Genomic DNA, 69,950 nt, shown 5'->3' on the forward strand with positions numbered 1-69,950 from the left:
AAAACTTACTTCGGGCACCTTTTCAACCCCTAAAATGACGATCCGAACGTCTACGTATCCTTGATGTATTGAGCCTACATTATTGTACGCAAAAAATAAATAAATCAGGTTCTATGTAAAATATTGTCGTTTCGGAGTCTTCACACACAACTAATCATTGGTCAGAGTATGAAAAAACACACTAAGTGTTGCAAAAAAAAAAAGTTTACCAAATTTTTTTTTTAGTGCTCGCTATAGCGCAGTATTTTATTGCGCTATGCAAAAAAATAATAATCTTTAGCGCAGTAAAATACTGCGCTAAAGCAGTTAACGGCTCAGTCTCCGCGAACTGCTTTAGCGCAGTATTTTACTGCGCTAAGGATATTTTTGTAACATTTTTTTTGTTAGGGTATTTTGGTTCAAAATGATTTTTTTTTGGGCATTTTGATTCCGGACTCGTGGATTCGTTTCTAGTCCCCTTCTGTATTGGGTTAAGTTATATCAACTTTTATTAGAAAGATTTCAAAACAGTATTAAATAGAAATTTGTGACAATAGGTCAGTAACGAATTTTAGCATGTTATTAATTATTATATTGATATAGAATTTATAATTTAAAACAAATTACATTGTCAGTGTATGCGATTAAAGTCTTCTATTCTTATTAAAGAAAGGTTCCTTCTGTAAGGAGAACTTGTGCCAGTTCAACTGGTTCTTTTTCTATTTCGTTTTTTTTTTTTTTTTTTTTTTTTTTTTTTTTTTTTTTAAAGAAACTATAAATTTTGAGCTTGTATAAATTAAATAAGGCATCAATTTTATCCTCCGTTATATTTTTCATACAAAAACATCCTTGCTATTACTCAAATGACTCAAATATAATCCTCTATGGAGGTTGTCCGAGGTGGACACTGGACATCCAATCTCTTCCCAAGGTGGTTGGGCCGGTGAGATGGCATGTCATGTGATGGTCATCTCATTACAATGTCAATGACGTGTTGGTTTGCGCCCTGGACTGCCCTAATGAGGAAGGGGTATATTCAAGTCAATTGAGTAGTGGTAAAGATATTTTTCTACGAAAAGTATAATGGAGAATAAAATTGATTCTTTTCGCCAAGTAGAAGGTGAAATTTAACCTTTTTCCATTAGTGAATGATTAATACAAAGAAGTGCAATTTTTACACTATTAGTGTAAAAAGAAAATACTTGCGCATATGTAACATAAAAATAAAAAGGGAAAAGGGTAAAAAATGCCCCTCTACTTTGGGAAAAAGGCTAAAAATATCCCCATTACAAATTTGGGTAAAAAATACTCCTTCCATCATTAAAGTTTTCAAATATACCCCTGTCTTAACGGAAATCCCCAACATAATCCGATTTTATTTTTAAATCTACTCCATATAAACCTGATGCAACTAAAAAAAAACGCATATGGGTTACCCGCTCCTATGCCTAATGACTCTAGATGTAGGATTCGGGAACAAGTTGGTCGCATATAGGTTTTTTATGCAGTTGGGTCGGGTTTAAAAATGAAATCGGGTTATTTTGGAGAATTTCCGTTAAGATAAGGGTATATCTAAAAACTTTCATAACGGGGGATATTTTTTGCCCAAATTTGTAACGGAGGATATTTTAGTCCTTTTCCCAAAGTAGAGGGACATTTTTTATCCTTTCCTCAAATAAAAATCGTATACAGATATGCACGCAAATATACATACACGTAATTTATGTACCAACTACATATAATTTATTTAACAGAAAAGGGTCAAATATACTCCTGTACTATTGGAAAAGGGCCAAATACCCCTCGTTATATCTTGAGTCCAAATATATCTCTGTCATTATACTATTAAGTTCAAATATACCCGTCTTCCATTAAAGTTGTCCAAGATGGACATTCAATCCTATGTAGCATTGAGATTTGATGACGTGGCATGCCACCTCAGCACCCCTAACCTATTTTATCCCTCCCCTTATTTATTCTTCCACCATTAAAATTTCATTCTCCTCCACCACCATTACCACCGTTACCGCTGTATACGGTGAAAACCGGATGAGGGCCAATCCGGGGTAACCGTGGCTCGGAGGAGGAAAAGGAGGGAAAGTTCGTGTATAAGCATCGGGTTTCCGGATAAGCATTCGGATCAAAGCCGAGCGGAAGCATCATCGGTCCCGGTTTTTAAGCCACCGAAGGTTCGGATCTCTTTCCGGGGGGTTACCGCCGGTGGTCCGGTACCCGTGAGTCCGTTGGTCCGTTATGACCGCTACTGGGGTGCAGCAGTGGTGTCACATCATGGCCGGCTACCAACTATGCGTCTGTCAGACGGCGCCGTCAGTCAGATCCCATCACATCCATACAGGGGCTGTCCTTTTATTATTATTTTATTAATTCATATTGAGGAAGGCCCACGGGTTCATCACTATAAATAGGGCATTCCCTCATCCCTTTGGGGGTTGGTGGATCTTTTATTCAAAAGAACACTTGTAACACAATACATATATATATACAGTTCTTGCAATCTCAATATTGATATTTTCCATTGTAAGTTTGTCATCTATATCATATTTCTTCAATCAAATTGGCCATACGCGGAGTCATCTGTCACTTGCGCTCCTTGCACGCTTATCAATAAGCATTCTCATCCACGGTTTGTAATAAACATTGGGGCTCAAGCACATATCCTATACTCACACACAAATTCAATTGATTACCGAATTCGGGGTAAACAATTTGGCGCCCACCGTGGGGCAAGGATAATAGTTCTTGGTCCTGATTCTTGTCGTTCTCACCTCCAAACCGTAACACTTCCGCCCCGTTTGTCTCGACAAAAACTGACTCATGGCTGATGTTGAGCAGTCCGGCCATGTCAATAATACCGAGATTGTGGCAGAAAACGAGGAAAGCGAATTACGGGGACTACCGAACCCCGCTGACCCGAACCGCGTCGACTCGAGGGAGGGCCTCAACCGACAAAACACGGTGGATCAAATTAACGCCGCCCTACCGGCAACTGATCCCCTAAGAACTCGCAACTCCGTCACATTGTCTCGGACCCAAAGCCAGAAGGAGCCGGAGGCACCAAATGACGGCATTAATTTGCGTTTGATTTTCGAGATGTTGCAGGAACAAAGAGCGACAATCGCCGAGCAAGGGATGGCGATTGCCCGGTTACAGAGCGGGCAGGGGGAGCCTGGGCCGGAAAAGGCCAAGGGAACAGCGGAAATCGAGAGAAGCAGGCCGCGGACAGTCGAGAGCAATGATTCCGGAGCCGGTTCTTCCACCGAGGTACTAAAGATGCTTGAAACCTTGGCGAAACGAGTGGACTCTACCGAAAAAAGGGTAGAGACTTACAATTCTCGGGTAGATCAGATACCGGGTGCTCCCCCTTTGCTGAAGGGGGCTAACTCGAAAAAATATATTCAAAGGCCTTTTCCCCCGAGTGCAGCGCCCAAGTTGATCCCGAAGAGATTCAAGTTGCCGGACATTCAGAAATACGACGGCACCACGGACCCGCATGAGCACGTGACCTCGTACACCTGTGCTATCAAGGGTAATGATATGGAAGAAGATGAGATAGAGTCAGTACTATTGAAAAAATTCGGGGAGACTCTGTCAAAGGGGGCGTTGACGTGGTACGACCATCTGCCCGAGCATTCGATCACTTCTTTTGAGATGCTCGCCGATGCCTTTGTGAAAGCCCACGCCGGTGCAATAAAGGTGCAGGCCCGTAAGGCTGACATTTTCCGGATAACCCAAAGGGACGGCGAGTTATTGCGGGAATTCGTCACCCGGTTCCAGAGGGAACGAATGGAGCTACCCCCGGTGCCGGAAGAGTGGGCCGCACAGGCCTTCACAAAGGGCCTCAACATGCTAAGTTCGGTGGCCTCGGCAAAATTGAAAGAGAGCTTGCTGGAATACGAGGCCGTAACATGGGCCGACGTCCACAATCGGTATGAGTCAAAGATTCGGGTGGAGGATGATTAATTCGAGTTCTCTCCGGTAAGGACCAAAATAAGTAGAGGTTTCGAGCCGCCAAGGAAGGGATACGAGGCCATGTCTGAATCATCGAAAGGAAGGTTTCGGCCATATCCCTATCCGGATAAGCAAAGTTTCAGGTCGGAAAAGGCAATAGAGAGCCCGAGCCATTTCTCAGGACGGGGCAGCAAACGAGTGGAGCGGCCATCGAACAGTCGGGGACTCTCGTTTAGGAGCGATGCCAGAAGTTCCGCCGGCAATAAAGTTCCTCCAAAAATTTCAGAATACAACTTCAACGTTAGTACTTCAGGACTTGTCTCGGCTATTGGACGTGTCCCCGATGTAAGGTGGCCTAAACCATTGAGGTCGGATCCGGGTCAGCGAGATCCGGGTGTAGTGTGCGAGTATCACGGGACCAACGGGCATCGAACCGAAGATTGCCGTCAATTGAGAGACGAGGTAGCCCGGTTATTGAAAAATGGTCACCTCCGAGATCTGCTGAGCGACCGGGCCAAAAATCACTATAAGGAAAGGGAATCTTTACAAAGGTCCGAGCCTGTCGAACCCCAGCATACGATCAACATGATAGTAGGCGGGACAGACGCCCCTCGAGGGCCGGTAATGAAACGGATGAAGATCTCTATTGTTCGTGAAAAGCGCACCCGAGGCCATTCGGCCGAGGGATCCATCTTCTTTAATGACGAACACGCAGAGGACATCGTTCAACCCCACAATGACGCATTGGTAATCTCTATACTAGTCTTTAAAACTAAGGTTAAACGTATTCTGATTGACCCAGGTAGCTCGGCCAACATCATCCGATGGAGGGTGGTTGAACAGCTAGGACTGCTCGGCCAGATCGCACCAGTGGCCCGGGTGCTAAGCGGGTTCAATATGGCGAGCAAAACCACAAAGGGGGAAATCTCATTGCCTGTAAATGTGGGTGGCACCATTCAGCAAACGATGTTCTATGTGATCGAGGGGGACATGAAATATAATGCATTATTGGGCAGACCTTGGATACATAGCATGAGGGCGGTGCCCTCAACACTACATCAGCTATTGAAATTCCCCACGCCGGAAGGAGTGAAAACCGTCCGGGGCGAGCAGCCCGCTGCAAGGGAAATGTTTGCAGTAGAAGAAGCGGCACCTCGGCCCGAGGGGCCGGGATGGAAAAGTGCAACCGGAGGAGAGATTCCCAAATAGCAATCAAAGTGCGCCGGGTTGAACCCGGTACATAAGGAGGAAGATTACGAGGTACCCAGATCGTTCGTCATGCCAGATGACTCGGATGCAACTCAGTCAACTGTGGAGGAATTGGAGCAGATCATCCTGTTCGAATATCTCCCGGACAGAAAGGTATACCTGGGCACGGGGCTCACCCCGGAGCTCAGGCGTCGATTAATTGAATTTCTTCGTGCTAACGCCGATTGCTTTGCATGGTCGCATATAGATATGACAGGTATATCACCAGAAATAGCAACTCACAAGCGCAGCCTGGATGGGAAGTTTACTCCGGTGAAACAGAAAAGGAGACCCATGGCGGAGGCTAAACACACATTTGTGAAGGACGAGGTAACAAAACTTTTGAAGATAGGATCCATCCGAGAGGTAAAGTACCCGGACTGGCTGGCCAACGTTGTGGTAGTACCCAAAAAAGGTAACAAACTTCGAATGTGTGTCGACTTCAAAGATTTAAACAAGGCATGCCCGAAGGACTCGTTTCCGTTGCCTCATATCGACAGAATGATCGATGCGACGGCCGGGCATGAGATGTTGAGTTTTCTCGACGCTTACTCCGGGTATAACCAGATCCGGATGTACCCGGGGGATCAAGAGAAAACATCCTTCATCACCCGGTACGGGACCTACTGTTACAACGTCATGCCTTTCGGACTAAAAAATGCCGGTGCAACTTACCAACGCCTAGTTAATGAAATGTTCGAAGAACAGATAGGGAAAACAATGGAGGTTTACGTTGACGATATGGTTGTTAAGTCCCTGGAAACAGAGGACCATTTAAAGCACTTGCAGGAAATCTTCAATGTGCTTCGCAAATACAACATGAAGCTTAACCCGGAGAAGTGTGCATTCGGTGTGAGATCTGGCAGATTCCTAGGTTTCATGGTGTCAAACCGAGGGATCGAAATCAACCAGGACAAGATCAAAGCCATCGAAGATATCGAGGTAGTAAACAGCATAAAGGGGGTTCAGAAACTCACCGGGAGAATCGCAGCGCTAAGTCGCTTCATATCGAGATCCTCGGACAGGAGTCACCGGTTCTTCTCCTTGCTCAGAAAGAAGAATGATTTTATCTGGACACCGGAGTGCCAAGAAGCTCTGCAGGATCTGAAGAAGTACTTGTCTAACCCCCCTCTACTGCACACGCCGAAGGCAGGTGAGACACTATTTCTGTACCTAGCGGTCTCCAAAGTTGCGGTAAGCGGCGTTTTGGTCCGAGAAGAATCAGGTACGCAATTCCCTATCTATTACGTGAGTAGAACATTGGGGGATGCGGAGACCCGTTACCCCCATCTGGAAAAGTTGGCGTTGGCACTAGTAAGCGCCTCCAGAAAGCTTAAGCCTTACTTTCAAAGCCATCACATATGTGTAGTAACTACTTATCCTTTGAAAAACATCATGCATAAACCCGAGTTGTCGGGTAGGCTAACGAAGTGGGATGTAGAGGTCAGCGGCTACGACCTCGAATACAGACCCCGAACGGCCATCAAATCCCAAATCTTAGCCGATTTCATAGCGGACTTCGCCCCAGCCATGGTCCCCGAGGTCGAAAAAGAGTTCCTGCTGACCTCGGGAAAGGCCACGGGCATTTGGTCTCTGTATACGGACGGGGCTTCGAACCTTAGAGGTTCCGGGCTTGGTATTGTCCTTAGGGCCCCGGCCGGTGATGCCATTCAACATTCCATCAAAACTATCAAGCTAACTAACAATGAAGCCGAGTATGAGGCTATGATTGCAGGATTAGAATTGGCCCGGAGTATGGGGGCAAAAACTATCGAGGCAAAGTGCGACTCGCTTTTGGTCGCAAACCAGGTGAATGGCACGTTTGAAGTCAAGGATGAACGGATGCAGAGGTATCTCGAGAAAACCAGAGTGATACTTCACCGATTTAAAAAATGGACCCTGCAGCATATACCGAGAGAACAGAACTGTGAGGCCGATGCATTGGCAAATTTGGGATCTGCGGTCGAAGGGGTCGAAATCAACTCCGGAGAAACGGTGCTACTGACAAGAACGGCCATAGAAAGCGGACACGCTGAAATATACTCGACATGTCTGACTTGGGATTGGCGCAACAAATACATTGACTACTTGCGTGATGATAAGCTTCCAAGCGACCCGAAGGAGTCGCGTTCGTTACGAACGAAGGCAGCCCGATTTTGCTTAGTGGACGGCCAATTATACCGACGCTCTTTCCACGGACCCTTGGCTAAATGTTTGGGCCCCGGGGAAACGGAGTATGTGATGAGGGAAGTACATGAAGGGACCTGTGGCAATCACTCTGGTGCGGAAGCTCTGGTCCGGAAGCTGATCAGGGCCGGGTATTACTGGAATCAGATGGATGAAGACACGAGAAACTTCGTCCGAAAATGTGACGGGTGTCAGAGGCATGCCCCGATGGTTCACCGGCCCGGGGAGTCGTTGCATTCAGTGGTCTCACCATGGCCGTTCATGAAATGGGGAATGGACATCGTGGGTCCGTTACCCCGGGCACCAGGTAAGGCACGCTTTATTTTATTTATGACTGACTACTTTTCTAAATGGGTCGAAGCGCAGGCCTTTGAAAAAATCAGAGAAAAGGAGGTTATCGACTTCGTTTTGGACCACATCGTCTGCCGTTTCGGCATTCCAGCCGAAATAACTTGTGATAACGGTCCTCAGTTCATGGGTAGTAAGGTCAACAGTTTCCTCGAGGGGTTGAAGATCAAGAAGATTGTGTCAACCCCATATCACCCGTGTGCAAACGGACAGGCGGAATCCACTAACAAGACAATAATCCAAAGTCTAAGGAAGCGGCTGGAAGCATCGAAGCACCGTTGGAGAGAAGTGTTGCCCGAGGTACTATGGTCTTACCGAACCACGGCCAAGTCCAGCACGGGCGAGACCCCTTTCTCGTTGGTATACGGGACTGAAGCCCTTATCCCCGTCGAGGTTGGCGAGCCGACTCTCCGTTTCAGGTATGCAACCGAGGAGTTAAACGGGGAGGCCATGGTCGTAAGGCTCGACCTGGCAGATGAGATGCGCGAAAGAACATTGGTCCGAATTGCGGCTCAAAAGCAGAGGATGGAAAGGTACTACAATCGGAGAGCCAACTTTCGGCATTTCCGGGTTGGGGACTTGGTACTTCGAAAAGTCACTTTGCATACAAAAAACCCAAACAAGGGAAAGCTAGGACCAAACTGGGAAGGGCCGTACAAGGTGACCGGTGTAACAGGCAAATGATCGTACCAGCTGGAGTCCATGGATGGACAATGCCTACGCAACAACTGGAACATAGCCCATCTGAAAAGATATTACTGCTAAGGTATGATCCTCTCATATACCTTCTGTTAACCGTATTGTCTTTTTGCAGGAAATCGAACACGACACAAAAATAGAAACTTAGGACTGAAAGCACGTGTTGCACTCTTTTCCTTAAGCGCGGTTTTGTCCCAAAATGGGTTTTCCGCCGAGGTTTTTAATGAGGCAACGAGTACAACGTGCTACGCAATAAAGGCCAAGGGCCAGAACTCGGACACCCGAGGTTGCATCTTCCGAGTGAGGGCTTGGTAACACTCACCCGACCTCGAAGCTCGGATCAGTGTTAAGGGGCCACAGTACCCACATCGAGGCATGGCACGATAAAGAGAAACAAGGGAAGAAATTCAGCATTTGCCACGGCAAAAGCATAGGCCGGCCACCGGCCTCCGACTTCGATGTAAGGACCAAACGATCATAATGAATCGTGTCCCATTCAACATTTGCCACGGCAAAAGCATAGGCCGGCCACCGGCCTCCGACTTCGATGTAAGGACCAAACGATCATAATGAATCGTGTCCCATTCAACATTTGCCACGGCAAAAGCATAGGCCGGCCACCGGCCACCGGCCTCCGACTTCGATGTAAGGTCCAAACGATCATAATGAATCGTGTCCCATTCAACATTTGCCACGGCAAAAGCATAGGCCGGCCTCCGACTTCGATGTAAGGACCAAACGATCATAATGAATCGTGTCCCATTTAGTGTTTGCTATGGCAAAGGTACAAGGAATGAAAATTCTCCTATATGTACGAACACTTGTAATACAAAAGTCATTACAATAACCAATATTTTGGCAGTGCTCAAGTTGTACGCCCAAAAAACTGGGCGAAGTGAGGTCATCTCAAATCGGCCTTAAAGATAAGTCCCATGGGCAGAATTAATCAACGACCACGAATCATCTTGTCCGAAATTTGGACCAATAGTTCAAGGCAGAATAAAAACAAGCAATCAAACGAAGACACAAGAGAAGTGTAACTTTCGTATACGCAAAGGATACTTTTATAAAGAGTACATTTACATCAAAAATAAAAAAGATCCTATGCTACTCAGCACGGCTAGAGTCAGAATAATCGGACTCGGTTCGTTCGGAGTCATCCGAGTCGGACCCAAGGGCACGGTTGGCCTCCTCCTCCATCTCCTTGGCCTGGGTAATCAAGGCCGGAAGATCGGATAATCCGCGATCGGCCTCTTCAAGGGTGAGCCGCCAAGACTTCCACTTCTCATACTCGGCAACAATGGCAGTATGGGCCTCGGCCGTCTCCACGCCTTTCCAGGCTTCTTCCAAGTCGGCCTCAACCTTAGCCAACTTAGCCTCTAGCTCAGCTCGGCCTGCCACAGCGATAGTCCTCATGTGGACAGCAGCTTCTAACTCGGCCTTAAGAACGTCGTTGGCACTCACCGCCTCCTCCAGCTCGGCTTTTAAGCCCTCACTCATCCGAGACCGCTCCTCGGCCTTCTCTTCGAAAACTTTCATGTGTTTTTCGTACAGGGCGGTATCAGATTCCAGTTGCCGATTCCTCTCGGCCAAGATAGTCGCATCGGCTTTCACCAAGTCAAGTTCCCCTTGGAGTTGAGAGACAGTGGTCTCCAACTCGTCCAGCCTTGACGAAAACTGAGCTTTGTCTCGACTGAGGAAAATCTTATCAGCCTCGAGGCTTCGGTTGTAATCAGTCATGGCGACCAACTCATTTTTTAAACGACAACTTTCGTCCTTAGCCGCATCGAGTTCGGGACGAAGGTTGGCGAGAACGGTGGCCTGGCTCAACTCTTCCTCTTTCTCTCGGAGGAGGTGCTTGTATTTCTGCGTTTCTCGGCCCTGGGCGTCTAGTTGGCCTCGGAGATCATCCATCTCGTGTTGGGCACGGATGAAGGCTTCGTTCACCAGTACTACACTCTGCAAGGAAAGCAAACATAAGGAATCAAAACCAAAATGAGCGCAAAATCTGATTGATATGCAAAGATGGTTGTAAGTTCTACCCGGTTGCCCGCGTGCATGCCTTCGTTCATGAGGCATTGCCAAGTGACCCCGGTCATTTTGCGCTTATCCGAGTCGGAAACAAGAGGACGCAAATAACTTGCCACTCCTACCGGACGTGATAGAAAGCCACAATCCTCGGGGACGGTGACTACGGCCGATCTGGTCCTTCTCGGCTCAACGCTCGGGGCTGGGAAGATGGTCACCAGGTTATCCCTAGAGCCAGATTCTGACTGTCGGTTGGCCGACCTCGTGACCCGAGGAATTGGAAGATGACCAAAACCCGCAGCTTCACCGGTAGCCGGAGGAGTGGCTGAAAACATATCGTCGAAGTCTGCAACCCTCGGGGCAGGGGTAGACGAACTCGGTATAGACTCAATATTCCTGGCGAGGGCCGGGGGCTCGGAAGTAGAAACCGGTTCGTGGCCGGGCGATGGACGAGCCTGAGTGGGGGCTTCGGTCTCCGGAACTGGAACGGTCCCTTGATCGGTTGCAGCAACAGCCGTTTCCCCGGCTCCTTTTCTCCTTTGCAGGGGAGTATCTTCCGAAGAAGTTTCACCTGAAATGTCGACGAAGTCAACCGACCGAAGAGGGGCCGGGGAAAGGATTTCTTCCGCGCTTGAAAGAAGAGCGGGAATTAAGATATCTTCATTCATAGAAGGCAAGGGCGGTTCGGAGGCAGTCTCCTCGGGTACTGGGGCCGCTAACGGTGTCGGGTCTACCCTCCGAACAATGATGTCGGACTCCACCTCCTCCCTCGGTGGCCGGGCAACACTCCTTGCTTTCTTTCGTTTGGACGGTTGGCCCTTTTCGGGGGGTCGTTTCCTTCTGGCGGCTTCGGCGAGAACGCGAGCGGAACCCGCCATGTCGAACGCGGACGCCGGCGCAGGGGAAGCAGCCCCCGACTCCGATCTAGATGCCACCGAACCCTTCGGCAAGCCTGAATGACAAAAGCATAGGCAGGTTAAGGAAATTGACGGCCTCGAATGGCTAAAGAGGCAACGAGATCAAAGGGAAGCCAAATATTACCATGATTTTGAGCGATCCATCGACCGCGTGATAAATGGGCCCAAGTCCGGTCCTCATAGGGAAGCTGGTTGAGGAGCGCCGTGACCCACTCGGTCAGATCTCGAATAACCGGGGGAACAAATCCATTTGCTGTAAAGTAGCGAAAGGGTGGTGAGAAAACAATACCGTAAGCAACTAAACATATGATGACGATTACTCAAAGGATCGAACTTACGTTTGTCGTTCCATTTCTCCGGAAAAGGTTGATGGGAGGCCGGGATTATGTCCTCGGATTTTACCCGGACGTAGCGTTCCAACCACCCCCTGTCCCGGTCTTCGTCCATCTTCGAGAAGAGCGGGTTCCGGCTGCGCTTGGTTAATCTTATGACACCACCCCGGAATATCCTCGGGGAATACAAACGTATTAGATGGCCCAATGAGAATTCCTTCTCAGCCCTGATGGCCAGCAACCGGAGGCAGGCAACGACCCTCCAAACAGTTGGGCCGATCTGAGCCAAAGTTACGCCATAAGTCCGACACGTATCCAGTATGACCGGATCAACCGGGGGGTCGAGCTTAAGGGTGAAGGGGTAAGTGTACACGTACAAAAACCCCTCCCGGTGGTCGGTTATGGATTCATCTGGCCCGGGTGCGAAAACCCTTACCGGGCGTGTGTCCCACCCGCAGTCTGTCCGGACTGTGTCGAGCCTGTCCTCGGTTATAGAGGAAGGATATCGCCTCACGTCGTATCCCCGGTCTGAAACGACGGAGGGTTTTTCTACCTCCAGGTCTTTGTTGAAGTTAAATTTTGCCGGTATAATATCTGAGGCCGCAGTTTCGGGGTTACCCTTTTGTTTGACCGGGGATACGGCCTCGGCCCTCGGGGACGAGATTGAAGGAACGTCTGTAGAAGTGGTTTCAGACATGATTGAAAGAAAAGGAGAAAAGTAGGGAATGGCGTAAAGGAAACGAAGGAAGTGACGATTTGAAGAAGCAAAGAAGCAATTGACGAGAGTAGTGACAAAGTTAATTCCCTTTCCTTTCTTTTTTTTTGTATTGGTAAGAGAAGGTTTGGCAACGAATTTGTGAACGGAAAGGATGGTTGTTGACGCACAGAAGGAAGAAGAAAAGGGACAGCAAACCAGAAAAGTGGAAAATGAGGAAATGAGGGGCTTTATATAGGCGTAAGGGAGGAACGGTTATCGAGGGCGGCCAATCGAGGATAGCCACGTGTTGCGACATTAATGCGAAACGACGTGTAAAAGGCGGTTGACAGGAACGAACAAACCAGAATTGGACACGTGGGCGACAAAAAAGAAGACGAAACGCAGCCGTTCCCGCCAAAATAAAGTGATAAGAATTGGCCGACCGGGTGGCCGGATGTACGATTCATTCACTTCCCATCACTCCGATAGATCGTTGGTCCGGGAAGCGTGGGGCTATCTGTATATGGTGAAAACCGGATGAGGGCCAATCCGGGGTAACCGTGGCTCGGAGGAGGAAAAGGAGGGAAAGTTCGTGTATAAGCATCGGGTTTCCGGATAAGCATTCGGATCAAAGCCGAGCGGAAGCATCATCGGTCCCGGTTTTTAAGCCACCGAAGGTTCGGATCTCTTTCCGGGGGGTTACCGCCGGTGGTCCGGTACCCGTGAGTCCGTTGGTCCGTTATGACCGTTACTGGGGCGCAGCAGTGGTGTCACATCATGGCCGGCTACCAACTATGCGTGTGTCAGACGGCGCCGTCAGTCAGATCCCATCACATCCATACAGGGGATGTCCTTTTATTATTATTTTATTAATTCATATTGAGGAAGGCCCATGGGTTCATCACTATAAATAGGGCATTCCCTCCTCCCTTTGGGGGTTGGTGGATCTTTTATTCAAAAGAACACTTGTAACACAATACATATATATATACAGTTCTTGCAATCTCAATATTGATATTTTCCATTGTAAGTTTGTCATCTATATCATATTTCTTCAATCAAATTGGCCATACGCGGAGTCATCTGTCACTTGCGCTCCTTGCACGCTTATCAATAAGCATTCTCATCCACGGTTTGTAATAAACATTGGGGCTCAAACACATATCCTATACTCACACACAAATTCAATTGATTACCGAATCCGGGGTAAACAACCGCCCTTAAGATATCTCTTTGGAGATAATTTCTTCTTAACTTAATTGTTTTTACCCTTTTAACAATAATTTTGGTGGTGGGTTTGAGTGTATAATTCAGGTTAACTTGAATTTTGCAGATGCTTACGGAAGAAAAGTATTCTTTAACTATGCAAAGCGTTTTGGGATGCGAAATCCTCTTGAAAAAAGTACTAATTTTATCTAAGTCAAGATAAAAAATTTATGCTTTCATTTAGTTTGTTTGTAATTTTCCATAAGTAGTTCTATAACTATTAATTGATTACTAGACTAAAAAAAAAAAAATATGGTTTCGCTGACTAGTATGTGGATGACTAAATCTGGTGCTTCTTGTAATCAAAATGAAGGAAAGCTGTACTGAATCGAATCTTTACAATGTGATGTAGCCTTTGCTTGTTGGAAGGGGAAGGAAACTTTAGGGGCGATAATGGCTGTGGAGAAGAAGGAAGAATAAATAGAGAGGGGTAAAATAGGTTAAGGGTGCGGAGGTGGCCTGTGACGTGACATTCACCTCATCAAATATTAGCGTCACGTAGGATTGGATGTCCAGTTTGGACAACTTTAATGAAAGAAAGACATATTTAAGCCAATAGTATAATGATATGGATATATTTGAAACTAAAGTATAACTAGAGATATATTTAGTTCTTTTCCTGTAGTACAACGATATATTTGACCCTTTTCCGTTTATTTAATACGAATAAGTAATTGACGGTTTTGTATTTCATGATATTATAACGTCCTTTCTTTTCTCTCTTTTACTTTATGGTAATAACACCACTCTCTCTCTCTTAATTTTTTATACTACTATTGAGCATTGTGTTTTACCAAATCGTGTCGGAAAGAATACCAGAAAAACGCAGCCACACATTAACAGTGTTTCACTGACACTCCAATAGTGCAGAATTCTTTATATCACTGCGTTTAATTTCTACAAAATAAAAAACTTAGTTGATCTTTTTGTCTAATTCTTGAAAAGAAAAGAAATCCTGACCATAGATTCCCAATCCTGTTCTTTTCTACTCTCTTCTTCATATCTCTATAAGTAGTAATATCTCATCCAATTTCTATCCCTTTTCGCTCACTTTTTTAGCCAAGAAGACCAAAGAAAAAAGAAAAAAGAAAAAAGAAAAAAGTGGGTTTTGTGAGATTTATGTCGGCAAGGTCTTGTTTGGCTGTGATCAAATTTGGGGCTTCACTGAAACTCTTGTTTTCACTCTTCTTTGCTCTCTGCTTGCAACTTTCCTCAATTTTTTCGATGGGTTTGAGGCCCAAAAGGTACAAATTTTTTACCCACCTCGAACTCTTTGTAGTCTTTAATTTGTTTCTTTTTAATGTTCTGTTGTGGGGTTTTCTGGTGATTTTTAGCCTACCTTAAACCCTTGTAGTTGTTGAAGAATGAGAAGAGTACCACATCGGTGATTAATGAGATGGGTGGTGTCCTTATATGGGCTTACATTAGCTTTAGCTCTGGTTCATTTGTAGTGTTAAACCTTTGTAGTTTTTGCTATTGTTCATTTATATGTGTTCCAATTGTTGTGTTTTTTTCCTTTTTAATGTTCTGTTGTGGGTTTTTGGTGATTTTGGAAGCTGATCTATTATGTTTTTTTTTTTTTTTTTTGGTTTACAGGAATTGTTCTGGAGCAGTATTTTTCGAGGGATTTCACATAAATCAGCAATTTTTACATCTTATTTTGCTTTTGAGACCGCCACTACTTACCTGATACAAAGAGTAATCTTTAAACATTTACTTCTAATTTTGTGCATTACAATCTTTTTCCTTCTAATTTCCTTTTTAAAAAACAATTTTTTTTTGCATATATTGAGGTGTTTTGAGGTGAGATAAGTCGGGATGAATAAGCCTGTGAGGCAAACATCATTAAAACTTGAAAATTTAGGCAAAAACATGGAGAAAAAAGCTGATTTAGACATACCAGTCAGGAAAATTAGGATTGTTTGTTATGATCCTGATGCTACTGATACCTCGGACGATGAGGGGATCGATGATCCTAAGTCCAAGCGTTTCGTTCGAGAGATTAAGTTGCAAATTGGCAACTCTTTTAGTCCTCGTAAAATGGCTCAAACTGAATGCTCCTTTCAAGATAGCAACAACAATGCAGCGAAAAAACCAAAGAAAGAGGTTAAGTTTTTAGCTAAACCCTTGATTCGATCAAGGCCACGAGGTTTATCGAAATACAAAGATGTTCGTCAACGAAAATGGGGAAGATGGGCTGCTGAAATTCGTGATCCTTTTAAAGGGAGTCGGGTCTGGCTGGGTACTTATAATACTGCTGCGGAGGCTTCTGGAGCTTACGAATTGAAACGCCTTGAATTCGATACTATGGCGAAGAATAATAGCACAAATGTGTCTGAGGAGGAGAGTTCTGATGATGGAAGTAGTAATAATATCAACCATTCTGGTTCAATTGTCTCTGATCACCAAAATCAAAGCCAAAATGTTGCTGGTGTTTCAGAGGACTATGCACAAAGCTCGGCGTCTTCAATTCTTAATGGGCAAAAAGATAATGAAAAGGCGAGTGATGTTACTTTGGAGGCTAATGTTGAAGTGCCTGAGTTGGCATTAACGGAGGAAACACTATCTTTGGATCAAATTGGTGAAAGTATGGATATGGATCTTGATTTGGAGCTTGGGTCATTCCTCAATATTGGTGCTGATGATTTCAATCAGCATGTGGATGACTTTGTTGTCAACGATTTTGAGGACCCTCCGTTTTGTTTGATCGAGGGTGATGAGGAGCAGTTGCCTAATGGTTTGCCTGATTTTGACGTCTTCGATTTCGATGGCTATAATGAATCCTTTGCTTGGATGGATGATGCTCCGGGTATGAATGGAACAACAGCCCTCAATATAGCATGCCCATAATTTTGCAGGTAGATGATGAGTTATGTTTTGATAGTATTAGTATTACATATATTGACACATATATTAAGTGTCAATAGAGTTGTCTGTCTCAAGAATCAGCTAACGAGATGCTTGAGACCGTGATTTTCTTTGAGGAGTTCTATTTATTTGTTTGTTTAAGAGAAGTTTTTGAGTCCGGGGATGGTTGTCCTCAAAGAAATTTTGGTCCCCTTTGGGTTTTCCCGTGTTTTTTGAGCTGTCCAAAGGGCTTCAATCTCAATGTGCTTAGTCTTGGAGAGTTTGTTGCCGAAGAAAGCGATTGAAAACTAGCGTGATTTTAGTATTTTATTCGCTATTACCCATCGTTTTTCGAACTATGGTATCAATGGAGTATGTTACGTATGAAATCTCTCGAAGAGCTTCTTAAGGGAACTTCGTTGGTTTTGAGATTCTTCTCCTACTGATGATTGTCAGTGTATATTATCTGTTGGATGCTTTCTTGGCTGAGTATGTTGTGTAATCGTTGATATTGAAAGTTACACATGTTGGGATTAAAATAACGAGGGGCCATTCGAGAGCTGACAAAGCAAATATTGAACCATGATAAATTAGAAAAGGTCAATTGAGAAAGCTAATATGTATAAAGAAAGTATCGAACTATGAACTGAGCTTCCGGAAACTAGTGAAGTGTGCCAAAATTTCGAATAACATTATCATTGCCTTAACTTCAAAAAAATGGAGCTTTCGTTGGTGTGAAAATCCAAGGTCCAAATCCTTTTGTTTTTGACAGTTTGTTGAGTCAGATCTTGAATGTTGATATGTGTTACAATGGGACAATATTTTCTGGATAGGAAGGAAATACACTTTTTGGGTTGCTTGGCCAATAGCCAATCAAAGGCTATCAAGGACCACAGGTGGTTGTAAGATGTCATTCCCTAATTCTTTAGATACAATGTAGTTTGACTCGGCTTGTAAGTTTAAGAAAATTAAAATGGAAGATACTGAAGCCTATGGCTGTAAGTATGCTGCAATATTTGTTTGGCTTTAAGATATTTTAAAGGGTAACTTGCATAAATAATTACCTTTTAATGTTTGCTTTCAATTCGTAGCTACCTTTTTGCTATTTCCAATTTGTAGCTACATTTAAGCATTTTCGCCGGATTTGATGTATTTCAGTGTATTTGAATACACTGTTCAGTTGTATTCAACTTTATCTGATGTCACATGTATTTGACTGTATTTGAATACAGGTAACCTTAATTTTTCTGAATACATGTGTATTCACAATGGTGTATTTAAGTGCATTTAAATACACGCCGAGGTTGTGTATTTTAGTGTGTTTATATATTGATGTATCCTTTTGTTTTGGGTGTAGTTGTATGTATTCGACTGTATTTTAAAAAAAAATTAGATGCAAAATTTAAATATATATATATATATATATATATAGTTCATTCAAACAACACATACAGTCAAATACATTTAATTTGCGCCCAAAATACAATCAGCCAACGACTGTATTTGAATGTATTTCAACAAAATTTCAAACACACTGTATGTATTAGAAGAATTGTATACAGACATTTACATATATCATCTAACTAACACATACTGTCAAATACATCTAGTTTGCCTCCCAACCATCCCCCCCCCCCCCCCCCCCCCTACCCCCCCAAAAAAAAATTACAATCAGGCGACGACTGTATTTGACTGTATTTCAACAAAATTCAGGTGCATATAGTGAAGAATAGTCATTTTAAATGTATTCGACTGTATTAGCACTTAGAAGTCCTTTTATTGGACTGTATTTGAATGTATTTAGACTCAAATAAATGAAAAACATTCAAATCCTTTTAAAAATACACTATTTACTCAAATACACTCAGATGTGAGGAAAAAACAATCAAATAGACTAGAACATCGGGAAAATACATCAAATCCAGATCGTTGGGAAAATCTCTGGTCCGTCAATTCACTGTGTAATGCCAATCCATATCAATCCACAGTTCTAATCCCATCAACTGAACTCAACAAAATAACATCAGATTTCTCTTCTTCTTCCTTTACTACCCTTTCTTCAGATTTCAGATCTTTACCAGAAACAGTTTGACCTGATTAAACGATCTGAATTTGAGAGTAACTTCGAGAGTTGAACAACCGGATCCAAATTTCGAGTCAAACGAAAAGGAAAACCCTGAATTAGAAACTGAATTAACTGATTCGAATTTATATAAAGCACTTGGACAATTGTTTCTTCTTTTTGGCTGACGTAAGATATCTAGATCTTGTTCTTCTTTCTCGGGTTTTTCTTCTTCACATGTTTGTGTGGTGAGAGCGGATCTGAGAAGGAATGGAGAGAGAGAGAGAGGCGATGGAGGAGAGAGAGGTGAGAGAGCAGATCTGAGAAGGAACGAAGAGAGAGAGAGGCGATGGAGGAAAGAGAGGGGTGAGGGAGAAGAGAGGAGTGAGGAAGAAATACAAGCTATAAACCTAATATATGTGGTATAGCTATGAATAGTAATTTAAAAAATCACTTTAGCTACTAAATATAAATAAACTAAAAGGTAGTTATTATCAATAATTACCTCTTAGAGATAGCTATGCTAAGTAATTATTCCAAAAAAGAAAGAAAAAAATACAATCAGGCAACGACTCTATTTGACTATATTTCAACAAAATTCAGATGCATAATGAAGAAAAATCATTTTAAATGTATTCAACTGTATTTGAATTTATTAACACTTAGAAATCCTTTTATTTGACTGTATTTGAATGTACGGAAAAGGGTCAAAATTACCCCTCAACTATCGAAAATGGGCCAACTTTACCCTTCGTTTGCAAATGAGGTCAAATATACTCATTAGGGGTGGGCATGGTACGGTTTGGTACGGTATTTGAAACTTCGGTTCGGTAACTTCAGTATTCGGTTTTTAAAAATACGATACCATTACCATATCAAATTAATTCGGTACGGTTCGGTATTTTTAAGTTCGGTTTCGGTATTTCACGGTACGGTAATTCGGTAACCATAGTTTATTTGACTTCGACTTACGTATATACTCATGTAATAAAGGATTATGACTTCGAGATTTCTCAATTATATTAAACTAACACCATACACAAATAGACGTATTTAAAAGAAAGTACAAGCAATTCTCTTCGTTAATCAATTGCACAACGGACATTTGAATCACGATAGAGTAGTCAAAGTTTCAAAGTCTAAACAACATTAGCCAAAATTAAGCATAATCTTCGGTCCTAAATAATTTTACACCAAAAATTTCATTCAGCAGCAGAGAGAATAGGCCATTTCCACCATTTCAAGTCTTAATGTATTGGAAAAATAGCAGAGACAAATTAAAGGCTGCTTCTAGGCCTCAGCATATGTGAAAGACTAAAAGCATGAAAATATTAGATAAAAAGTTAGCTTTGATGGTACAATTTTCTATTAGATACAAATTGGCATTAAATGAGATGTGATGTAATTTTTTATACGAAAACTAGTCTATATATTTAGCAGTAGTAAATATAATATATATGGATTGTATATATGTAGTATAAACTTCGGTATGTTATACGGTATTTCAATATCCATTTTATAAATACCAAATACCATACCGAATACCAAAGAAAATTTAAATTCATACCAAATACCATACCAAATACCATAATACTAAAATCGCGGTATTAAAAACTTCGGTATCGATATGATATTCGGTATATACCATACCGTGCCCACCCCTAATACTCATGCCGTTAATAAATTGAATCATATCTACCTTAAAAAACTAACAGACCTCCATGTCATTTTTTTACTCATTTAAATTTATTTAATTGGTGACATGGACTGCCCCATCGGAATGAAACCTACGCCATTTTTTTTTTTTGTTTTTTTTTTTTTTAGGATCTTACGTTTCTTCTCCATCTAAAAAAAACTTTCACCGGTTTTGGCCTCAACCACACCCCCAGCCAGCCCTCACCCAACACCCAAACATGTTCTTTCTGGCATTTTATGCTGATTTAGTTGAAGTGTTCCAAATTTGGAGGTGAATTTGGTGGATTTATTTTATTAGATTGCCATTATCAGATTCGTATAGTGAGAGGTTTCTGGTGTTTTAAGCTGATTTTCTTGAAGTGTTCCAAATTTGGAGGTGAAAGTTAGTGAAAAGATCCAAATTTTAGGAAGATAAAGTGAATTTTTTGGCTAATTGGGTCTCTTTTTCTTGGTGCATTTTTTATTGGATTGGAATTACCAGATTCGTATACTGAGAAGTTTTCTGGCGTTTGACCTGATTTTCTTGAAGGGTTTCAAATTTGGAGGTGAAATCATCAAAATTTAGGTAGATAGAGTGAAAATATTTGGATGTGGATGAGAGGAGGGTGGCAATGAGAGGAGAAATTTTAGGAGTGAGGGACAGCAATGACTGCAGGGTCACTAGGTCTTCATTCTTGAGGAAGTTATGATTCTTTACAGCAATAACTATTTCAGAATAATTCATCATCAATCCAACCAACGCCCCCGATTCCATGAAAGCCCCCAAAGTTGTTTAGGAAGAGACAAACAAAACCGGTGATTGCTTTTCTTAGATGGAGAAGAAGATATTAAACGTTACGAAAGGTGGGGTATGTTTTATTCTGATGTGGCAGTCCATGTCACCAATTAAATAAATTTAAAATGGGTAAAAATATGACATGGAGTTCTGTTAGTTTATAAGGGTAGATATGACCCAATTTATTAACGGCAGAGGTATATTTGATCCCATTTGCAAACGGAGGGTAAAGTTGGTCATTTTCAGTAGTTGAGGGGTAATTTTGACCCTTTTCCGTTGAATGTATTTAGATTGAAATAAACGAAATACATTCAAATCCTTTTAATAATACACTATATTTACTCAAATACACTCATATTTGACGAAAAAACAATCAAATAGAGCAGAACGTGGGGAACATACACCAAATTCAGATCATCGGGAAAATCTCCGCTCCGTCAATTCACTGTGTAATGCCAATCCATATCAATCCACAGTTCTAATCCCATCAACTAAACTCAACAAAATAACATCAGATTTCTCTTCTTCTTCCTTTACTACCCTTTCTTCAGATTTCAGATCTTTACCAGAAATAGGTTTGACCTGATTAAACGATCCGAATTTGGGAGTAACTTCGGGAATTGAACAACCGGATCCAAATTTCGAGTCAAACGAAAAGGCAAACCCTAAATTAGAAACTGAATTAACTGAATTGAATTTATATAAAGCACTTTTTGGCTAATGTAAGATATCTAGATCTTCTTCTTCTTTCTCTAGTTTTTCTCTTCACAAGTTTGTGTGGTGAGAGCGGATCTGAGAGGGAATGAAGAGAGAGAGAGGCGATGGAGGAGAGAGAGAGGTGAGAGAGCGGATCTGAGAGGGAACAGAGAGAGAGAGAGGGGATGGAGGAGAGAGAGGGGTGAGAGAGAAGAGAGGAGTGAGGGGGAAATACAAGCCATAAACCTAATATATTTGATATATTTATGAATAGTAATTTACAAATCACTGTAGCTACTAAATATAAATAAAGTAAAAGGTAGTTATTATCAATAATTACCTCTTAGAGATAGCTATGCCAAGTAATTATCCCTATTTGAACTTACGAACTTAAACGCACTTGTATGACCTTAAACTTCCTTTTTTTGTTGTTGGTAAATTTAGAACTCTCAATTGCTATTCTTTGGGTGCTCTTTGGGTAAAATTTGCTCCCAGTGCAATTGCCCGCAAATAACATAGAAGATGTAAACCGCACTAGACAAGTCTTGTACGATGAGCTCAGACTGAGGTGATAAAATTCTTTTATTAAGGATAAAATTGAAAGTTTGAAATTAAATTAGTTTCAAATATAAAAATATGCCATTTTCTTAAAATAAAAATAAAATAAAAAATAGTATCAACTAAATTAGAACGGGAGAATGCACCCAATGGTGTGATCCAGTGGTCAATGAAATGAGTTAAACACCATGATCAGATCTTAGGTTTAATCAAGAAACGCGTTCTTGAATGATTAAGAACCAATAAAGTTTCTAAGTCACCACTTGAAATCAACTTATGTGATAAAGAAACACCACACGCTATTGAAAACAAGAAAAAGACTATCATCACCTTGCTAGGAACCAAAAACAAGGATAAAGAAGACCAAATAGAGAAAATAACTCTATTGCAAACTAGGATTTATGCTCAAAAACGTGAATTCTATATTTACAAGTCATGAGAACCCTTTATATAGGCCTAGGGTCTCTTCTTTTATGAATACAAATCCCTATTCTACTCTAAAAAAAAATAGCTATAAACAAGGAAAGTAAAATTCCTATTTTATAAGGAAAAGAATAAAGAAAACTAGAATCCTACTACAACTAGGATAAAGATCCTACTAATGATAGGAAATTAAATTCTACTATAATATAAATCAAGAAACAATAAACCTATTTAGAAAAGGATTCAAGAAACAAGAATGGGAAATAATCTTCAAACTTGAGCTTCTTGGACTTTTCTTTTTCTTGAATTTCAGTCTTGTGTTTCTTGATTTTCTTGGATTTCTTGATCTTCTTCATATTTCATCATTCTCCCCTTGTTAAGAAATACTCGTCCTCGATTTTAAAGGCTCCATAAACGATGAAAGATTAGCAAAAAAAATTGGGAACAATCCATACTCACCAGGCTCTAAGTTGCATTTTTCTAGCTTGTCATAGACCTTCATCATGTTGTCAACAAGCTTTGCATTTGTTCGAACCAAATCCCACTTTCTTAGTAGTAACTTTGTTCCATGATTTCTCAAATATATCATCTTAAATTTATCTTCAATGTTTAAGCCATGATCAAAACTTATCTCTTTTTGATCTTCATGAATCTTGAAAACTCTCGTGCCTATGTGGTGTTTGCATGAAAAATCTGAGATAGTGCCATGAAAACCTTTATATAAATCAAATTCAACTACCTTTGGATCAAGGTTGGAGATCAAATCACGTCTTCTTAAGAACTCCTTGACAAATTTGCTAACTCCTAGATTTGACGTGGTTATAGCCATGAACCTCAATGAAATTGAGAGATCTTAAATTGACACATTCTTGCAAAGGTTCATCCTTTGGGGGAATAATTCTTCCTCGAACTACATCATATATTAAACTCTCATTCATAGACTCTTTTTTCAGAAACTCGTCCTTTTTTCCTTCCAAATCTTCATAGGCTATTGGTCCTATGCAATACGCTGCTTTGGTTGATGTGGAGTAAGAAATAAAATCTATATTCTTTTCAAAAGCTCTTAATGGTAGAAACTCAATCTCACAAATGGTTGGATGCTCTAATGGATCCTCATCAAACTTTGGAGGTAAATCCTCAACTTGTGGATCTAATTAATTCTTCTCCTCCGTTTGCTGTTCCACATTGATGGGACAAATGATTTGTAATTTGATCACAAAAGAATCATCAACATACTTGGAGTTTTTAGCAACATCTTCTAGATTCAAGGGAACCAAGTTAATTTTTCGTCCATCATTTGTAAAAGAATAGGTATTATGATATTCATCATAGTTAGCACTCCTTTCATACACCTATGGTCTTCCAAGTAATAAGTGGCAAGCATCCATCTTTGTTACATCACACCAAACAGGATCATTATATATTTTGCCAATAGAAAAAGAAACTAGGCATTGACGAGTTACCTCTAAACCACCATCATCATTCTCAAATTTGATGCTATAAGGATATGGATAAGGTTTCATTGACAAGCCAAGTTTAGAAACCATCTCTTCTGAAACAACATTAACATGACTTCCTTTATCAATAAGTACCGAACATACCTTTCCATGAGAGGTACATCTAGTGCGGAAAAGAGGTTCCTGTTGCCATAATTTTTCATCTTCTTGAACCAAACGTCCTCCTCTTGGTTGCATATTCATCCGAATCCTTAACTGTGCTCTGATACCAAATTGATGTGATTCTTTGAGTTAACAAAGAATCAATCGACCAAGATCTTATTCTTGAAGCAATTTGATAGGCAGATTCAAGAAACGAACGTATCTCAAGTTATAGGCATCCGATTATAGTGATCCAAAAACTAGGTGAAAGATGACAATTTGAACTATAAAAGTGGCTCTAGAATCGTTTAAAACAAGTAAATATTGAGGGTACAATGATGGAAAGAAAATTAGGGTTCTGGATATGAAATAGAACGAATATTAATCAAGAAACACGTTCTTGAATGATTAAGAACCAATAAAGTTCATAAGTCACCACTTGAAATCAACTTACGTGATAAAGAAACACCACACGCTATTGAAAACAAGAAAAAGACTATCACCACCTTGCTAGGAACCAAAAACAAGGACAAAGAAGACCAAATAGAGAAAATAACTCTATTGCAAACTAGGGTTTATGCTCAAAAACGTGAATTCTATATTTACAAGTCATGAGAACCCATTATATAGGCCTAGGGTCTCTTCTTTTATGAATACAAATTCCTATTCTATTCTAGAAAGGAAATAGCTATAAACAAGGAAAGTAAAATCCCTATTTTATAAGGAAAAGAATAAAAAAAAACTAGAATCCTACTACAACTAGGATAAAGATCCTACTAATGATAGGAAATTAATCCTACTATAATATAAATCAAGAAATAAGAAACCTATTTAGAAAAGGATTCAAGAAACAAGAATGGGAAATAATCTTCAAACTTGAGCTTCTTGGACTTTTCTTTTTCTTGAATTTCAGTCTTGTGTTTCTTGATTTTCTTGGATTTCTTGAATTTCAGTCTTGTGTTTCTTGATGAAAGATGAAGAATATCAAGAAATCGAAGAAAATCAAGAAACACAGGACTGAAATTCAAGAAAAAGAAAAGTCCAAGAAGCTCAAGTTTGAACATTATTTCCCATTCTTGTTTCTTGAATCCTTTTCTAAATAGGTTTTTTGTTTCTTGATTTATATTATAGTAGGATTTAATTTCCTATCATTAGTAGGATCTTTATCCTAGTTGTAGTAAGATTCTAGTTTCTTTATTCTTTTCCTTATAAAATAGGGATTTTATGTTATACCCCGTACATTTATACGACAAATTATCCGCAAGCAAATCGACTCAAGTTAAAGGAGGAATTATTTTCGGACATTAAATAAGAGCTTTTAATTTTCAACTTTGATTATCACAAAAATTGATTAATTAAAGTTAGACAAGTAAATTAGTGGGACATGTGTCAATGTTAAGGGCTACTTATATAAGGCATAAGATGACTTATATTCCTCCATTATTCACAAAACTCATCCATCAAAGTAGAGTTAGTGAGAGAAGCTCTCAAGCTTAGAGAGAGAGAGAGAGAAGTTCCCGACGCTACTATTCACGGCGGCGCACTGTTCACGGCGCCGCCACTGTTCACGCACTGTTCACGCCGCCACTGTTCACAGGCGGCGCACTGTTCACGGCCAGCCCATTTTTGCCCCCTTCTACACAATTAATTGGAGAGATTTGAAGCTCAAGAGGAGGAAAAAGATGGAGCTCATGGTAGCCATGGCTTTCTTGAAGACATTTCATGGTGAAAAATTAGAGTTTGTCTCTAAAGTAAGATTTAATTCTTTTCTACATGTTTTGGAGGTAGTTTAGACTTGTATAGCTTGGTAGATGTGTGTTGAATTCAAACGGGTTATGTATGTTGATGTTGAATTATAAATTGAGCCGTGTAAGGGGGGTGTTTTGAGTAAGAATGAGGAATTGATTTTAGTAGCATTATGTAGGAATTAAATGGTTAAATTTAAAGTTGTGTTATTTTATGGACATATTGCTATCCTTGCTAAATTGAAAGGATTGAGGGTATGATTATGTTCATATGATTATTGTTATTGTTATCATGGGTTATGTGATGAGAATGAAGGAAATTAATGGTTAAAAACTTTATAGAGGTCGTGTGGGTGTGTGAAGAGGAGTGTGGCCGTGAGCCATAGTAATGAAAGAGAATGGTGAATTAAAATTTATTTAGCTTGTTAGAGGTGTCGTTGTGACATTGATGATGTAGATAAAGGGTTAACGAGTTGAGTTAGTGTTGAAATTGGTTGTATGTTGTTATGAGAAATTAAGTGATTTTTATATAATTTTTATGCAATTATGAAAGTAAGATGCTAAATGTGAACTATGGTTGTTATTAATGAATTTGGAAGAAAACAATGCGATTTGGTAGTTTCGTTGCAATTGTAGAAGTTTCGAATGGAATATGGAAATGGGCGGAATGGTTCGAATCCTTGGATATTGTTTAAAATGTTATTGAAATATGTTTGGGTAATCTTGAGTTAGTTGATGAATATGGAAAAAAAAAAAAATGTTGATATTAGTTGGATGGTGTGAAGTTAGAATGGAAGAGTTACATTATGTGGAAAGGAAGGGAAAAATTTTGGATTGTTGGAAATGTTGTATGAATTGCTTAGAATGTCTTTAAGTATTGTTGGTATGGATTCGGGTTAGTATTTAAATATATATAAGCATCGATGTTGGCTTGAAGGTAAGTCGTCGAGTTGAATTTATGAAAGTTGTTGAATGATGTAAAAGAGAGTTACTATTATTATTTTGCCTTTCGAATTGGTTATCAATGTTACTAGGTTGGTTATTGTGGTTGTTGTTGTTGATTTTGAGCGAGATAAATTCTCGGGATGGCCTATTTACAGGGGAAGTGCTGCCGAATTTTCTGTAGAATTTAATGATTAGTTTGGAATGAATGGCTTAAGTGTCCTTAGCTAATGATTGGATATTCGTTGGCATATTTGTAGACCTTGGGGAGCCCGAGGCGTAGATTGGGATTTACTTTAGATTGACTATCTTGGAGTGCGTACGAGGTATGTAAAGCATCCTCCTTTCTTTTTGGCATGTCTTAGTTTTACATAGGCTAGATTAAAGCCTTAAGGAAATTCCAAATCCGAAATCCGAGCATGATATGATATATATATATATATATATATATATATTCCTTGGCACTCTTATGTATGATTTGATGAAATATGAACCATTATGTTTTTGAAAGAAGTGATTTCCAAACTTTGTACAAAAAGGTTTCACTTTAATGAACTTCGTAATTTTTGAATGCATATCTTTCGCATAAAGGCTCGGATTGTTCCAACATTTTCATAAGAGTTTGCATTATGTATAATGAGTATGTTTTCCATAAGTGGGCCTGACTTGGATAAATACCCGTCCGTGGGTCCCGCGACGTTCCTTTATGTAATTCGGGAACTTTTGAAAGAATTCGTTATGACTATTATTTCGATTTTTCAAGTATGATCAGTTTACTTATGTTTGAGTTCATGATAATGATTTTATGCATATGACTACTCACGACTCTACTCGTGCGTTCTGTTATATCTTTCGCCGGTTCCCGGGCCGGTTCTGTTATCGTGCGCATTTTGATATACTCCGGAGTTATGCTGTGTTATGGTTCTCCGAGCTACTCGCTAATGAGGGTCGGGTTTCACATATATTTGGTGTTATGCTGTGTATGGCGTTATGTTGTGATGTGATATGTGACGGGGATACGGAGATTTGAAACTTTCTGGTGTTATGCTGTGTTATGGCGCCATCGACAGGAGGGCGACCATATTCTTCTGTACCCTATGCATGACTTACATGTTTGAAACTAAACATTTTGATATGATTGGATTTGTACTTATGTCCGGCACTTCTGCTTCGTTTATGTCTCAGGTTTGTTTTCTGTATATTCTGCTTTGCATACTCAGTACATATTTCGTACTGACCCCCTTTCTTCGGGGGGCTGTGTTTCATGCCCGCAGGTACAGACGCACAGTTTGGTGATCTACCCATTTAGGACATCCTCTTCTGCTGTTTGGAGTGCTCTTCTCATTTCAGAGCACACATTTTGGTATACATTTGTTCGCTATGTATATATGTATTTGTTCAGGGGTACGGCGGGGCCCTGTCCCGCCATATGATTCGGTTTGTCTGTTTAGAGGTCTGTAGACGTATTTGTGGGTGTGTGTGCCTACTTCTGTACAATTGTGTTTATATGATTCTATTCGTTATGGCAGCCTTGTCGGCGTGCATTCGTATATGTGTTTTGGGCTGTTGTGCCATTTGATAGCCTTGTCGGCTTTTGGTACATTTGATAGCCTTGTCGGCTTTTGATACATTCGATAGCCTTGCCGGCTTTTTGATATATGTATATGCATATGGTTGCGTTTGAAATATGTCTAAGACAGTTTGATATAATTTGAGGCAGCGTGTGATATTTGTGCCTATATACGTTATCTGTATGTGATTAGATTTGGATAAGTATGTTACGATTTGATATGTTTGTCTGTTTGGGTGTCCAAGTAGGGCACCAGTCGCGGCCCACGGGGCTGGGTCGTGACATTTTACTTTCCTTATTTTTAGTTATTTCCTTTCTAGAGTAGAATATGGATTTGTATTCATAAAAGAAGAGACTCTAGGCCTATATAAAGGGTTCTTATGACTTGTAAATATAAAATTCATGTTTTTGAGCATAAACCCTAGTTTGCAATAGAGTTATTTTCTCTATTTGGTGTTCTTTATCCTTTTTTTGGTTCCTAGCAAGGTGGTGATAGTATTTATCTTGTTTTCAATAGCGTGTGGTGTCTCTTTATCACGTAAGTTGATTTCAAGTGGTGACTTAGGAACTTTATTGGTTCTTAATCATTCAAGAACACGTTTCTTGAAATAATTTCGTTCTATTTCATACCCAGAACCCTAATTTTCTTTCCATCGTTGTACCCTCAATATTTACCTTTTTTAAACGATTCAAGAGCCATTTTTATAGTTCAAATTGTCATCTTTCACATAGTTTTTGAATCACTTTAATCTGATGCCTATAACTTGAGATACGTCAGTTTCTTGAATCTGCCTATCAAATTGCTTCAAGATTAAGATCCTGGTCGATTGATTCTTTGTTAACTCGAAGAATCACATCATATAGTCTGATGGTAGAATTTAGTTAGAAACTTGTTTTGCTCGCTTTCTTCACGCGATGCGGATGAAAAGCCTGATTGTGGCCATTAGTCAGAGGTCGATTATTTGCGTTTTTGCCTCGCGATACGGATGAAAGCGAACGCTTCAGTTCGTCATTTCTTCTCTACTGTTTCTGCTTCTCAAGTCGCCACGTTCAGATCCCAAAGCTTCCAAAAGTCCACCAAAACTGCTTAGTTCTCCTCCAAATGGTTGCGTTGCACCTATTCACAAACATATAACAACATAAGCCCGAATACAACGACTTTATTCTTAACAAAGCAAGTAAAGTATTAAGAAAGAGAGAAAACGACACGAAACTTAGATATTTGTGCCAAATATCAGCTAAACATGTGAGCAGTTTGGCAATAGCAAGTGTTAGTGAAGGTGGCTTATCATACCAAGATTTAGGCCGTTTGATTGAGGATATTAGGCTGATGAGGATATAACATCCTTACATGCCTAAATAATTTTTTGGACTCTTCATGATGCTCGGCTAATGTTATTTCATTTGGTCAATCTACAGTAAAATTGAAAATTTATTTTTAATACAGTGGACAAGTGAAAGTGGACGGAATGATTGCATCTTGTTCCATGAATCATTTGACATACATGTATTTAGATAAGTCATCACCTAATACTTGTGAGCTGTGACTAGGGGTGTACAAACGAAACCGACAAACCGTACCAAATCGATAATCCAAACCAACCTGAGAAAAAAATTCGATTAGTGGTTTGGTCTGACTTGGTTTGGTTTTAAAAATAAAAACATGAACACTATCGGTTTGGTTTGGTTTTAAAAATAAAGACCTGAACACTTTTGGTTTGGTTTGGTTTTACTAAAAAAGTCAAACGAATCAAATCAACTCGACATTACATTTATAAAATTTTAAAAATATTTTATACATAATTTTTATTTATTTATAATGTAATTTATAAAAATTTCTTAAAATTTTTGATAGTTTTTTGTCTTTTAACATATTATTTCAAGCTTGGAATTAGAATTTTGAATGGTCAATAAGTTTTATAGCCTATAGATATTAATAACTCAAATAAAATTCAATAAAAATCAAATCAATACTAATTCTAACAAAGAAATTCAATTCTAACACTAGGAAATGACAATAATAATAGATATCTATTCTTTAGTTTTATACTGGTTTAGAAAGTGAAAATACATAATTTAATTTTATATTTTTTCTTTTACATCTAGTCATGTAATTAATACTTATTAATCAATACTTATTTTAGCATGACTTAATACTTTTAGATTATGATAATTTTCTATATGACTTATAAATTAGCCGTATTTATTATAGTATAAATTAGTACGTTTAGATTAAAATAATTTATTCTATACAATTTCATTACTTTTTTTGGTTGAATATGCTAGTACAAAGTCATATCTCATCTCACATTTTGTGTTATTTTCTTAATAAATATCTTAATTAGATAGTCGTATCTATTAGGACTAAAGAAATATGAAGTACAAGTTGTATGTTTTGTATAAAGACATTATAAAAAAAAAAAACCGAAAAACCTAAGCAACCCAAAAAATTCGAGAAAACCCGACTTTTATTGGTTTGGTTTGGTTTATAGATTTAAGAAACCCGATGCAATTAGTTTGGTTTGGTCTTCAAAAACCAAAAACAACCCGGTCCATGTACACCCCTAGCTGTGACCTATGTATTTTGTACTCCCTTCGTCCCATAATAAGTATCACCTTAGCAAAAAACACGCATATTAAGAAACCAATAATGCAATGTGAAGTTTACTAAATTACCCTTATATAATAAAAATAAATTACTTTTTCCTCTTGATTAATTAGAGTATGCATAAGTAGTAAATCCTTTTGACATTGAGAATTCAACAATACCAATTTACTATATAACTTTTCCAATCACCATTTAGATATTATTTAAACTTGTCATTTTCATCTAAGGGTAAAGTTGGAAAAATAGTTAATTTATGTCTTGATTTTCTAAAGTAATACTTATTATGAAATATTTTTTTTTTAATTAAGATGACACTTATTATGAAACGAAAGAAATATCTTATAAATACCGGAGTCTTTGTCAAATAAAGACACGCCCCAAAAACAAATAAGAAAAACTGGCTCTTTCTCTCTTTACATTTTTTATTTATATTTTATTTTACAATAACAACAAAAAAAGGTTTTAATAAAACTATTGTCTGGCATGGCACCGTTTTAAGATAACGGTGTTTTCAAGATATATTCGCATCTCTTTATAATATCAATAACTCTCTTTAAATAAACAAGTACACACGAGCCTTGGAAATCGTTAGCTTTTAGACCATTCAACTTCTCATTTTGTATGGATCTAGTTAATGCGGCATCGTTCTAAAACAAAAAGCAAAAATGAATTTTGACACCTTGGGGAAAGAAAGAAAGAAAGAAAGGACAGCACTTCCGGGAAAATGTGATACTCATGAGTTGATTTAAGTAAGAACAATCTAATGATTCTGGAAATGAAGGGAAAACCAAATAAAACTGACAAATACAATCAACATGATGAGATTTTCGATTACTAAAAAGGAAATTTATAAAAATATCCCTAACTTTTACATTTGCTTTCATTTACCTATCGGTCCATGAGAAACCTCTATCGTTATCTTTCGTCTCAATTATATCCTATTCACTAACTGGTTTCAGTGTGAAAAAAGTTAATCTAATTTATCTAATAGGTGAAAGCTACATAAGAGTATATTTGAACAATTTTCGATTATTCAGGTATATATTTAGACCTTTTCAATTATTTAAGGGCACGTTCAAATTACTGTAAAAGTTATATATATAAATCAATTTGATAGTTTAGGGGTAAATTTGGTTCTTTCAAGTGTTTACGTGGTTCCACCGTAGCAATTGTCAGAAACAAGATAATTAGCCGTTTCAAATAAGAACATATTTGAGATGATGATGACGGTGAAAAATATTATAGATCAATAGGTAATTAAGATAAATTAAATACCTTTAGACTAAATTTATATATTTTTCCCGGATATAAATGCTTAGGCACAAACTTAATTTCTTATGACGTTCTTATGGCCTGTGTCCGGGGGAATTTAATGCCTAAGCTGCGGTGCACGTGAACCAACGATCTTTCCGTTAAATTAGATATTTTATTTATACATTTCATAGAATTGATCTAGTTATTATTTGTTGGCACTTTGTTACAAAAAAAAAATGGCTCACTTGCTTGAATCCCAAAAAAATACCAATCAATTCCTGCTTAGTGTTGTAAATATTCCAACTTGGTGGATATCCATTAATTTGGAAATATCCCAAAATATCCTAAAATATCTCCTTTGTATGTTGCTCCTATAAATAGGATGCACAGATGCAATGTTAAAAGAGCAGAAGTAAGATAATCTGATATCTCTCTACATATTCTCTCTACATATTTCTTCTGTGTATTTACTTCATAGTTTTATTTTATAACACGTTATCAGCACGAGACTCTGTCATCTCGAGCAAATACTTTACAAGCCTCGAAGAATATATGGAAAATCCTCAAATATTATTTGGATCAATGACCAATCATGAAGATATTTGTGTGATTGATAGTGGAACAACGCATGCTATATTCAAAGATGATAAATACTTTTCTCACTTGCGTAGAAAAAGGGGAAATATTAATACAATTTCTGGCAATTCGAAATTAATTGAAGGCTCCGGAAGAGCTACTATATTTCTACCTAAGGGGACGAAACTTGTTATAGAAGATGCATTATTCTCTTCTAGATCCCCAAGAAACTTGTTGAGTTTCAAAGATATCCGCCGTAATGGATATCACGTTGAGACATTAAATGAAACAAATGATGAATATCTTATCATTACAAAGAATATCTCTGGCCAGAAATATGTTTTGGAGAAATTACCAACTTTGTCTTCTGGCCTGTACTATGCAGAAATTAGTACAATGGAAGCACACTCAATCGTAAACCAGAAGTTTAACGATTCAGGAACTTTTGTGCTTTGGCATGACCGAATGGGTCATCCTGGATCAATAATGATGAGACGAATTATTGAAAATTCAAAAGGGCATCCACTTAAGAACCTGAAGATTCTTGAAAGTAGTGAATTTTCATGTGTCGCTTGTCATCAGGGCAAATTGATAACCAGGCCATCACCAATGAAAGTTGACACTGAATCCCCTGCTTTTCTAGATCGTATACACGGAGATATATGTGGACCTATTCACCCATCTTATGGGTCATTCAGATATTTTATGGTTCTAATAGATGCGTCTTCGAGATGGTCTCATGTGTGCCTCATATCGTCTCGCAACCTGGCGTTTGCGAAATTATTGACACAAATAATACGCTTAAGGGCACACTTCCCAGATTATCCTATAAAGGCTATGCGTCTTGATAATGCTGGAAAATTTACATCCCAAGCTTTTGATGATTATTGTTTATCAGTTGGGATAAAGGTTGAACATCCTGTAGCACATGTTCATACCCAAAATGGCCTTGCTGAATCATTTATTAAGCGTGTGCAATTGATAGCAAGACCATTACTTATGAAAACACGGTTGCCTACAACCGTCTGGGGTCATGCTATTTTACATGCAGCATCTCTTGTTCGTCTTAGACCGACTCATTATAATAAATACTCCCCGTCACAATTAGTATTTGGTCATGAACCAAATATTGCTCATCTCCGAATCTTTGGCTGTGCTGTATATGTGCCTGTAGCACCACCACAGCGCACTAAGATGGGCCCCCAAAGAAGGTTAGAAATATATATTGGGTTTGAATCACCCTCCATTATTCGCTATCTTGAGCCATTGACGGGAGATTTATTCACTGCCCGATTTGCAGATTGTCGATTTGATGAAACAAATTTTCCACAAGTAGGGGGAGAGAGAAAAGAAATCAAAAGAGAAATTGCGTGGAGAGTTCCATCACTATCTCATTTTGATCCACGTACCCCTATATGTGAGCAGGAGATCCAGAAGATCATCCACTTACAGAAAATAGCAAATCAAATGCCAGACGGATTTACTGATTTGAAAAGAATAACTAAGTCGCATATCCCTGCAGAGAATGTGCCTATTCGAATTGATGTTCCAAAGGGACAATCTACTAGTGTCATAGCCTCTGAATCTCATCCACGCCTGAAGCGTGGTAGGCCATTGGGCTCCAAGGATAAAAATCCAAGAAAAAGAAATACAAACAATGATCAGAATGACACTATGAAAGGATCTCATGAAGAGATTCAAGAGCTGATTAATTATGATATTCCTGAGGAAATCAACAAACCCGAGACTTCAGTGAGTGAAGAACTATATCGTTCGAAAATTGTGGTGAATAGTGTTTTTGCATATAATGTTGCACTAAATATTATAAAAGGCAGTGAGGATCAGGAGCCTCAATCTGTCGGAGAATGTCGACGAAGATATGATTGGCCAAAATGGCAAGAAGCAATTCAAACAGAATTGAATTCACTTGCTAAACGTGAGGTTTTTGGACCTGTAGTCCAAACGCCTAATGGTGTAAAACCAGTTGGTCACAAATGGGTATTTGTACGGAAAAGAAATGAGAGAAATGAAATTATGCGATACAAAGCACGCCTTGTTGCACAAGGATTCTCTCAAAGACCCGGCGTCGACTATGAAGAAACATATTCACCAGTTATGGATGCTATAACATTTCGATACCTCATGGGTTTAACTGTCTATGAAACCCTTGAAATACATCTTATGGATGTGGTTACAGCTTATCTTTATGGTTCACTTGATAATGAAATTTATATGAAAATTCCTGAAGGATATAAAATGCCTGAAGCATTTGGTTTAAAGTCTCGGGAAATGTATTCAATCAGATTACAAAGATCATTATATGGTTTAAAACAATCAGGGCGTATGTGGTATAATCGCCTAAGTGAGTACTTGATAAATGAAGGATATATAAATGATGCCATTTGTCCATGTGTTTTTATTAAGAAAACAAAATCAGGGTTCATAATACTTGCTTTTATGTTGATGACATAAACCTCATTGGAACTCCAGAAGAGCTCCAAAAGGCGATTGAATATTTGAAGAAAGAATTTGAGATGAAAGATCTCGGAAAGACAAAACTCTGTCTTGGTCTGCAAATTGAACATTTCGCAAAAGGGATCTTTATCCATCAATCTGCCTATACTGAGAAAGTTTTAAATCGGTTTTACATGGACAATTCGCATCCTTTAAGTACTCCTATGGTTGTTCGCTCACTTGAAGTGAGCAAAGATCCGTTCCGACCTTAGGAAGAAAACGAAGAGCTACTTGGTCCTGAAGTACCATATCTTAGTGCAATAGGTGCACTTATGTATCTTGCTAATGCTACAAGACCTGACATAGCATTTTCTGTTAATTTGCTAGCAAGATATAGCTCTTCTCCTACACGGAGGCATTGGAACGGGATTAAGCATATATTGCGATATCTGAAGGGAACTAGCGATATGGGTCTTTTTTATACTAACAAAGGTAGTACAAATCTTGTTGGTTATGCAGATGCAGGTTATTTATCTGATCCACATAAAGCTCGATCTCAAACGGGCTATCTGTTTACATGCGGAGGTACTGCTATATCATGGCGATCGACCAAGCAGTCCATTGTTGCTACTTCTTCAAATCATGCTGAGATAATCGCTATTCATGAAGCCAGTAGAGAATGTGTGTGGTTGAGATCAGTGATACATTTCATCAGAGAAAGATGTGGCTTGAAGTGTGATACAAAAATACCCACAGTATTATACGAAGATAATGCTGCATGCATAGCTCAATTAAAATAAGGTTTCATAAAAGGAGATAGAACAAAGCACATTTCACCAAAGTTATTTTTCACACATGATCTCCAGAAGAATGGTGATATTGATGTGCAACAAATCCATTCAAGTGACAATCCTGCAAATTTGTTCACTAAATCTTTGCCAACTTCAACTCTTGAGAAGATGATATTCAAGATTGGAATGCGAAGACTCCGACATCTGAATCTTGGTCTTCGTCAGGGGGAGTGAAATACGCGTTGTACTCTTTTTTCCTTAACCAAGTTTTGTCCCATTGGGTTTTCTTGGTAAGGTTTTTAATGAGACAGCTCTCAAAACGTATTTCTAGATATGTACACTCTTTTTCCTTCATTAGGACTTTTTCCCACAAGGTTTTTTTTTTTAATAAGGTTTTAACGAGGTACATCATCTATTAATGGACATCCAAGGGGGAGTGTTGTAAATATCACAACTTGGTGGATATCCATTAATTTGGAAATATCCCAAAATATCCCAAATATCCTAAAATATCTCCTTTGTATGTTGCTCCTATAAATAGGATGCACAGATGCAATGTTGAAAGAGCAGAAGTAAGATAATCTGATATCTCTCTACATATTCTCTCTACATATTTCTTCTGTGTATTTACTTCATAGTTTTATTTTATAACACTTAGTACTTTTTCTTAACTTTTTTTTTTTTTTTACTAATGCACCCATGCTTTAGAAATTTCAAATCCACGAAAAGTTAGGGCCATAGATATCCATGAAATAATATCAAAGTGGCAGAGCAAAAACCCATGTCATAGTGCAATAAATTAGTTGGTCCCAGCTGCAGTTGCAAAATAAAACGAAAGTTGGCCTGCCTAATACGGAATATAGACTACTAGCAAGTTTCTTCTTGTTTCCTTCCAATTCTGTTATAAGATGTAAGGAAAACACACCAATACTCCACAAGCTTAGTCATTGTGAAAGAAGCTGAAGTCTTGTTTGTGATGGATCCATTATTGCCTTTCGTACCTCATGTTGCCATCTTCCCTTTCCCAGCACAAGGCCATGTGAATTCCATGCTTAAACTTGCCCAACTTCTTTCTCTTTCAAACTTCCACATCTCCTTTCTTGTCACCATTGACACTCATGACCGCCTTCTCAACCACACAGATGTGATGTCCCGGTTCAGTAGCGAGTTTCATTTGCAAGCACTTCCTCATGGAATTTCTATGGATGAAATCAATACTCGTGATGGAGTATCGAAGCTCTACGATTCTTTAAACACAATTGCCAAACCATTTCTTAGAGAATTCTTAGTGAATTCTCCTGTGACGTGTGTTATTGCCGATGGAATCTTAAGCATGGCGGCTGATGTAGCTGAGGAAATCAACTTGCCTATCATCTATTTCCGTACCATCAGTGCCTGTGCTTTCTGGTCATATTTTTGTATCCCTGCGCTAATTCAAGCTGGAGAGCTGCCCCTTAAAGGTAAAATGGAAACGAGACAAAGATAATTCATTGCATTTCAACTTTTGTATCATGATTATAAGTTTCTTGACGGTGAGTGGAAAAATAAGCTCTTGTTTAAAGGTTTCTTTATAATAGTATCAGTCATATTTATTCCAAATCTTGGATTATCCAATCTTGATTTGTTATATTATATTTTCATGCTCTAGATCCTGAGGAAAGAGGGGGGGGGGGGGGGGGAGGAGAGGGGTTGGGGGGGGGGGCTAGAGTCCCACATCAGTATGGTACAAGATTATTCTCCCTCTTTATATGGCAATTCTCATTCCATTAACTAACTTTTGGGGTTCAATTATACTTAAAGTCTATCTTTTTACATAGTAGAGCCAGATCCATCCAATTCTTAGTTTATTTGATATTAACTCTCTTAATATTGTCTACACTATCCGATCTTGGGTGTGGAGGTGCTGGAGACCCACCTTGACGTGGATGAGATTATTTGCCTCCTTAAATATATATATATATATATTTATGTGGCCTTATCATGAAATTCTCACCTCATGACCGAAGGTCTTTTTTCTTTAGAGTTCATATTTTTTCTTTAATAAAAATTGTCTTTTGTCTCTAAACTACGTGGTTGGTTATACATGAATTACAGAAAATGCAATGGACTTGACAGTGACTAAGGTAAAAGGCATGGAAGACTTTCTGAGAGGTAGAGACCTTCCGAGCTTTTGCCGAGCGAGTGACTTAACTAGCCCGGATTTCAGGCTACTAATGACCGAGACGCAACAAACTGCTCGAGCTCGGGGACTCATACTTAACACATTTGAAGACCTTGAAGGCCCCATACTTTCTCAAATTCGAACTGTGTGTCCAAATATTTACACAATTGGCGCAGTTCATGCCCTTCTAAAGGCTAGACTTGCAACAAAATCTACCTCTTCAAACAGTTTGTGGCAAGAAGATGAGAGTTGCATGAGTTGGCTCGACATGCATCCACCAAAATCTGTGATATATGTCAGTTTTGGAAGCATCGCGGGGGTGACAAAGGAGGATTTGTTAGAGTTTTGGTATGGGTTAGTAAATAGTGAACAAAAGTTCTTATGGGTGATGAGGCCAGACTTGATAATTGGACAAGAAGAAAAATGTCAGATTCCGGTAGAGCTGGAGCAGGGTACAAAGGAACGGGGCTACATGGCTGATTGGGTCCCACAAGAAAAGGTGTTGGCACATACGGCGATTGGGGGTTTCTTGACTCACTCTGGATGGAATTCTACATTGGAAAGTATAGTTGAAGGAGTGCCTATGATTTGCTGGCCAAGATTTGCTGATCAACAAGTGAATAGTAGATTCGTTAGCGAGGTTTGGAAGATGGGATTGGACATAAAAGATACATGTGACAGAGACATCATTGGGAAATCGATTAGAGATCTGATGGAGAAGAGAATAGGTGAATTCTTACAAAGAGCAGAGCACATGGCAAGTTTGGGAAAAAGAGCTGTCAATGAAGGTGGATCGTCGTACGTTAATTTGGACCGTCTTATACAGGACATAAGATTGATGATTCCGCCAATGAGACAGAGCTGAAACTTGATTTTTTTAAGCGTTTGTTAGCTAGGATTTGCCTAAAAATTGCAGATTTATTCTGCTCATTCTGAATAATTACTCGAGCAACAAATGTAGCTTCACTTTTCGAACTGCAGTCATTTATAAGTAGCTCTGTAGCAATAATAAACCAAGCTTTTAAGAAAAATAAAGATCAAAACAATAATAAGTATGCATTAACCTAGGAAGAGCACAGACTTCAAATAAGAGATCAACGCCATAACCTTGTTTCTGATATCCTCACCTTCCTACTTTATTATTACCAAATTATCTTATTAGATGGGACTTTAATAGATTACTTTTTTTAAAAAAAAATATATATTAAGTTAAACTCCTGGTATTAAGAAATAGAATGTCAATTTGGGATGAGAAGAAAATCAAGATCTGCAAAAACGAGAGCAACTCAGAACAGAATAGTTTATTTAGTACTCTCTGTGTATAATTTATGTGTATTAGGAGTTACATTCTCTTTTAATTTGTTTCAAATGTAAGTTCACTTTTTTATGTGTAATAACTTTTTTATTCGAATGCATTACATGACATTGATATGTTCACAAGATTCAAACTCAAACGACATTCTGATACATTACACATCTTTAATTTAAGATCATAATATTCAAAAGTCTCTTATTAGTGATATTTTATAAACTCAGTGCCCAAACTAAGACTTAGAAACGGAGGAAAAAGCAACAACGTAATGTAACACTCAATGCATAGACTAAAGGTGTCAACCGGTTCATTGTAACCGGTTTTAACCGGTAACCGGACCGGTTAAACCGGAACCGGTTAACCGGTTCCGGTTAACCGGATATTAGTTTACCGGTCCGGTTCCAATTTTTTTTTAACCGGAACCGGACCGGTTAAACCGGTTAAAATAAAAAAAAAAAAAAAAAAAAAAGGAAAGAGCCGTTGGGCCTCGGTAATGGACCGTTGGCAACGGTCCATTTGCAAAAATGGCCGTTGCCAAACGGTCATTTTCTTAATTTTTGGCCCCCAATTTTTTTTTTTTAACACTTTAACCCCTCCCCACCCCTATATAAACCCTTCTTCATTTTCATTTCAATTCACTCTTCTTCATCTTTCTCTCAAATCTCAATCTCTCAATTATAGTTACTTTGCAATAATTAGCCACAAAGTCTTATTATAGTTTCAACTTTCAATTATTAATTTTGCAATTATAATATTGTTGGTGGAGTTGGTGATTTTGCAACAATCCGAAGTAGCTTTGGTGGATTTGCAATTCTAGCCGCCTTCGCTTTGTTGGAAATTAATCCGGCAATTTGGTACCTTCGTTCCAACTCTATCTTTAATTTTCGCAATTTAATTCTAGCAATTTATTTTCCGAAATTTAATTTACGCAATTTAATTCTAGCAAATTTAATTTGTTGTAATTTATTTTCTTGTGATTTATTTGATTGTGATTTAAATTATTTCTATTTAATAATGTCAAAGAGATTAAGACGTGGTGCCGGTAGTAGTAGTCGTACTGTTAGGGGTGCGCTTAATGAGGAAACATTTGTGGAAGAAACACCTAATTTAGGTATTGATGTTGGTGGAAATAATCCACTTTTAGGTCATGAGGCAATGCAACAACATTTTACCGACACTTTTAATGAAGACTTAGATGATGATGATGATGAAACACAACCCCCCGAAAATCCCATAGGAGATACAGGTCCTGCACAATCACATACACAAGACAAACCGCCTAGAACTCGTAAGCCAACAGCTAAAGTTTGGAAATTTATGACTAAGGATAGGGAAAACCAATCAGTTACATGTACCCTATGTGGACAAGTATTTAGTTTTAAGCAAGGAACTGGTAAGGATGGTGGAACGAGTACACTAAATGCTCATATGAGAACCAAACATATGGATATTTGGGGAGAACAAACGGGTTCAAATGTGTGTGGGGGGGATTCAAATGACGATAGACCCACGAACCGGTAGAAATTTTAAGTATGACAAGAAAAAAGAACGCGTAGAAATAGCTAAAATGGTAGCTTATGATTGTTTACCATTTTCCTTTCCCTCGGGTTTGGGGTTTGTTACTTACATTCAACGTTGTTATAACCCGTTATTTGAGGGTATTCCTAGAAGTACTTGTAGAGCCGATGTTATAGATTTGTTTAAAAAATATAGATTTTATTTGCGCCATGTATTTAATTCTTTAAATTGTAATGTTTGTCTTACCGCTGATTTGGGTCTTAGTATTAACCATTTAGATTTTTTTGCTATTACATGTCATTGGGTTGATGACAACTGGGTTATGCAAAAAAGAATTATAACTTTTTTATACGACGAAGGAAAAGGTCGTCACGATGGAAAATTTTTAGCCGATTCAATGTCTACTATAATGAGATTTTTTAACATTTATAGAAAAACACTTTGTATTGCTTTAGATAATGCTTCTAATAATACAAAGGCAATTGGTCTTTTAAAAAGAGAAATAAACCCTCCTCTAAGAAATATTTTTCATGTAAGATGTAGTTGTCACATTTTAAATTTAATTGTTAAAGATGGTCTTATGCATTTTGATGATTCTGTTCAAAAAGTTAGAAATGCTGTTGCGTTTCTTTTTTGTAATGCTAATAGGGGAAGAATTAGAGATTTTAAGAATGCTTGTGTGGAAAATAACCTTAGACCTAGGAAAATTCAAGTAGAAATTGAGACTAGGTGGAACTACACTTACATTATGCTACAACAAGCATATGAGTATAGGATTCCCATACAACAAGTTCACAACAAGTATAATATTGATAGTGAGGATTGGTTAACTTTTAGGCATTGGGAAGATGTTAAAGAATGTATTGAACTCTTAGAAATTTTTTATAATGCAACTCTTTCTTTTTCTAGACAATTCTATCCCACGGTAACCGGAATTTTAGCCTACTTAGCGGAAATAGCTAGAGTTTTACAAGAGTATAAATATAAACCCGATTATCAAGTGGCTATTTTTGAAATGATAATCAAATTTAAGAAGTATTTTTTTTCCATCCCAACTTTATTTATATTGGGTTCCCTTTTAAATCATTGTTTAAAAGTGTCTTATACTAAAAATTTGGTTAGTCAAATTTATACATTTTTAGAAATTGAAGAGGGAGTTCAACCATCTTTAGCTGAAGCCGATCTCGCTATTGATGATGAGTTTAGAAAAGTTTTTACTCATTATTCTAGTTTGGAAGAACGTGCTACACCCGTTGCTCCACGCCCTACTACTTCTCAGAGTAGCAAAAAGGGCTTGTCGGGTTTAAAAGTTTTACATTCACAGCCAACTTCTTCTTCTACTGCAAACTTTGATGAATTTAACTTTTATTTGATGCAGCCAAATGTGGATATCAAGGATGACTTGGACGTTTGGAAGAAGTACAAGGCAAGCTATCCGGTACTTTCAAGAATGGCTCGAGATATCCTTACGGTTCAAGTATCAACCGTGGCTTCGGAGAGCGCATTTAGCCAAGGAAGACAACAAATTGGAGACCATAGACATTCATTATCCGGCTTTAGCTTGCAAGTACTAGTGTGCATTCGAGATTGGATTAGATCGGAGCGACGCAACCAAAACTCAGAAGCGGAGCAAGGCGAAGAGGAAGAAATTGAAGATTTGATAGCTAGTGGACCGGACCAAATGGAAGACTTTGAAGATATTTCCATGACCGAATATGATGTGGGGGAAATTAACGAAATGGTTCAAAATTGGTGATTTTATTATTCTACTATTTTTGTATAACTCATGTATTATTTGCAAGTTAAAAAAAAATACAACTTGCAAATAAATGTTAGCCAAGAATGAATAAAATATATGGCTCATTGAGCTTTCTTCTATTTACTTGTGTTCATATTTTTACTTTTATTAAGTTAGGAATATAAGTATATATAGTATATAATACATATATACAAGTATATATAAGTAAGTATATATACTATATATATTAAGTTATACACATATATAAGTATATATAGTATATAAGTATATATATATTATATAAATATATAAAGTATATATATTAAGTATATATTGTATATATAGTAGATATGTATATATAGTATATATATTAAGTTATACCTATATATAGATATTAAGCTATACCTATAAGTATATAGAGTATAGTATGTAAGTTATACATATATATGTGTACGAAAAGCACTATTATGTATTGCTGACTTGCTGTTAGGCTGTTAGTCAGTAAATATTTAAACTTTAATTATAAAGTTGTATAACATATGTAAATATACCTACAATATACAAATAAATACTATAATATATATATATATATATATATATATAATACAAAAAACAAAAATAAAATAAAAATTTAACCAATCCAAACCGGACCGGTTCCGGTTTGGACTTTAAAACCGGTTAACCGGAACCGGTTAGGCGGTTCCGGTTTTGGAACCGGAACTGGCCGGTTTCCTAACCGGTTCCCGGTCCGGTTCCTGGTCCGGTTCCGGTTGGAACCGGTTGACAGGTATAGCATAGACTGACAAAAAACAATGAATTGAGTGTACATGAACAGAAGATAAACATAAAGGTGTAACTAGTAAGGCTCCTCAAAGATTTATAAGAAGAGCCACCTGGCTTTAGACATGAATTTGCTTTCTCCTTCAGCTGTAACGTTCTTTCTTTAATTTGGTTCCCTTCTTCCTCCTCCATCAGCTTTCTAATTGCATTTTTAATATTTGTCCTCTCCAAGCGGTCATCTAGTTGAACCCCTACTTTCCAGACATGGCTAACGTACCATGTGTTCACCATTTGATCACTGAAACATGGCATACAAATCATTGGTACAGGGGCGGAGCGACATCCTTAGAAGGATATTTAGGTGAACTCCCTTCGCCGGAAAATTCTATCAGGTATATAGGTCAAATATCCTTTCTTTCGGATAACAACTAGATCCTGAACAACCTTGACACATCCAACAGTGATAGCTTAGCAGTTAAGGGTGGTTAGATCTCCACAAACGCGGGGATTCAAACCCTAGTGGCTACCAATTTTTGTACTTGTTTTTTCGTAAGCAAAATTGAACAAATAATGAAGCTTTTCACTAACTCTTGTAGAAAACATTCTCTCATATAAAGTATTATTGTTGAGGGCATATTCTGTCCTATAGAATATCTTGTCAACGTCTTCTTGTGTTATTATTGCAAGAATGCAATAATAGAAACATTTTATTGCCATCTAAATAAGGGAAAAGAAAATTTTGCTTCAAATTATATGATATTTTTACTTTTTGAAAACTTTCATCAACACTTTTACATGTACTTTTTAATCATATTGACATGAAAAGAATTGTAATTTATAGTATTTTCATATAATTTTCAGATATTTAAATTTAAATTTTAGAATATTGAGTTGATTAATTTAATTTAACTTTAAAAATTAGTCAACTTGAATCTCGAGAACAAAAAAGTGTCACATAAATTGAAGAGGGAGTATTAATTAATAGTAAAAACTAGGCACAAAACTTAGACAACTTTTTCGTTATTCGTAAATATTTTGGTGAGAATTACATAGTGTTTTAGCTATGTTTTGCTTTTTTTATTTTATTATTATATTGTGTCTTGTAATTATTTTTCTAATTAGAATACCTCTTAGTACATTTGAAGTTTAGATAGAGAAATATCTTAAGTACTCAAAAAAATCAGTCTCAAAATTAAAATGCTCTACAATAATAATGAAATTTTAGGTGATTTTGTAGTGCCCATTGTAAAAAAGAGATATTTAGTACTGTTTTTAATGAGTCTATTATAAAAATATTTCAAGATATAAATCTTCTCTAGTAGGATTCAATAATATATTTGGGTTATGCTTTCACCAAAAGAATTTCTTTTTTCGTCTTTTACGTTTAGTTTTAATTTATATAATTTTTAGTACTATAATAAGTTCTTTCATAACTTTGCTAAATATTATGTAGCTTGACTTAAATTTTTCGCACCACATCATCGATTTATTTTGTATTTACCTCTTCGATGTTTGAACATCCTTCGCTAAAATCCTGGCTCCGTCACTGCATTGGTACGCCTTCACAGATACTCTCCAATGTTGAATTCCATCCGTTGTGCGTCCAAAATGCTCCAACAGCGGGATGTGCCAACACTTGTTGCTGAGGAGCCCATTTCACAATGTGTCCTCTTCCATCCACCGTCTCCACGAACTTGCTAGGTAATGTTTCGAGCCATTCTGAGCCACAAATCAACCCCGGCCTAAACACCCACAAGAAAGGGCGATCGCTGTTTGCCAAGCCCCAAGTAATCTCAACAAAGTCATTAACTTCTATCTCTGCAATGCTCCCAAAGCTCACATAAATTATACAGTTAGGTGGTTTCGTGTCTAGCCAAGATATTGAAGTTTGGTCTTGTGACGTCAAGATGCAGGAAAAAGTTGGAAAGTGCGAGAGGAAAGGGCCTATTAGGAAAATTGGGATAGGAAAATCCTCGCGGAGTTTGGACATGGACAGTTGTTCAAGTTCTTTGAACGAATCAAAATCAGGCCTGATGAAACTTTAGTTTCTCTTACCATTCCTTTGATTACTTCATGAAGTATATCCATGTTAGATGTCTCGAATACGGGAAGTCTTTAATTCTGAGGGGTGGAAGTTCTTCAATTGCTTCCTCTAGTCGAGATCCTATATATATAGACAAATTAAACAAATAAGAAATTCAATAACAGATCCATTATAGCTTTAAAGAAACCTAATGTCACTCTGCAATCAAATCATGGAAGATGTGAAAAGTTGTTTATATGGAGTATTGCAAAAAAAAAAAAAAAAAAAAAAAAAAAGAGAGAAACTCTCTGCCAGACACAATGTAGATTATGGAACTTGTTTTGGAAGCCTTCTATTTTAGTATAGAATTTCTTCATGTCACTGTCACACCCAACATGGGGGGTGTGGCCGGCACCCGGCACTAGAGAAGGGCCAAGCGAACCAACTGTGATATCTGAACTCTGTAACATGGATCATAGGCCGATAAGGCCGCTGAATAATAATTGTAAGAAGTACATTATGTCAACTTGCAAGCAGAAAAGGCCCAACAACACACATATGCATAACTAGGGCCGACAAGCCCACAAACAAGAAAGATAAATAGTCAGAAGGCCAGCAAGGCCAAACACAATACCTGTACACTGACTGATAGTCTGTAAGCCTCTAAGAGCACTAATATGCATCAACTGGTCGGGACAGTGGCCCCGACGTACTCATAGCCATACTCATAATATATATATATATATATATATATATATATATATATATATATATATACACATACATACATACATGCATGCATCCTATTTAATGACTCTGACCAGCAACTCCGAAGAATGGAGTGCGAACATCCCTGGTATCCTACTGAGAAAAGTACACCAATCCGTCTACCGTACATATGGGCATGATCACAGCGCACAAAATGCGTCAGTACAAAAGATGTACTGAGTATGTAAGGCGGTGAGCATAAACATAACATAAGCATAAGAGATATAAATAACAAGAGGGGACGTATAGAGGCAACCTGAAACTCAACGAGGCCACTGAGGGCGACCATAACCATGACATAAATGTAAATGCATGCTCGTAAAATCATTCCTCATGGTGGAGGCTTATAACATATCATATCATATAATTATATATATATCCCTTTGTGGGGTGTGCTCATCATCATATCATCATATTTTCCTAACTGATCAGTGGTATGCACAGCTACGTGCCTGTCTAGCCGTCTATGACACGACGCGGTAATGAAAGAAATCCATTTAGGTGCACATCTACGTGCTTTCCCGGACAACTATAGCGCGACGCGATAATGAAAATAAATACATATATATAAGTGCAATGCAAGACTGAACTCAGAAGAAATATCATGGAAAGAGTCGGAGTGACCTATCGTCGTTATCCTCTGACTATCATTATTGTCGCTACGTTTATCATTCTTTAATCATTAGGCCAAAGAAGTAAAAGTACAAGGAAACATCTTTTTATGAATTATTCATGAAGCCAAAGTTAGCCAAACTTTTATGAAATATGATCCACACAACTTTTATCGGAAATAGTGTGTCAACGAGAGGTTCGTCACCTTGGAGCAATAGACAAGAAGATAAAGATTAACTCAATTAAAGGAAGTACAATCAACTCAACTTTGATGTGAAGAGTAACATGACTAATATCATTCTTTATTCGATAAACAAGAGGGATACGAAATGTGAAAGATACTTCAATACTAGCTATTCATGAGAAAAGGGTAAGCTTAACCATTTTGGAACATAATCGACACAAGTTGAACGGAAAGTATTTTAATAGATATCCAAAAAGAAATGTGGAACATAATTTGGTACAAGTCATATATGAAGTATGTGTCAGTTCAATTATCATGGAACGTGATCGATCCAAGTTAGTGGAACAAATTTTCAATGAAAGGTCATTTGAAATCTAGTCATGCCACAAAGAGAATAGAAAGCCCTACATACCTCGTCGATGGAGTTATATATGTTTCCCCGAGTCCTCGAACGCCTTACGAATGATTTCCTACATAATACGGACTATTAAAGATCAAAACCAAGGTCATAGCTTATAGAAATCTTCATTTAGACATTTAATCGAGCAACTCATGGGCGTGAATTTATAGGCCCTTTTGTAGTGTAATTTCCTTGTAAAACGCTGCCAAATTCTACTTTTCTACTTGTCCTCTTCAAATGATCCCATCCATATCACCACAACTCCAAAAAACACAACAAAACCATATAAAACAACCCAACAAATAAGCTAAGTTCATGAAAGTTTCATAAGAATATAGAAGAGCTTGTTCTATGGGGTTTTTCACTAATTTCTATGATTAATTACTTGTAGAAGTTTAAAGAGGTCAAAAGGAAGTTAAAATATACCCTAGATGATCAATCACTCCAAACTCCAAGTTACTTCAAAGCAAGGTTTTCCTCCGAAAGGCGAAATAGTGAAGAAATCACAATTCCGTAATTGCCATGTTGTTCTCCATGTTGAAATTGTTTGATTTGCTCTTAGGTGTGTTTGTGATTGATGGGAGAAGGTTTGAGAATATTACTCAGGGTTTGCTGGTATTTTATGGTGAAGAAATGAAGGAAATTTCGTCTAAGGCCATGTATATATGCAGGGGCAAAATAAAGCCACCGACTATGTTCACTGTTCCCGCGGCAGTTTGCGTCCTTGGACAAAAACGCAAATATCTCTATACTCGGATGTCGTATCGATAAAGAGTAAAATGCGCTGGAAACTAGACTTGTGGACCTTTGATTTGATAGGTGGATCACCCTGTAACTCCAAGTAGATTGAGAGAAAAGCTCTTCGACATCTGACCCAAATTTCAGTGAAATTTACAAACTTAACTTGCGACGCCCTTTGTCGACTTTCGTATTACAACTCATTTGACTTCCAAACTTAACAAGAGACCATTATACGATTCAAATAATTCATATCATTACCTTCTTAGCATGTGAAGCACTCCTAATATCACCCAAAAGTACAAGTTATCGTATTCCCAACTTGCCGACCTTTGACGAAACTCATGCTTCTTTGATTCATTCACCCTCCAAATCTTCCGCCACTTACCAATCTTATTTATAGACTCTTATAACCATTTATATTAATAAGCTCCATCCCTTTTAACCTCAAGATAATTTCTTTTGAACTTACGTCGACTAACTCATACTACGACTTTAACGTGCGAAAATCCGGGTGTAACAGTCACGATCCAATTTAGGATCGCGCGAGCATCTACCTTTTTTCTTCTCGGTCGGCGAACCCTCAATTAAATAATACGTCGATCAATAAAGGCAATTTTTTTAAACCAATAAATATGATCAATTAACAGCGGAATCAATTAGTTCAGTAAACTCAAGATTGAAAACAATTACAACAGTTAAATAGTTACAGACTCATTCTGACTTCCCACGAGCTGGTCTAGACTAGTACAAGAGCACTAATTGATCCGGATTATAACAACACTCTAAGACCAGCTTCCATCCCAGTATGAAGTGGGAGGAGGTCTGGAAGATAGGCATCGCGCATTTTCGAACATGCTGCAATCAATCACCTGAAACACTCTACACCCCGAAAAGGGTGTAGCTAGAGCAGTATCAGTACAATCAACGCGTACTGAGTAAGTATCATAGGCCGACAATGATTAAAAACACATATCAGTAAAAGAATTCATAAATAAACATGATAAATAGCCAAATCAAGTCACACATCTATCTACCGCTCAATATAACACCAAGACCCTTAAATCATTACCTTTCGTCTAACAACCACAAGTCAATTCCACAACAATATTACAAGAATCATATTTCATTATACCATTCATTTTTAGTCTAGAAGTCGACTCATCATTTAGTATCTTTTAGTCTACATCCTTTAGAAGCCAAACATATAATTGATCTTACGGATGGTCTACAAGATAAATCAACAAGTATAAGGCAACCATATTCGGAACCAAGCACACGTCATTGCCGAAGTAGAACATCTAAACCCAATTGTACCAAGTCTTCATATGTCCAATCTAGAACCAACATCACAAGAAGATCACCAAGTCATCTCAATACAAGTCATGATGCAATGCAATGCAATACCATGCAAATGTTGTGTACACATGTACTCCAAATGAAATATCGACATATCGGTAGCACAACCTAAGGTAACTCGCATAGTCTAAGTGCTACTCGTCCCGGATCTTTGCCTAATAGACAGACGGAACCCAGGATATTTTCCCACGGGGGGTTCTCACAGGCCCCACACTGGGGGACCCACGGAGTCCATGCACTCACTCAATCCACGATTCCGGAACGAAAATCGGATATCGAACTCTCACGTCACTCAAGTAAAAATCAAGCCCAGCTCATCACAGTGTTTCATCAAGTATCATCAGTATCTCAACAGTGTATCATAAAGAATGAGAGTGCTGCAATGCATGTATCGTCATCAATAATCATGCTCAATATCACAAGTACGCACGATGGGTACGCCGACACTATATCCGAATCACAAGTACCAGCAGTAGTTATGTCAACAATATATCAATATCACAAGTACCAATATGGGTCACAAATACCAACATGGGTATGCCAACAATGTCATCAACAGCTACACAGGTCATACGGAAATCTACCCTTGTGTCAACATCAAATTAAGGTACCACCATATCACAATCAAGATGTAACAATAGTTTCCAATACCTATTAACCACACGTGGCATCAAGCCAACACAATAGATCAATCAAGTCGCAATACATTATTACTACTCTACCTTTATTAGCCAATTAGCTTAGTGCAAGTAGACTCACTTATTACTCACAAGACATTCGTTACAATTCAGTCTAGAACTCACTCACAATCGTTAGTACCTTTTATCCATCCAATTATCAATTAGATTCACTATTAATGGTATAGGGCGATTAGTCGCATATTACAGGAACCCTTATCATGAGACATAGAAAAATAGGTACCACCCTCAACTCCCAAGTCGCATAAATTGTCATTTTTACCTATTCTTTAGAAATCCATTTTCAAGATTCATAGTAGAGACCCATTTGTGATCTAGTAGGGAAAATGAGAAACTAGGTTAGTAACCATTCTACGGTGATGAACAAGAGGGAAAATAACTCAATGAATCCATATTAAGAACAACTAACCAACCATATTTTTAAGTCTTAGGAGATTGTGATACCCCTTCTTGTGGTTTCTAGATGAGGGGTTTTTAATAGGAATCACTAATGGGAAGGATGAATGGAAGAAGTTAGAAGCATTACCTCTTCCAAGAGAATATCAATTTTTGCTCCATAAATGCTCTAAGGGCAACTGGACTCTTTAGGATTTTGAAAAATGAGGTCAATTCCCGAAATGTCACTTAAATAGGGGAAAATCACTTGTCATAACCGTTGGGGCGGGCTGAGTCATTGTTCCAGCAGTTCCGCTTTTGCGACCATGGCACCGCTGGGGCTGTCCTCGAAGGAAATTGTCTATACCGCTTCTGCGGTAATCCATCCGTTGTTGCGCCACCACTAGGGCGGCATGGAGGACGCTACAGCGGCACAACTGGGCCCAGGTGGCCTAGATCCTATTCCTTTACCGGCAACTCGTACGATTTCCCAATTGAGTTAATGGTTTTCAGAAATGCAAGCTGGACCAAGTATGTCTCAAGGAGTCAATCGCCACGAATATTTCAAAATTCACAGTAACGACGAAACGAGTCATTACACTATAGGAGAGTGTCAAAAATGTTAGACTATTTCTTTCCCGCTGCTTAAGTTTTGGTGGATTAAATTATCAAACACTCGTGTGGATAAAAACTAAAGATTATCAATAATTAATTTATCATGAAATACATAGTATTAGTAAAGTGTCTTATTTAATTCATGTTATTTTTTCTTGATCGTACTAACTTAAATGCGTCAACAGAAAAGGTGGTCCATGGGAACGAAGTTGTAAATCAATAAGTGAGAGAAAGCTGAATAGATGAGCCGTTTTAACCAAAAAACGAAAATAGATGGGGACCGTTTTGGATATATAAGTCGAACGTAGGTTACAGAAAAATCCCTCTGAGTCACGTTGAGGCTATTTTTTGTGCATGTGATGACGTTTACTAGTCACTAAGAATGGAAAGATGAGTAGGCGCAGATATAATTTGTTGAGAAATGGAAGACGTCAAAAGTCTAATGGAAGATCAACTTCGTTCCGTTTTATCTCGGAAAATAAGTCTAATCAAAGAATAGAAGACTTCGTCTAAGACAAAATATAAAGTTAAGTTTTTCAAAGGGATGAAAATTTTGGAGGGACTCTCAACACTTGTTTTTTTTTCCTTGATCGCATTTTCTTAAATATTTTACTCCCAATTTGTGTGATATTTTTTTCTTATCAGTCAGTCCCAAAAATAATATTATCTTTCTATATTTATTAATCCCTCCATCCTAATTTGTTTGAAGGTTGACCAGTTTGAGGAGTCAACAACTTTTTCTTTGACTTAATTTTAAATATAGATTTTTCGAGCATTTTATAATAAAATTTACATATTTGAAAACTACATAAAAGTAATATAAATCTACATAATTATTAATTCACAATATATGAAAAGAGTTGAAAAAAATCGTAGTCAAAGAAAGAGTTGTTTGACTCCCCAAACTGGTCAACCTTCAAACAAATTGGGACGGAGGGAGTAACAAATAACTTTAAAGTATCTATTTTCCTTAATGAGATGATTTTAAGCCTAAAAAATATCAATGAGTTATTTAGATCACAAGTTTCAAAGTCTTCTTTTTCTTCATAAACTTTGTGCCGAGTAGTCAAATACCATCACATAAATTTGGAAAAAGGACAAATGATTAACTATTCTAAATTTTCACATATTAAATGTTTACTTAATTTTTATAAACTAAACTAATTATTTTCAAATTAACACCGAAATTTAATTCTTTGACCCTCTGAGTATTTCTTTGCCTAATTCAACACTTCTACAGCTCTACTGTTATTGAAGATTAGTGAACGTATCCGCGCTTCGCGCTGTAATTGTATACATAGGGAAACATAGCTTGGCACGTGGTGTATCAGCAGCAAGACATGTGGCAGCATAGATGGAGACATTATGGGAAATCTTTACAAAGACATCGATTTCAACTGAAGTAATCAGTTGAAACGGAATTGCTAGGAGTTATAATTGAATCGGGTCATTGAATGAGAATAATACATTTGAGAGTCGTTACGTGATCGGATCAAATCCGAGATAAGTATTACGGTAACCATTAGGTGGATATTTATGGATCATTATTAGTCATAATTAGTAGATAATCACAACCAAAGGGCTGATTCTTGTATTATAAATAAGAGCCCAGCATTCATGTTAAGGGCATATGATTCTAAGAATACAACAATCATAACATTTTATGCTTAAACAATACAACATATTTAGCTTGTTATCTATACTCTGTTGTTCCGAGTTTATAGTGTTTGTCGAGGCTAAGTGATCATCTGGAGTTATCTTTATCGAAGGATTCCTTTTGAGCTCATACGGCCCAAGCTTATTTCTTGTCTTATTTTTTACTTGATTTCATTATCTATTCTTATTTACTTATACTTTATATCAAAAATCAATCCACATATCCTTTAGACCACTAACAAATTCAACTGTACCCTTTTTGGGGGTAAATAATTTGGTGCCCACCGTGGGGCTAAGGATGATAGTGACAGTTTGTTTGAATCTCACTTGTTTCTTTTAAGGTTTTCTTGTATCCAAGTTTTTATCAAAAGTATCTGGTATTTAGTAACATAATGATGCTAACAATGACAATAATGTTGTCAACAACAACGAAGCTCCGGTCTTTGATCCAGTGGTTGGTGAAATCAGAAATGGACAAATTGCTTCGCCTCAAGGGTCCAGAAGGAATAACAATAAGGATGAAGTAGAGAACGGGGTACGGGTCGCTAGGTCATATTTGGACAGGATATTTGATATGATAGAGAAGCAACAACAAGCGATTACACAGCTGCAAGAAAAGGATAATGAAATGAATAGGTCAACTAAAGACGACGAGACACTCGTCGAAGGTCGAGGTGATGGAATGGCAGAGGCTCATATACAAACGAGTCCTCAGAGGTTCTGAAGTTACTTCAGGATCTCAACAGCCGCATGGAAAAGAATGAAAAAAAGGTGGCTATTTTCAATTCATGGGTATATCAGATTCCTGGAGCGCCCCCGATCTTAAAGGGACCCGATTCCAAGAATATATTCAGTTGTCGTTTCCATCGAGTGCCACACCAAAGTTGATCCCGAAAAGATTCAAGATTCTGAATCTTCCAAAATACGACGGAATGACAGACCCACAGGAACATGTGACGGCATATACATACGCAATCAAGGGCAATGATATGCAATCGAATGAAATTGAGTCAGTTATGCTCAAAAAGTTCGGTGAAATGTTAGCTAAAGGAGAAATGACTTGGTACCATCATTTACCTGAGTATTCTATTATGTCTTTTGAAATGCTTGCAGAAGCGTTCATCAAGGTTCATGCCGGAGCGAAAAAAGGTGCAAGCTAGGAAGGTCGATATATTTAGAATAGCGCAGAAAGATTATGAGCTGTTTGTAATGACCTGTGAAGTCTTTTTGACACTTTTGACTATTTTACCCCTTTTGACCTTTTCTCGTAGCTTTGTTAGTGTATATTTGATTTATGTGGGAGGGTGGCATGATTCCGGAGGCAATCGTATGTGATTTGAGTGAGAAATGAGAGTTTTGGCATTTCTTAAGTGTTGGGTTGACTAAAGTCAACATTGGGGGTAAACGAGTCTTTTTACTAATTTTATCGATTCCATTAGCTCCAGAACGTTGAATATATATTGGTTGTATATTTAGTTCAGTTCCGTATATTTAGTTCAGTTCCTGAGGGTGGGAGCATTTTGGTTGAAAATTTGTCTTTTGGCCGTTCAGGTACCGGTGACATGTTATGTCAGCTTGTGTAATTTTAAACTGTATAGTTGGTCTGAATGCCATATTTTGGGTACTAGCTGGTAGATAGTATGGTCCTATGGATCTGTGAGTGGGATATGAAGCCGGCATTTTCTGTCTTTTTTATTGTGTGTCTATCTTGTTTATTATGTTTGGTACTCATCACTCCTAAATGCTCGTCGAAAAATGAAAAAGAGCTAAGATAATGACCTTATTGCGTAATTGGTTAAAGATTGGCCCTTTAAAGCTTATGATGAAAAAGATGAGATATTTTACTGTATCTATTGGCTTGTTTTCATTGCGTATGTTATAATCATGCCTTATTTTGTATCTTATGCATTATATATATATATATATATATATATATGAGGATACATATGTGAGTCCGGGGGGGAATGTTTCCGGACGGAGTGATGAAGTTATCTTGAGACAGAACTTTATTGTGTATAAGAGGCTAAAGGTGATTATGAGAACTTGAAAAAAGGAATCTTATGTGTATTCTGACTTCTTATTGTAATGCATGACATATCCATGCTTATTATATATCTCCTGCATACTTATCATGACTAAAAGTAAGGTCCTTTACTTTATGCATTTGTTTCTTATTGTTGAGCATATCATATTTATATTTATTATAGCATCTCATATGCATTGATGGCACTAATGAAAGGTCCGACGAAAAATAATTCCGGACTAAGTGATGATGATTATGAGTCAATGGGCTAGTTGACAAGTATATGAGCCTAAGGGGCTGAGACATAATTTATACTAGCCAAGGGGCTGAGATATGATATGTGGAAAACCGTGATTCGAGAGTGCTACCGGAGCGGTCAGTGATCCGATTATTTTCGGAAGCGGTGGTATATGGACCTTGCGAGTCCCTCATGGTTCACGATTCGTTCATATCCGAATGTATGTATTCCAGGTTATGGAAAGGCCTTGCATTGTATTGCATTGCACGTTATTACATGCATTTGCACTTTATATTATATCATTCATTCTATCTTACTGTTGATATTATGGTCTGAGTAAGTCGATGGTCTATTATGCCTTGATTGTGGTTTGGATTGCCTTTTTGGCTTAGGATGACTAACGTATTAAGGACTTAGATGCTTATTTGGTTACCTGATGTGCTTATGGATTAAGAGCTTCACATAGGCTTAAACTGAGATTATTATGGCTTGATATATTATTATTGTGAACAAATGGTGGTTAAGTGTAGAAGTAGAATCGTAGGCCAGCCCTCATCTCTGTTTTTATTAGGGTCGGTCGACGATGCTATGGAGTACATATTGTTCCTCGTAGTCACACTACACTTGCTGCACTCTTTTAGTGTACAAGTTCTATTTCTGGTACAGGTGGAATTCGAGACGCTGTTGACCGTTGTGAGGGTCTTTTGGATGATTCAGGGTGCGCCATCAGTTGATCCATGGCATCGAATCTTCTTCAGTTATCTTTATTGTCGTCTTTTTTCAATCAACTTTTGTACTTTACGAATGTATGCCTAGACTTATACTTCATTTAGTCGTTCTTGTACTAGTGACACTAGATTCAGGGATGGTTGTGCTTCTACTTTCGTGTTTTATGAAAATAAGGATTACTATTTGTTGACACCTAATTTTGGCTCGACGTGCTTAAAATTAATGTTTCAGGTGGTCCTGATTCGTTAAAGAGTACAAAATATCTTTTTACACATTTTTACATTTTTTTACATTTTATTGATGATTATCCTTATTCTAGGAATTTTATCAATTTATTGTCATCTTTAAGAATCATTATTTTTGCACATGTACAGCGTAATACTGCCATTTTGTGCAATTAATAATTGCTTCTTTATTTTATATCGGTACATTTTTTATATCTTATACATTAATATTTATATTTTATACTTACATTATTATTTATACATTATTATTTAACTATATTTTAGTATAGTCCGTTAGTGCAGAGAAAACCGGAGCAATTAATTTTTAAACACAGAGCAAAAATTCGATCAAATCAAGGTCTCGCCACCTTTTTAAAAGTTGACATTTGAGGTGATGGGTTGGGTTTTTGATCCATTGGTTATTGTATTTTTGCATAAGGGTTAAAAGGGGTAAAGGGGACAAGAGAGGGAAGATCATTATTTTTTAGACAAAAAGGGGGTGTTTATTTACATTATAAGAAAAAAAAGGGGGGGGGGGGGGGGGGGGGGGGGGGTGTTAATTTAATTATTTTCTACACAACACACACAACACTTTGCACATTTCAGATTTTTTCTCCTCTAAAAACGTAAACATTTTTTCTCTCCCCTCACTCCTCTTTCCAGCCGCCGCCGCCGCCACCACGCCGGAGCTCGGAGCTCTGGTGACGCACCAAACCACCCCCCCACACCTCCTTCTTCGTCTCCCAACCACACCACCACGACAACACATCCAAACCACCCCACTTCGTCTCCCTCTCTCTCTTCCCATCACCGCTGACCACCACCCCAATTCCGTCCAGCCATAACACCAGTGCCCGAGCTCACCGACGAAGCTCACCGGAAGTCCGGCCGATCTATATCCACAACACCACGAACCAAACGACCCCCCAAACAGCCCTTCCTTTTGTCTTCTTCACTGCTCCAGTGAGGAGCTTTATGCTCCGGTGAACCGGAGCAGCTAGCACCTAAACCGCCACCACGAACTACCGCGAACTCCGGCCAACGACACCACCAGCCCTTTCTCCCTCTATTTTTTTTTGTATTTTTTTACTTTTCGCAAGCACAACCCCCATGACACCGCTACAGTCCTTTGTCTCTCTCTCGCACTCCCTACGCTAGCGGCTTAAGCCGGAATCCGGCAAAATGGAGATGACCCCAACTCCGATGACCCATTCTTACAAACTTGCATTTTTAATTGTTGCTATGTATCGTTGGGTTCTTTTCTAGTTTTAAATTAATTTGTCTTGCTATTTATGAGTTGCTTTGCCTATGTTATTTACTGTTGCTACAAAGATTTGGCGAAATTTTCCGGTGACATGGACTATCCCTCTTTCATTATTGTCGTTGTTGGACTCGCACCATTTTTTCCTAATAATTTTGGTTGGCTGGTTGGCCACTGTTTTTGCTGCTACTGTGCCATTTTTGGATTATTTTTATATTGTTTTAGTTAATATCATGTTGGGTTTGTGCCCGAAAATATTACTCCGACGGCTAATAGTGCAGTCTTTAAACCTTTCTCATCCAACTCGCTATCATCGCAATGCTCGAGACCATTGTTGACACCTTCAGCCCTCGTATCATTTTATTTTAAATTGATTTGGGTAAATACTACACCCAAATGGCCGATGAAGAAATTTTCGTCGATTTCCAAGGCCTCCCCTACACAAAAGACGGGTTTTTATTTTAAGTTTACTTATCATTTTTAAAATTTTTTAAATAGTTATTTATTCTCTTACTAACATTTTTACGGAGTGCTTATACAGGTACCCAAAAAATTCATGTCGAAGATAATACTCGGAAGGAACTCGAATCACTGTTTGTATTAATTTTCCGCACTCTCTATAACTGTACGAAACATAAACTCATAGAATTGTAGAAATTTTATTTTTTGAATGACGGGCTGATATATTTATTTGCTTGTCGCGTTATCCGTTTAATTAAAATTTTCCATTCGTTTTAGGCAAGACTTAGGCCGCCAATATTTTCATAAATAGATTAAATTGATTTGGTATAAATACTTTATTGATTAAATTCACACTTTTGGCGTTTAGGCAAAAATACTAATTCATCCTTTATTTTATATTCTTTATACACTTTTAATGCGACATACATTTTATGTTGTTCTGTTTACACCAATACATATTTAGTTAAGTCAAATCCACATTTCGATGTTGGGTAAATACTCGGTCGTCCTTTTACAAATCTTTTATTTTTTAGAGGGATTACACATTTTCACTCATTTTTTATCCACAATTTTTTATACTTATTTTTTACCAATACTTTTTACAATTATTTTGTTCTATAGGATATTCATTAAACAAACACTCTTTTTAACTAAACGGTAGAAACAAGTCAAATAAACTTCACTTTTCTGAATAATTTCGTTATATAAAATCTTTACACCAATGAATATTCGTAAATTATTTTTACATTCTTTATGCACTAATATACCTTGTTATACAATTCTTTATACATTTTAGGTTTGACGTACACTCTTGTACACTTGAAATATGTTCTTTATATGTTTAATATACATACATTCTTTTAATATACATAGACGCACATTCTTTATATCCTTGATATATTTATTTTGCATAGTCTTACATTTTTTGTATATATTCTTTATATAATTATACATTCTTCACACTAATATGTATGTACACCCTTTGTACTAACAGATACACTTTTATACTTACGAGGTACATTCTCTTTATACTCTTTTATATATTCTTTTTTACTATACTTTCTTTATGAATACTTGATACTTGATATAAATACATTTTTATACACTGTATATACTTAATATATTATCACCTAGTGTAGCTTTTCATGAAGTCATAACATTTTGAAACCAGGTAATAATAATGATAAACAGATAGATAATCCCCCTCTAGTGCTCAGTTAAACTAAGTTTAAGGACTGTCTTCGAACAGGCTCTGAGGAATGCTTAATACCTTCCCCTTAGGGTAAATAAAACCCTTATCTAGAATCTTATAGGTTTCGTGGACTAAAAATGGAGTAGACACACAAATACGTATAGGTTTCCTATTTTTCCTTAAAAATTAAGTGGCGACTCTAACTCTTTTAAAACCAATTAGAAGAACTGTGAAGTTGCAAACTATATTGGATCCGTTCAAAATAGGGCGTAACGCTGTTGCTTGAATGATTTGTTTTCCGCTTTAATTCCTTCTTTAAATTGTTCTAGTGAGTTTTGGATGCTTACTAACTTGGTGGGAGTTAGTGCCTTCACGGCTTATGAAATTGGGTCGTGACAAATTGGTATCAGAGCTTTAGGTTAATCGATCTCACAAGTACAAGAACAATGTCTAGTAGAGTCTTGAGGATCGGTACAAAGACGTTTGTTTTTATCTTCGAGAGGCTATGGGACACTTAAGAAAATTCCATTACTTCATTCTTTATCGTGCGTATTTAATTTTGGTAAGATCTAAAATTCATTGTTCCAATCTCTCACTAATGGTGAGGACACGTTTTCGGGTTCAGGCATCAACGGAGGGATGTGACGTCACGTAGTACGGTACGAGGTGTGTCACCATGATAAGGACTTTGTTTTAGGGTGCCTGTGACGGGCTTTTAGTTACTCGACGGAACAGAGGTGTATGAAAGGAATTCGAATGGATCATTCTTAGTTGTGGGACGAGCTTAAGTGGTGGATATGTGCATCTGGCAATTAGTGGTTATTGATGATAGACTATTATGGAAATGATTAGGTATGATCCCTTGGTAAGGGTCGGGTTTGCGAGTTTGCGTGATATCTCGTTAGTTTGATGGTAAGGGATCATCATGAGCTATGAGCCTATCAGTTTTTGTGAGACTACTCTTCCTGTGAAGTGATTTCTTAAGGGACGTGAATTTATCGGTAAGTTTGACTATATCATAGGCTTCTGTAACGGTCAACGATCGATTAATAGGAATGAATCTAGTGAGGGATGGGTGTGAAGATTTGACTACATGGGATATACTTGTGGATAGTGTAAATGTGGTTTTGACTCAGAGGGTTCTACGATTAATGGTGAATGTTAAACAGTTCAAGTCGCGGGGTATATTTCAGAGGGTTATTTGAGGATTAGTGAATCAGTTTGAACAAAGAGTAGTGGATTTTCCAAAGGACTTTGGATACTTATTTTGGGTCGGTAGACTCATGGATCAAGATGGTACACCTATTCGTCTTTCAAAGGGATTTTGGCAATGAAACTAGTATGAGCTGTATGAGGACGTTAGTAAGAATTCATGTGTAGTAGTCAAGGATCACCTTCAGGTTACGGACTACTTCGATAGTGATTGAGAGTTACATCGGTGGTGATTAACTTCGTTGACTGACTAGGGCTGGTTGGTATTTTCTGATTGAAAGGCTTCTTGAGGAATGGTATATGTGTTGCGTTAGAATTAGAGGAGCTCTCAGTTTTAAGGTTCAGTGGGACAAGTGAACTTTCAGACGCTCAAGATAGTGCTTTGCTACGACCTTCATGATTGGCTTAGCTATCTTTAAACAATTATAGTATTTTGATATACCCCACGAGTGGGTTTGGATGATTCTTGGTTGATATTGATAAAAGTAGTTTTGTGGGATATGGAAACAGAGGAATTAAGAAAAAGGCATCTTATTTACCAGCTTTGGAGGATTTTATAAGACTCGAAGTTGAAGTAGCGCGACTATTTGAATCATGATTGGGATGTGGTATCCTTATATTAGATCTTTTAGAAATGGTGTAAAGTGACAGGTTGATTGACGAATTCTATGGATGATTTGACTTAGTGTGTGCCAAATGCAAGCGGAACTTCATGTATGAGGGTTAATGAGAAGGAAAATACGCAGTACCAAGATAGGTAATTTCGTGGCATCCTTGAATGGGCCAGCGAGAATTGATCTATAAGAAGGAATCTTTACAGTGGGTAGTTGAAGTCCTAATTTCTAGAAAAGACTAGCAGCAGTAAAAGTGTCGACGTGTTGATGGTTAGATAGTATTGTCTATTATTTGTAATGTGAATGACTAAAGGGTATCCGTGCGGGGTAAGGCTCATGAATTGTGAAATTGGTACTCTTGGATTTGCTAAAAGGCGTAATAATTATTGCACTTAGGGATTTGGGGTTATGAAGGGTGAAGCTGGGGCTATAGGCCTTACTTTGGAATGATCAGTTGATTTTACAGAATTGGTACAACAAGATAAACAATAAGGTAGTATGCATAGTATAATATTTGAAGGATTAAGAGGATCTGTATTGTGAGTGTTGACTTAGTGATTTCAACTCGTTGGTAGAAGACTATGGGAATTGAGAATTGCGCAATTGGCTTTGTATAAGATTAGTTGTTGACGGAGATACTTTAAGTTGTCTCAATACTAGCACAAATTATTTTCTGGTAAGATGGAGTCATGACTTGGCCTTGGGGCGTACGACTATAGGATTTCAACGGGTTTCTGGTACTAGAAATGGATTTGGAAGGCGAGGGAAGAAGATAAGTGAGATTGAAGTACTTTGCCGGTGAAGTTTAACAATGGGTTACAACTTCAGATAGAGGATTACGACTACTATGATGACAATTGTGGGATTTACAGATTGTGTTCACAGTTTCGGTTATAATCAAATCGGGTATCTCGAGTGGAACTGGTCAAATGTAATAAGGATTAGACTTTTGAACTAAGTCGAGAAGGATTGTCAGATTAAGTGAGCAAGAGAATTGCTATCGTAGTAAGATTTTCATGGTTGTTGGGATATTTTGATGTCACCTGGGTCGTGGTAGACCATTAGACTAAGTTGGCTCATCTCAACCAATCCAGACTACTTGTAATTCAGAGAAATTGGCTAGGTTTTACATCTGAGAGTTGGTTCGTTGCTTGGGGTGCACATTTCTATCACTTCAAACCTCATATCTGGCATCCCATGCGGAAAGAGTTGGGTTCTCAGGTGGAGCTTAGTACAAAATTTCGGTGACCCGTCAAAGAGAGTTATTCGGGCTCTTGAGGATATGTTACGGACCTGTGTGATTGATTTTAGTGGTGATTGGGGCCAGTTTTTGCCTTTTTTGGGGTTTGCTTACAACGACTATCATCATCTGAGACTCTATAGGGTAGGAGATGTCAATCTCCAGTTGGTTAGCTCGATGCATTTGAGGTTAGACCTTGTGGTACAGACTTGTTACGAGATTTTCCTTGGACAGAGTAAGGCATTTCAAGGAAGATTTCTCACAGCTTAGAGTAGGCAAAAGAGTTATGTAAATCGGAAACTTCGTGACTTGGATTTTATGAATTTGAGTTGGTTTTATTGAAGGGTTCACTCTTGAAGGGGGTTGATGAGGTTTAAGAAGAAGGGCTAGTAGAGCCCTAAGTGCATTGGTCTTTTTAAAATTCATCAGCGTATTGGTGAGATAGCATACGAGTTCGACTTTGTCTCCAGGTTGTCGGGTGTGCACCCTGTGTTAAACATTTCCCTATTCTAGAAGTACCATTCGGATTGTTCTCGTGTAATCCAGTGGGTTTCAGTATTGCTTGATCATAATCTTATTTTTGAAGAAGGGTAAGGTTCTATTTTGGGTAGATGGATTTGTGGATTAGATGTCCCTAACTTTTCAGTAATTCTGGTATATTCCTTTTCTCTCATGATTAGAAGAAAAACATGTGTTTAAGTGGTGGATGTTGTAACGACCCGTTAGATTATTTTGGCACTCTTAACTATTTTACCCCTTTTGACCTTCCTGTAGCTTTGTTATGGTATATTTGACTTGTGGGCGAGGGTGGCACAATTCCCGAGGCAATTGTATGTGATATAAGTGAGAAATGAGTGGTTTGACATTTCTTAAGTGTTGGGTAGACTAAAGTCAATATCGAGGGTAAACGTGTCTTTTTATGAATTCCGTCGGTTCCATTAGCTCCGAAACGTCGAATATAGGTTGATTGTGTATTTGGTTCAGTTCCCAAGAGTCTGGGGGCATTTTGGTCCTTTGGTTGAAAAGTTGGTTTTTGGCCGTTCGGGGTTGATTCGGTCAATGAGACCTCTTTTGGGAATTCCGAGTGCGTGAGTGAGTTTGTAGCGCGATTTTACATTTTTCTACATATTTGGTTTGTATCGGGGAGTTTCCAGGAGAGTCTCGAAATTTCGGGGTATGATAGTCAAAAACTAATTATTTGCTGATTCTGGTGTACTCGTCCCTGCGAGCCTTTGTCCGCCCCTATGGGGTCGCTCCTGTGGAATGAGGAATATTTTCGAGTCTCGCTGTTGTGAGGATGTGTTCGCCGAGGCGGAGTCGCCCCTACGGGAATTGGTCAGCAGGCGCACACCTCCGAAATATTTTAGTGTGTTCGCCTCTGTGGTGGATTGTCCGCAAGAGTGGACTCGCGGACTCGAGGAATAGTCCGCTGAAGCGGAAATTGCTGGGCAGAACCTTATTAAAATCCTATTTCGAACCATAGACATTCCATTCACATATTTGGAGTTTGGGAGCTCGGCCAAGGGTTATTTTTGAGAGATTCTTAAAGGTTCTGCAAGTGGGTAAGTTCTTAATCACTCCTTTATGATTTAATCCTCTAATATTATGGAAATTTATGCTAGAAATCATGATTTAGGAAGGGGAATTGGGGGTTTTGAAATCCTAACTTAAGAGACTAAGATTCTTTCAGTTGAGCATGAATTAGTGGATATTAATGGATGGGTTTTGGTTTATGAGTTATATGAAGTATGAGGAACATGATTCTAGGTTCAATTTACTATTTTGTCCTTCGTAGCTCAGAATCCTATTTTGGGTGACTTTTGGATTATTATGGGTATCAATGGAATCGTATGGCTTCCTAGAATGCTAATTAGACCATATTGAAATCGTTTTCTAATAAAATTGTGAATTGACCTTTAGGGTTAGGAACGGGGTCTATGGGTTGACTTTTTGGACCCAAATCTTCTATAAGGTAATATGGGCGTCGTTTATCTCGTTTTCTTACGCTTAATCTGTATTTGAGCAGATTGGATCGTTCGGAAGCTCTACGAAAGGGAAAGACTCTGTTGTGATTTGGCTGGACTTCTTACCAGGCATGTTGAGACTGTAAACTCTAACTTAAGCATTGTGGTTAATAAATTGAATATAAACAAGAGAGTGCAACGGGGGAAATAAGGGGGTCCCGATACTAGTGAGGTTATGAGCACATGTATTGGGCACCGGTGACATGTCATGGGAACTTGTACAATTTAAATAGTATAGTTGGTCGAAACGCCATGTTTTGGGCACTAGCTGGTAGATAGTGTAGTTCCAGGATCTGTAAGCGGGGTATGGAGCCTGTATTTTCTGTCTCTTTGATTGTGTGTCTGTCTTGTTTGTTATGTGTGGTACTCATCACTTCTAAATGCTAAAGCTAAGATAATGACCTTATTGCGTAATTGGTTAAAGATAGGCCCTTTACAACTAATAATGAAAAAGATGAGATGTTTTACCGTATCTATTGGCTTTTTTTCATTGTGCATATTATAATCATGCCTTATTTTGTATCTCATGCATTATATATATGAGGATACATATATGAGCCCGAGGGGAAATGTTTTCAAACGGAGTGATGAAGTTATCTTGAGATAGAACCTTATTGTGTATAAGAGGTTAAAGGTGGGACCTTTGTGATTATAAGAACTTGAAAAAGGGAATCTAATGTGTATTCTGACTTTTTATTATGATGCATGACATGTCTATGCTTATTATATATCTCCTGCATACTTATCATGACTAAAAGTAAGGTGCTTTATAGTATGCATTGGTTTCTTTTTGTTAAGCATATCATATTTATATTTATCATGGCATCTCATATGCATTGATGGCGCTAATGAAAGGTCCGAAGGGAAATGATTCTGAACGAAGTGATGATTATTATGAGCCAATGGGCTAGTTCACAGGTATATGAGCCTAAGGGGTTGAGACGTGATTTGTACGGGCCCAAGGGGCTGAGATATGATATATGGAAAACCGTTATCCAAGGGGTGCTACCGGAGCTGTCCGTGATTCGATGATTTTCTGGAGCGATGGTATATAGACCTCACGAGTCCCCCATGGGTCACGATTCGTTCATATTTGAACGTGTGCATACCAAGTTATGGAAAGGCCTTGCATTGCATTGCATTTCACGGCATTACATGCATTTGCACTTTATATTATATCATTCATTCTATCTCGTTGTTGATATTATAGTTTGACTAAGTCGATGGTCTATTATGCCTTGATTATGGTTTGGATTGCCTTTTTGGCTTAGGATGACCAATAGATTGAGGACTTAGATGTTTATTTGGCTACCTGATGTGCTTATAGATTAGGAGCTTCACATAGGCTTAAAATGAGATTATTACGGCTTGATATATTATTATTGTGAACTAATGGCGGTTAAGTGTGGAAGTAGTACTCGTAGGCCAGCCCTCGTTTTCGTTTTCATTAGAATCGGTTGATGTTGCTGCTGAGTACACGTTGTTTCCCATACTCACGCTATACTTGCTATACTTTTTTCGTGTGCAGGTTCTATTTCCGGTACAAGTGGAGTTCAAGAGGCTGCTGACCGTTGTGAGTGTCATCTGGATGATTCGGGGCGAGCCATCAGCTGATCCATGGCACCAGATCTTCTTTAGTTATCTTTTTTGTTGTCTTTTAATTCAGACAACTTATGCACTTTCCGGATGTATTCCTAGACTTGTACTTCATTTGGTCGTTCTTGTATTAGTGACACCAGATTCGGGAATGGTTGTACTTCTACTTTCGTGTTTTATGAAAATAAGGATTACTATTACTTGAATTGTTTCTTTTCCGCTTTAATTCCTTATTTAAATTGTTCTAGCGGGTTGTGGATGGCTTACTAATTTGATGGGAGTTAGTACCTTCACGGCTTATGAAATTGGGTCGTGGTACTGTTGTAGGAATTAGTGACAAGATTTCAAAAGGAACGAATTTTCCTTCCCACAGTACCAGACGAATGGGCAGCAGAAGCCTTTACCAAGGGTTTAAATCCAAGAAGTTCTAGTGCATCAGCGAAATTGAAGGAAAACTTGTTGGAGTATCTAGTAGTAACATAGTCGGATGTGCATAACCAGTATGAGCCAAAAATACAGGTATAGGATGATCAGTCTGAGCTTCCGGCTGGGACTATAGGAAGATTCAAGGGACATGAAGAGTAGCGAATTCGGACTTGAAGGCATTAAAAGACAGATATTAGCCTTATGGAGCTCCAAAGCGGTCAAATGTCTGGTAGAAACGAAGGCAGAATAATAGATCTTTCTCATCCGAGAGAGCTGGTGGTGATACACGTTACGATCGCAGAACTTCGAACAGAGGTTTACAAGATAATAACACCACTGAGACTTCCTTTGCTAATAATATGAAAAGTCCCAGCTTGTCTGAACATAATTTCAACATAGATACAGCTGAGTTGGTGTTAGAAATTGGGCGTATTGAAGGTTCCCAATTTCTGAAAGAGATCTGAACAGATCCTAACCTAAGGGACCAGAGGTTGATATGCGCATATCATCAAACACACGGTCATCAGACTGAAGATTGTCATCATTTGAGAGATGAAGTAGCACGATTATTAAAGGAAGGACACTTGAGGGAATTCTTAAGTGATCGGGCCAAGGCGAATTATGGCAAAATAAAGATGCGAATAAGCTTGCGGAACCAGTAATCCATTACATGTAATCAACATGATTATCAGAGGAGCAGACATTGCAGAAACCACCATCGTGGCATCAAAGAAAACGAAGGTGTCAGTAACTAGAGAGAAAAGTTCCAGGGATCATTTACGGAATGAAGCAATAACATTTAATCATGAAGATGCAAAAGATATTGCTTATCCGCATAATTTTGCATTGGTAGTTTATGTTAAAATTAATAAGTTTCTTTTTAAACATATTTTGATTAATCCAAGTAGCTCTGCCAATATAATCCAATGGAGGGTGTTAGACAAATAGTTTTACTTGATCAAATTGTTCTGGCAGTTCGAGTTTTGAATAGTTTCAACATGGGGAGTGAAACGACTAAATGGGAAATCATCCTACCAGTTGATACGGTCGGAACGGTGCGACTAACGTAGTTTCATGTCATAGACAGTGTAATGAGGTACAACGCGTTATTTGAAAGACCATGGATGCGTGATATGGGGGTTGTGCCATCAACTCTACATATGATGCTGAAGTTTCTTACTCCGAATTGGATTAAAGAAATTCGAGGGGACCAACCAGTAGCTGAGGAAATGTTTGCAGTTGAGGGAACGTTGGAAAAAGAGAAAGACGTGAAGAATAAAGAAATATTGGATAAATAGCAATTATAGAAACTGGAGGATATAAATTCGGAAGAAGCAGAAGCTACAAAATCGGAGAAGTTAGAAGGAGAAACTTAAGATATTGATGAGGAAGAAGATCTATATCAAGTTCCCATATCATTTGCAGTACCAAATGAATCAGATTCTACGAAGTCGATCGTAGAGGAACTCGAACAAGTGGTCTTGTTCATCAAATGACCCGAAGGGAAGGTATACCTGGGCATCGGGTTAAATTTAGAGCTCTGGATTAAGTTTATTGAATTTCTTAAAGCTAATGCAGAATTCTTTTGCATGGTCCCATTTAGACATGACATGTATACCATCAGAGATCACAACTCATAAGTTGAGCCTAAATCCCAGTTTTCCACCGATAAAGCAGAAGCGAAGGCCCATTGCAGAGGTTACAAATAGGTTTGTTAAAAAAGAGGTAACCAAGTTATTAAACATTGGTTCTAGTCGAGAAGTTGAATATCCTGATTGGTTGGCGAATATAGTTGTAGTGCCTAAAAAAGGTAAGAAATTTAGGATGTATATAGACTTCAAAGATTTAAATAAGGCTTGCCCGAAGGATTCTTTTCCTTTGCCACACATGGATCGTATGATTGATGTAACGACAGGGCATGAGATGTTAAGTTTTCTTGATGCTTACTCCGGGTACAACTAAATAAGGATGAATCCGGACGATCAAAAGAAAACTTCTTTTATTACCAAGTATGGAGCATATTGTTCTAATGTAATGTCGTCTGGTTTTAAAAATACTAGAGCAACACATCAACGCCTAGTTAATCGCATGTTTGAAAAACAAATAGGTAATACAATGAAGGTTTACATAGATGATATGTTGGTTAAGTCCCTGGAAACATGAGACCATTTGAAGCATTTGCAATGAACATTCGCTGTGCTTCGGAAGTACAACATGAAGTTAAATCCAGAGAAATATGCTTTTGGAGTAGGCTCGGGTAAGTTCCTGGGTTTTCTAGTATTGAACAGAGAAATTGAAATAAATCAGGATAAAATCAAAGCTATTGAAGAGATCCCAGAAGTCATTGAGGATGTGAAGAGGATGCAGAGTCTTACCGAAAGGATAACTTGCCTTAAGTCGATTCATTTCCAGGTCTTCGGATAAGTATCGTAAGTTCTTTTCATTGTTGAAAAAGAAGAAGGAGTTTGATTGGACTCCGGATTGTCAACAAGCATTGAGGGATTTGAAGAAATATCTTTCTAGTCCACTGTTGCTGCCCAAGCCGAAAGCAGACGAAAAATTATTTTTGTACTTGGTAGTATCAGAGGTAGAGATTACTGTTGTGTTAGTCCGAGAGGACCAAGGTACGCAGTTTCCAATTTATTACGTAAGTAGAAGTCTGGCTATGTAGAAACTAGGTATCCACATTTAGAAAAACTAGCATTGGCCTTAATAACTTTAGCTAGAAAGTTAAGACCGTATTTTCATTGTCATCCTATTTGCGTTATAACGACTTATCCAGTAAGGAATATAATGGTAAACCTAAATTATTGGGTAAATTATCTAAATGGACAGTAGAAATTAGTGGGTATGATATAGAATATAAACCCATAATGGCAATAAAATCCCAAATGTTAACCGATTTCATAGCAGACTTCACTCCGGGAATGATTCCGGAAGTGGAAAAAGAGCTTGTAGTAGCTTCTGGCAGAGTTTGGACCTTATTTATGGATGGTGCATCCAACGTAAAGGGGTCCAAATTGGGAATCATACTTAGAACACCTACAGGGGAAGTCATCAGGCATGCAATAAGAACTGTGAAATTGACTAACAATGAAGCCGAGTATGAGGTAATGATTGCAGGTTTGGAATTTGCTAGAAGCTTGGGAGCTGAATCAATCAAAGTTAGGTGTGATTCACTCTTGGTGGTGAATCAAATGAATGGGGTCTTCGAAGTAAAAGAAGAAATAATGCAGAAATACTTGGATAAAATTCAAGTATTGGTGTGTCGGTTTAGAGAATGCAAAGTGAGACATGTGGCCCTGGAGCAAAATAGTAAAGCCGATGCCTTGGAAAATTTGGGATCATCCGTGGATATTAAAGGAATTAGTTTTGGAAAAGTGGTAAAACTCCTAAATTATGCTATAGATAACAGTCACGGAGAAGTAAATTCCACAAGTTCGACTTGTGACTGGCGAAACATTTATTGCCTGAAGGATGGAAAGCTTCCAACTGACCCAAAAGAGCC

The 69,950-nt window shown here is 38.3% G+C and overlaps 2 protein-coding genes and 1 pseudogene across 2 annotated transcripts; 2 read left to right on the forward strand and 1 right to left on the reverse strand.

Moving 5' to 3' along the window:
* The first annotated feature begins 14,379 nt into the window (after positions 1-14,379).
* LOC132613920 (ethylene-responsive transcription factor ERF118-like) lies at positions 14,380-17,769 on the forward strand. Its single transcript, XM_060328216.1, has 2 exons — positions 14,380-14,914; positions 15,267-17,769. Exon 2 carries the CDS (start codon positions 15,489-15,491, stop codon positions 16,518-16,520), a length of 1,032 nt encoding a protein of 343 aa, XP_060184199.1. The 5' UTR covers positions 14,380-14,914; positions 15,267-15,488; the 3' UTR covers positions 16,521-17,769.
* A 19,285-nt stretch (positions 17,770-37,054) lies between these two features.
* LOC132613773 (7-deoxyloganetic acid glucosyltransferase-like) lies at positions 37,055-39,400 on the forward strand. Its single transcript, XM_060327991.1, has 2 exons — positions 37,055-37,724; positions 38,359-39,400. The coding sequence occupies exons 1-2, from the start codon at positions 37,241-37,243 to the stop codon at positions 39,288-39,290; spliced, it is 1,416 nt and encodes a 471-aa protein (XP_060183974.1). The 5' UTR covers positions 37,055-37,240; the 3' UTR covers positions 39,291-39,400.
* Positions 39,401-44,822: 5,422 nt separating this feature from the next.
* On the reverse strand, positions 44,823-46,519 carry LOC132613227 (UDP-glycosyltransferase 76F1-like; annotated as a pseudogene).
* Between the last annotated feature and the right edge of the window lie 23,431 nt (positions 46,520-69,950).

Source organism: Lycium barbarum, chromosome 10 (assembly GCF_019175385.1).
Source record: "Lycium barbarum isolate Lr01 chromosome 10, ASM1917538v2, whole genome shotgun sequence".
NCBI classification, from domain to species: Eukaryota; Viridiplantae; Streptophyta; class Magnoliopsida; order Solanales; family Solanaceae; genus Lycium; species Lycium barbarum.

Bases quoted from the DNA above. Each gene is read 5' to 3' on its own strand.
- LOC132613920 (XM_060328216.1), top strand. From the start codon at position 15,489: ATGAATAAGCCTGTGAGGCAAACATCATTAAAACTTGAAAATTTAGGC.
- LOC132613773 (XM_060327991.1), top strand. From the start codon at position 37,241: ATGGATCCATTATTGCCTTTCGTACCTCATGTTGCCATCTTCCCTTTC. The intron at 37,725-38,358 runs GTAAAATGGAAA...CATGAATTACAG, and splicing joins TGGAGAGCTGCCCCTTAAAG to AAAATGCAATGGACTTGACA.